Raw genomic sequence first — 72,089 nt, forward strand, 5'->3', positions numbered from 1 at the left:
TGTATCTATATAGAGCATAAAATATGAATTTTGTCTGCAGGACAGAGGCATGCACAGGGTTTTAGTAAGGGATTTACGGGCCACAAATGCAAGTAATTACATTTCAAAACAAAGGGGAATTTAGCGTTTTTTATGTGTCAGATAAGATTTTTTTTGTACAAATATTGTAGTTAATTAAATCAAACAAGTCTGCCTGTATATGTTAATTAGTACATCAGATAAATTAATGACTTCCATATATCTCTTTTAGTCGAATTGCTCCTTAAATCAATAAATGTAATCCACTGCTACCTGACAGTATTATTGTGTAGCATAATGTAAATAAAATGCCTTCCTATTAGCATATTATTGACAACTAGCTGGGATAGCCAGCATTGCCCGGGCTGAAGACTGGACCCTGAAGTACACCTGTAGCCTTTAGTTGTTTACATTGTAGTCGCCCATAACCCCATTCCATTGATTCTGAAAAGGACCTCACTGTTTGCTAACATGGATGCAAACAGTGGTGTAACTACCATGAGTTCAAGGGGTGTGGCTACTATGGTGCCCGAGCTGTGTCTGTGGTCTGCCACTCCCCCTGCACCCAGTCACGCACCCAAGGTGGGCCATTCCAGTCACGGCCGCCGAGGCGGGCCCGGGTGGCAATGGGGTTGATTTGGTGCTGGCCCACCAGCTGATTACAGCCAACACATCGGCAGGCAGAAATGGAGAGACAGCTCCGAGGCAATCAGAGCTGGCGGTCCGGCAGCCAATCAGCAGTGCCATCAGATTCAAACTGCACCGGTGCTGTCTGTCCATATCTGCTGCTGCCTGCCGATGTAGCTGTCAGCCAGGCCCCAATTCCACACCTGCTGGCTGCTGACACACAGGGAGGCAATGGGCTGCTGGAGGGAGAGGGGGAGGTGAGTTGCTGGGGGCATAATGTATTAGGGCATTACTGTGTGGCATAATGTTATAAGAGGCATTACTGTGTGGCATAATTTGTGATAGGTACTAAAGTACTATTATGTGAAATAATGTGTTATAAGGGGCACTACTATTATGTGTTATAATAGGTAAAGGGCATTACTGTGTGGTATAATGTGCAAGGGGCATTACTGTGTAGTGTAAAGGGCATTACTGTGTGATATAATATATAAGGGGCACTACTACTGCATGGCATAATGTGTATAAGGGGTACCACTGTGTGGCATAACTTGAATAGGCTCTGTGTGGGGGCAAATGTATGTGTTTTTTTACCTCTGGGGGGCTCTTTTAAAATCTTGCTATGTGGCCCCAAAAGTTCTAGTTACCCCCTTGCATGCAAACACAGAGGGCTGACTAATATACAGTATATGGTCACTTTAAAAAGGACTAACTCTGGATTTAATATGAACTTGCATGACTCATATAGTTCAACATTTGCTCAGACTGTGAGGTTGAATAGATATTTTTGTAGCTTTCACACAGGTTTTTGTCAGACTGACAATTTCAACTTGAGCTAGCTTTGAAACCTATGTAATTTAATAGTGGCCCCATTTTTAGGAATTGTGTGACAGTGTTTGGCCCTGACGCAGTTCAAACCTAGGCAAAAACCTAGTCCTGGTTAAACTACACCACCCTGCCAAATTTGGTGGAACTTGGTCCAAAACACTGGCTGTGCATAAAGGACAAACAAACAGACAGACATGCTTTCTCGCTTATTATATAGATATATACAGTATGGTATGATTTTACTTACTGTGTAAATAGCATTTTATTCACACACACAGTCAGCAGTAATATGTAGTAAATGTCTATTGTATTATATTCAGTGAGTGACCAGTGATAATTTACAGTATCAGTCCAATCCAGCATCTAGACTAAGAGAACAGTCGCAGAGATCTTAGAGCCTTCCTACCTCTCCCTCTCATCCACGATGACATCATCTTGCACAACCAGTAGCTCCGCATTTGCAGCCAGAGCAGTGGTAGCCAGAGCAGCAGTGGAGGTTAGGGTGACAGTCTGTGGCTGTGCCTAAAGTGTGTGTGGATTCACAATGATATGAATGTCAAAAAATCCATAATGGACATTAATAAATAGGCTGTTAATAAAAAGAAATCTGTTCAACTTTTTATTTAGTTAATATATAATTTTTGCTCTATCTTTAAAAATGTGATACATGTGAATATAAAAAATATATGTATAAATATCTAAAAATAATTAAATGAATATATCAAATATAATTAAAGCTGTAAATTTATAGAAAAAATATAGATGTATAAATTTCATTTTCATATATGGGAGATTTGACACCCCCATCAAAAGTAAAGCAGTTATTGGCAAACTGCATTTCTATTCAGTAATGATTTGCCTCATCACGGCTCCATGACCACGGCTCCATGACCACGGCTCCATGTACATACTTGCTGAATGGGAACAAGCTGTCCTGGAGGTCTAAGGAGTGGGGTAGGTTGGTGGGTAGGATGTCGGTGGAGCTCCTCAAATCCTGCCCCTGTGCTGTTTTACCAGGATTCCCAACTTTGCAATGGGAATGCTGGGGCCCTACCTGTGATAATGCAATATCATGACCCATGTTCTGCCCACTTCACTGGTCACCTGGCAGGATGCGGGAAAGTTTCAGACTTTTCTGGAAGGCAAGAGACTCTTCTCCAAATTCGTGAGTCTCCCAGAAGTTCATGGAGATTGCACAAGTATGGCCATGATGATGCAATATGCAGTAAATTGGGTCATCAAGGCTTAGTCATATCCATTTCTTATGAAACAGAATCACAACATGGGAGACAGGCCTAGACTTCCAGGAGTCATAGATGACTCCCTGAAATTTGGGATTGTTATGGACCTTACTAAGTAGATACGTATGGTTTGTATGACGAGAGGCAACAGAAAATGGTGACGCAAAGCACAACAGTCACTGTATAAAATAATAACTGTCCTTCACTATTTATCCCACATGAACATCCTTCCTCTTCTTTTTTTAGAAAAAACATTGGATTTCATGGTATATAGGTACTATAATAGTTTGAGGTAGCTGAGTGTCTGCTGTTTTTTCTTTGTTATAATTCCCTCTGCTAGAAACAGAGCTGGGGCAGTTGTTCCCCATGATGTTTGTTGGCAGCTGCAGTCACCAAGGAGGCAGTACAGATTATGAAAGGAGGAACAGGTCACTGCCTTCCATGTCATCATTCACTAATATTACTGGGCTGCTGTAAACGTTCTAATTATTTGATTGGTATGCTGCAAACATTCTAATTGTATAATCTACTGTAATAAACTTTATATTAATGCAATTATTAGTATTAAAAATGATCAACACTGCCCAATGTTATATGTGGCGTTATTTCTTTCTTTAAAAAAATCATTAATAGTTCTGATAAATTATATTGCTAGTTTTGTGAATTGTGCCTAGTATGAGTGGTGTACATCTTCATCTTGCTTTAACATACTTTATAACTCAATTTGAATGTGTACATAAGGTTAGTAAATTAGCACTGGAATAATGCCTTACCTTTGTATCACCTACTACAGTAGCTGTACTGTAATAACTATGCTTTCTGGACCCTACTAGTATTTTCTGATTTTGGACAAATGAAACACCTGTAAAACTGACTGCCTCTTCTGTGCTTGCCAGTACTAAAACTTGACAGGACTGACTCTGATGGAGGATACTAGATCATAAATATGGACTTCAGGGAGCTTGAAGGAGCACAATAATAGCAAACTAATTTAAAGGATCACAAAACTCCCAAATTGAAATTTTCATATATGATGCATGAAGACAAGGTGCATTATTTAGAGTTACCCTGACTTCTACTTAAGCTTTGATAAAAAGTTGTTTGAAAGATTATTACCTACCAACGCTGCAATAGTTATAATACCTGGATCCTACATTTGAGGACACTGTAAAATTTGCAAAAATTTTAGATTTCAGAGCAGAACATGTCAGTTATGCTGCTACAATGCTAATGGCCCTAGCTGAGTATAAATTCACCAATCAAAACAGAGCATGTCAGTTGTGCTGCTACAATATTAATGGCCCTAGCTGAGTATAAATTCACCAATCAAAACAGAGCATGTCAGCTGAGTATCTCAGAAAGCCTTTCATTCACACTGGACTGGCTCAGAAGCATTATCAACATTTTTAAAGAAATCTAGTCACTTTATACTTGATGTATAATATTCTACACATTCTTTTAGATATCTCTATATGTCAATTACTGTTTTTTGAGTGAATAATGATGGACTGTGGAAATAGCATAGTAAAATACATAAAAGCAGGAATAAAGGAACTATGTGGAGATTATGTAATACATCTCACATATATGTATTCTTTGAGCAAAGCTAAGTCCAAAATGAACACTCTACTGAGAGCTGCACAATTCTCTACAATTAATGATTAATAAGAAATCTGAATACAGTATAAGCAATATCATATCCAGATCACTCATCACTGATGCATTACAGACAGAGCTGTAACTAGGAGAGCAGGAGATAACATTGACATCCCCTCACCTCTTGGTGGGAGTAAATATAGACACCAAGTGGTTGTACACTGTTGGAGGAGGCGTGACCATCTCACTGTTGAGGTGTGCCATGTAATATACAACCAGTGGACAGCCCTCCAACCCTGTGCTGCCTTCTAATAATTGTTCTGGAATGTAGGGTTCCTGTTTGGAAAAGAGATATAGTTACTACTCACCTCCTGGAAAGAAGGGCAATAAGTGAACAATCTAGACTTCCCTCTATCCAACCTAGCAAAGGATTACGATTCTGACTATCACATTTAAATATCCACCCCCTAAACAGCCCAACATTAAATTAATAGTACTTTTTTTTTACTAAATAAACAGGCCTCCTTCTCCTTAGCCAGACTCAACATCAAATCAATTTCAGTCACATTTAATAATTATAATAATAATAATAATAATAATAAGGGCTCTTCCCCCAACTAGACTGATATTACATTAATATTTTTTTTTACATTAAATGAATTGCACACCTATTACATAAGGTCAGGGTCCCAGCTCTGTCACGGTGAATGCCTAGGATCCGGCATTGCCTTACCTACTGCACATGGATGGCCGTTAGAGGATCCCTCTCTGGTAAATTTAGCAAAAAAGTGGCTCATTTTGCAGTGTGTAATAAAGGGACCGTGGCAGATATTGGAGATATACGATGCAGGTTCTCCTTGTTACATTTAGGAGATATTTCAAACATGTTTTTAGGGTATTTCCCACAAAATAGGTTTAATAAATTTGCCACTGTGGAGGTACAGTATGTGAGCTAAGTAAAAAAATGGAGGGGTCAGTTTATTAAATGTATAAATGAGTCATTGAGAGGCCATCTTTCTAAGCTCGGGGGTTGGGGATGGAAAGAGCCTGCAATAGGTGGTTATGAAATCATTCAGTGCTATTAGAAGGCACGGTGTAATATAATGGTGCTGAAAGGAAGATGGTTTGTCTGGCTGTTTGTGCACACTTGAAAATGCCAAAATATGTCAGGTGAGGTACCGTGGTGGATAAATCGCTTCAAATAAATGTCAATTTGAAAATAAATGAAACGTAAAATACAAATAAATAGGTGAAACTGAAAGGCATGAGTACTTAACTTGCAAACAGAGAGGTTGAGTCAGAAGTGGATGCTAAGCACACAGCCGCTGCGAAATTATGAAAAAGCCGCAGTAGGTGTCTTAAGTAAATATACGCCCACTGCCGGCTGCTGTGATCTGCTACCGAAGACGCAGCATTGGATCAACTGTGTGAACATCGGACATCTCTGTAGCCGTCCGGTTACTCACGATGTCCGGTGAAATCATGCTGCCGGGGCCAGGGAAGCTGCATAAAAAAACCGGGACTGACACGCCTTGTTTTCTGAAATGCTGCCCGTCGCTATCACCAGCAGTGTGACATGAAGCTGCGGCTTTTGGGGGAAAACAGCCAGCAACATTGCAGGATCAGATCTGCACATGTGCAGTGCGGCTCCTGAGCGTGCGCAGATCTGCAAACATCAACAGATTGCGTGAAAATCAATTTAGCGTCCACCTCTGAATCAGCCCCAGGGTACAAAGAGCCTGATGCTGAGTTGGGACTAAAACCAGAAAGTAACTTTGCACCATGGTAAGAACATGCTGCACGGCAGGTGGGGAAGATTTAAATTAAAATGTGCAGAGAGATTTAAATTTGGGAGGGTTGTGTCCAAACTTAAATCTAAATTGCAGTGTAAAAATAAAGCTGTCCAGCATGTGTGGACAACATGCAACAGCAGCCAGTATTTACCCTGCATGCAAAATAATGTACAGTATGTATTTGCACCCTTTGCATTGCATTGCAACATGGTTTACCTAGGTAAACTCAATTCCCAACTCAGAATCAGGCCCAAGGTATAAGCATAATTCCTCCTATGCAGCCAACTGACCATAATCTACACATTATACCATGTCTTAATTATTTTAGTTATCAAATTCTACACTGTTTCTAACACTAAAGGGCCTATGTATCAAAGGTTGATGAGAGATAAAATTGTGAGAGAAAAAGTATTAACCAATCAGCTCATAACTGTCATATTTCAAACACAGCCTATAACATGTAAGTTAGAAGCTGATTAGTTGGTTATGTATATCTCACAAGTTAGAAGCTGATTGGTTGGTTATTTATATCTCTCATCAAGCTTTGTTGCATAGGCCCCTAAATAATGGTGTATACACACGGGCCGATCAGACAGCGATAATGACGATAACGATCTCCCTGCACCTTCCCGCAGTGCTGGATGGTTATCGATCATCCAGCATGCCACCAACACACCAATGACGGGCCAACGACCCGCAGTCAACAATCATAGGTCCCTATGTAACCTGGTCGATATCGACCAGGTTGGCCTGCATGCACGGGCGATGGTCGATATAGTTATCGTCCATACGTGCCCACACATCGCTGGTTGTTTGTGGGTTGGATGGTACCAAAAAATGCACAATATGAACGATAACGATATGATCGATATCATTATCGTTCATATTGTGCATTTTTATGTTACTGTGTGTACTCACAATTAGATCTGTTTTGTGTTGGAGCCACATATTGATACTCTGGAGAAACTGTATGTATGTGGATTCTGAAAAAAAAAAGACTTTAAGTAACATTTAAACATAAAATTTCACATATGAGAAACCTCCGTTCCCCGGTGTATGGGCTTGATTCAGACCAGGTCGCTAAGCTGCGAACGCTTGCTAGGGGTGATTATCGCACATCTGCGCATGTGTATGCATTAAAAGTACGCATGCGCAAACCAGTCACTGCGGCCAGGAATCGTGTGTTCGTAGAACACAGACAGGATGCTACTTTGAGTGACAGATAGTGCCGTTTGTGGGTGGTGACAGGAGAAGGTGCTTGTGAACGGGAGAGAGGATGTGCGAACGCAGGCGTGTATGAACGGTAAAATGGAGTTTAATGGGTGTGCATAATTAGCAAAGTAGTGTCATTGAACACGTCACTTGGTTGTATTTTAGCCTGAACTGATTGCAGTGCTTGCGGTGGTGTAGGGGCTACCTCAAGTGCTGCGTGCAGCTCCGATGGGTCTCGATGTTACCGATTAATCACACAGTTCCTGGAGTTGACGTGGACTAAGAGAGAAAGGTGGCCAGCTTTATACTCCTGCGTATGCTCACTGCTGTCGCCCTCTAAGATATAGAGGGCGTCCTTAAGCCAGTCAGTGCGATCACTGGATTTGCATACCCGGCCCCTTTTGGCAGCGAGGGAGCGCAGCTTAGTGACTGGGTCTGAATCAGGCCCTATGGGTGTTGCATATTTTTGCTGACTGGGATGCCTGTTCATGTGACTCCAGCAATTTAGAAGTATGGAAGCCCATTTCTTCGAAAAGAGTATATGAAGTATGTGTTTTGTTTGTGCTGATGTCAAAGGCCAGACTAAGGGTGCTGCTTACTGGGTCTGGCATGGCATACTTACATCATTGTTTCCCTGGCTGGGAGTCTTCGTTTCTCTGTGGGTGCTACAGCTTGCTCTCTTCCTCCTTGTGGGTACCTGTGTCACTGAGATCCAAGACACGTGTGCAGCTATCTTGTTACTTGTTACTGCTGGCCAATCATTCTTTTTAGAAACTCCAGTCATGTGACAGGTTCTGACTAATATCAAGGACTCTGTGTTTTAGGCACCTTATTTATGTTGGAAATGATGTGTGTGCAGGTGTTGATATTGAAAGATTGCAGGTACAGCCGTACTCACTGTTACATGTACACTGGTAATGGAGTGAAGCTTAAGCGGAATGGGGTCTTATACAGCTCACCAGCTAGTGAGTGTGTGCTGCTTCCAGGTAAAGATGCAGGATGTTGGAACAGCTTTTATGCAGGTATAGACTGGGGTCTCTCTCATGCAGCTGAGCTAAGCAATAGACTACCGTCTCCCACCATGTCATTCATACACAGTCCTAAGATACCTGCAGTCACATGTGCTGTAGTACATGAGGTTAAAAGTCGGTCCTTCCTTCAGATTCTGGGTCCTAGTGTCCAGCATGTATGCACAGTGCAAGAGCTCACTGCTTTCTAACAATTTAAATCTCATAATTCTGGCAATCATTGCTAATACTTCTCTTTCTTGAAGAGAAAAAAGTAATCCCTTCATTGGAGTGCACTTTAATATTGCATAGATTTAGCACACCACATATAAAACATTATTAGTATACATTAATAACCATAATGTATGAAGATATACTTAAAATCAGCTAATTAAAATTAAGGAATAAAGGAATGAAATGTACTTGTTTGTCTTGTCACAATGCCTTACAGTTATATTATAGTCATGATAATGTCATTGCCTAAATAGAACAAATATGTCAATTATTTACTGTAAATCCTGACATTTATTTAGAGAGGTCTATGTGTCTCAGCGTAGGTGTAACTCAAATGTGACAACTCAGCATATCCAAGATTGTATGTCAAATAGATTCACTCAATACATTAATATATTTACCCTGTAGGTTCATATTCAAAGAGACATTTTTAGGAGTTTTAACTCACACCCTATTGACTAGTGTCTCTTATTACAGCTCATGCAGTTGTAACAAAAGTGAGTTACTGCAACAATCTATTGTAACTACAATATGTCAACAGCTCTATTTAAATGTAACTCTTTCCATAGCTCCTATAATATGAGCCAATTATAAGTGCAGTTTTACAGAGACATTTCTTAGGAGTCATACAATGTCTACTGCATGCTACATTTTAGTCTCTCCGGTACTATAACGTAATTAATGGTGTACCCTCCTTGGGATGTTAGGAGTATTATAGAAACAAACTCCATTGCTAGAATGTCTGTTGTGCTATCACCGTGATGGATATAGTTGCATCTATTTCCCAGAAAAACTGGGCTGCTAGCATGATACAAACACATATATTCAGATTAATATACTAACATTGAATCTCTTATGGGGACAATTGTGTTGCCTTTAATAGCCTCTTATTTACTGAGTATGCATTTTCCTGGGTGGCAGAGCTGGATTAACAACAGGGTGGCAGGGGCCGTTGCCTAAGGACCCACACACATGGGGCGTGGGGGGTGGAGGGGTTGTGGTGGGGGCTACATCACCAGCATGGGGCACTGTGTTATGTGTGAATTGGATTTTCTGTGTGGCATCATGTGAACATAAGGCATTACAGTGTGTTTAACACATTTGTGGTTCTAGGAGTGTTTACACATTAGACTTTTTAATACCATTACCAGTATATCATATTGACAGTTTTATTTGTAGGGGCAGGCACAAGTTGTAGTAGTTGCTTTGGGGGCCCCTGCTGAATGGTGGCACATGTCACTGGCACATGTCACTGGACTGATTGCAGACAAAAAGAAATGAATGTTCCCCAGTAGCATACAATACTGATTTTCAAAGTAAAGCATTAATTCATGTTTTTTGAGTTTTGCACACTTAGGGGTCTATTTAAGAAATGTGAAAAGCTAAATGCTGGCGTAAATGTCAGCAAAAGGCTGTGTCACTGCTGATTACTATTTAACAAAGGGCTAGTACCAGAGAAATCAGATATTTCTCTAATGTTAGTATTGTTTCAGAAGATTACCACCATCTATATAGTCCTCTATTTGCTCAATAGACATGATTATGATTATTCCTGTCATTAATATAATGAGGTTAGACTTCACAATCATGTTATAGAACACAGTTATATAATATACTGTTCTATATAATGCTGTATTGTTAAACTTTATTTTCATGGGTGAATTGAACTGTAAGATCAATAAGCAATGGGACCCATACATCAACAATCACAAATAAATTATTCATTGACTCTGCTCCCCCCCTCCGATTTAATGAGTCTTGAATCCAATAATGTCCATCCATATATTGCCAATATGTACCAGCGATTTGCAGATCATTTTCACCAAAGAACGGAACTGCCAATTGTGAAAGGCTCATCATTTTACTAGTAATGGTCTGCAAAATGGCCGATTGGTACCATACACTAGCAATCTATAGCCCCAATTGGTAGCCAGAATCCATTATGTTAGATAACATGATTCACCAATTCTAAACAATTTTTGGTCGGAATTTGCGATAAGGTGCACCCCATACATTGCTTATTTATTTTACACAGTCATCAGATTTGCCCAACTGATTGCTGATGTATGGGCCCCTTAAATTAGTTGGTACTGTGTTAGCAGCAGAAAGACACAATAAGTGACCCTAGTGTAAATGAAGGTAAAAATAACCTTTAAAGTGTTTTTTTTTTAAAACTAAATGCATTATACTGTACATTTTTTAATAATGAAAGGTGAAGCAGATGTTATAGAATGCTATAAAAGCTCAAAGATGGTAAAGGCGAATTAGCATTAAAAACATATTGGTTAAATATAATTGCACATTGTAATTTAGTCATATAGAAAGAAAATGCTAATTTTTAACTTTAATCTGTACTTTACCAGAATAAACTATGGGAATCATCTCCTTTTATGTCTTCACAAAAGCATTAGAGATATAGAAGATGTATTTTTATTTGAACCAGATTATACACTCTATAACAGATGCACAGATTATGTGATTATTAATGAAACATTGTGAAGCAAGCATATGACACACACACTATTGTTACCCTGTGGAAATCTATCAGTGATTCTTCTTCATTTTCAAGCTCACTGCACGCAATTTCTTTGTTAACCTTTCTTTCTCCTCCTAAAGGATTAATAAACCTGAACTCTAATCCCAGGCCACTTAAATAATGACATCATTTGCTGAAAAGTCTTCTCTAAGAATGTTAAGTAGTCTATTGTAGTTTCAAAGCAATTTTACATAGAAAATGGTATAGTTGTAAAACAGTAATATACAGACCCTAACAAGTGTACTGTACAATACAAGATATAACAATATTTTATATTTCTTTCCATACTTTTCTTAATCCTTAAAAATGTCAGGGAAAAACAAGCATGACTTTCCCAATGTCCAAATGGCAAAGGAGAATGTATATTAAGACACAGATAGAGCTTGGTCTTTAGTAAGATGATGACGACATCAATCGCATAATCAGCCTTCAGGGCTGGATTGTGGGTTACAGGGGCCTAGGGTTGAATTTGTTAAAGGGGCTATACTGAGAAAAGAAAGGGGGGATGTGATCAGTGCTTTGTGGGTGTGGCCAGAGCCATGTGGCTGTGTCCTCTTACATTATCATTCCCACAGTCTTCCTAAAGTCATCAAAATAGAAAAATTGCATAATTTTGTGAGAAAACTAGAAAAACTATTTTAATACTTATAATTTATAGCCGGCTGTGTGGCCAGCTAGGCAACTGGCCATCATCATGCTGATGAGAGGCCTATTTTTATGTGGGGTTTGGAGCTGTAGCTCCATCCGCCCCATTGATAATTGAATTCTATTGCAAATGTCACAATGAAGATGAAATAAATATAGTATCTTCCTTACTGTCTTGTAATTGACAAAACAAGCAATGGGACTGCCAAATGCAAAACAGTAATACAGATGGTGCAATATCATTTTTATTTTAATGGTGCAGTCTGGCATCCCCCAAAGTTACATGCAATACCGCACCGCATTAACCCTGCATCCGACATTTCATTTCACTTGCACTGCAGTGGGGTACAGTGTACAATACCTAACTGATGCACTGTGCAGCTGGAGCGCCATCACATGGTTCATTTAAAATATTCTTATGGCTGATTTTTCTCACAAATAATTCAGTATTCCTTAGTGACCTTCCTAAAGTAGAAGCTGTTCTAACAACCAGGAAATTGTAAAATAAAGTACAAGCCACCATCTACTAAAATAGGTCAAATATGTAAAGCCTTAGTTACCCTTAAAGGACCTATAAATCGCAAATCTGAAATGTTCAGATATAAACTATGGATAATAAACTGTTTATTGGTAAGCTGATATTTCAGTACAGCGCTACTCTTCTCCCTCTCTCCTCTGCTAGGTCCCTACTTCATTACAAACAACTGAAGCTTCACTTACAATTTAAGGACAGTGTCTTAGGAATAGCCATTGACCATCAATGGTTAACAACCATGAATGCCTTACCACTAATGGTCAATGGTTTTGTTGCCATCAGTGGCGGAAATCCGATGTTTCTCCACCACTGATGGCAGAAAACCTGACAAAGATTTTTTCTCATCTGGTCCCCTTCCCTGATTGGTTCACTGTCTGCCAAGTCCTGCCTCCAGCCGCTGCATTGATGGCAGTCGATGGCATAAAATATTGATGGTTTCCTGATGATAACTTCCTGCCATCAATATCAACTAACAAAGGCATCATCGATGGAGACCATCAAAGCTGGACCTGTTGATGGCCATTCCTAAAGTTTCATCATGGGGTATGATAATAATCTGTGAATGTAGTCACCCAAATTACTGTGACATCACTGACCCTGCCTCTATGTATGAATCCACCAATTCACATAGAGTATTTCTTTATAGCAAGTCAGCTAAGCTATCATTCAAACTTAGTCTTAGTTAAAAGAGCATCTTTCTCCTAGCAAGACAACCTACTGCAGGGGAGTGAGAGATAGCAGTGTGTATATATTCATTCCCTCCAAATAGAGATGTGCAAGGTCCCCCGTGTTTTGGTTTTGGCAAAACCACCCGCAAAGGTTTTGCTTTTGGCAAAACCACCCTTAAGTGTTTTAGTTAGGATTTGGTTTTGGATTTCTTTAAACTGTATAAAAATAGCTAAAATCATGTAACTTAGACCTGTTTTTGTTCTATAGTATTAGTAACATCAATATCAATAATTTCCAGTCAAATCTGACCGTCTCACACAACACCTGATATCATGAGGGAGGGACTGATTTGCAATACAAAATATGCGAGATTATATAAAATATACGTATTTTAGATATGAGTTCTGAATTGCGAGAAGACCTGAGTCAGGACTCACTTCTACTCGGAAACCCAAAGTAATTTGGCACCGTGACTCGGTTCCACTCAGAACCTCTAAGTTCAGCTGTGCTCTGTTTACTCAAAAACCCCACCGGTCATCTCTACGTCAAACATAATCCCTTCCACCGGGTACAAAAGGTAAAATGCTCTGCTCCTGGACTTCTCCTCTTAATTTACAATTGTAATCACCTGTGCAAGACTAATTATTGATAAGAAGTTTATTTTTAACACAGAAGACTGTAATTGTAAATTAAGTGGGAAGTCCTTGAGCAGACAAATTTGTGGAAGGGGTCATGTAAGAGGATTTGGTATAGGAGATCAAAAGTATCAAGCTAGACACACAATAAATCGACAACAGATGATAGACAATATTGTGCATCGACAGGGACAAATGGTTGTCAGGTACAAATGCTTGACACACAGGCTCGACAGTGAAAATGGTCAACAGGTACAAAAGGTCGACATGGACAAATGGTCGACACATATAATTGACACAAAATTTAAACTTAATCTTCACCTTAACCCTCCGCCTAGTGCCTAACCCTAACCCTCCCCCTGGTGCCTAACCCTAACCCTCTCCCAAATGTCTAGACCTAATCCTAGCCTACCCTCCCCCTAACCCTCTCCCTGGTGCCTAACCCTAACTCTCTCCCAAATGTCTAGACCTAATCCTAGCCTACTCTCCCCCTAGTGCCTAACCCTAACCCTCCCCCTGGTGCCTAACCCTAACCCTCCCCCTGGTGCCTAACCCTAACTCTCTCCCAAAATGTCTAGACCTAATCCTAGCCTACCCTCCCCCTAGTGCCTAACCCTAACCCTCCCCCTGGTGCCTAACCCTAACTCTCTCCCAAATGTCTAAACCTAATCCTAGCCTACCCTCCCCCTAGCGCCTAACCCTAACCCTGCCGCAGCCTAGCCTTAACCTTAAAAATGTAAATAAAAAACATGCATCAACCATTTGTGTGTGCACCATCTGTACCTGTCGACCATTTGTCACTGCTGACCATTTGTACATGTCGAGCTTTTGCACTGTCAACCATTTGTCAGTCAACCTTTTGTACCTGTTGATGTTGTGTCCCTGTCGACCTATTGCCTGTTGACCATCTGGCGTTGACCTATTCAGTGCCTATCTAGATCTTTAATTCGGATACATGTAAGAGGGTCTGTATATTTAGTAAAGTATAAGCTCTTCAGGTCTGTTTTACTTATTCTGCTTTGTAGTACAAAGCATCTGATATATATTAGTTTTATGTATTTGCTTTGCGTGCTTCTTAGGGGAATTTTCACACTGGCATTTTTATTCTGTTTTCCTTCCATCTTTGACAGGAAAACAGAGGCGAGATGGATGATCCTATAGAGATAACTGATATACTGCCTGTGCACACAAGCTTTTCTTTTATAAAATTCATGTAGCAACATGGTTACAAAAATGTTGAGGATGTCATTCTTTCTTCTATCCATGTTGCCTTAATGATCTCTGCATGATCATCTGTCTCTCCTTTGTTCAACTGTCAAAAATAGAACGTAGAAGAGACAGATAATGATGCCTGTGCTCACACACCCTGCATATTGGACTGTTGGTGCATAAGTTTTGTTTATCTGGAGGAAATGAATTAACACAATCCAAACAGTTTAGTATGAAAGCCTACTATGTGATTATCTCAAAATATTGTCACAAAGACAACCCGATCTCTCAGATACCAAATTGTAAATGTCGCACAATATACAGCAATGGAATTTAGCCAATCTGAGTACAGGAATTAGCATATGGAATGAGCTTTATGTGCTGTAGTTTTATAGGAGAATAAATATAGTTTTTATGCTAATGACTGTCTTGTGATAGGCTAGAATACTCTTCTTATAATCCATATTTAATGTCTCTTTGCTGCCAGACTGTATTATTACTCATCTTTTTATGTATTCACAGAAGATAATAAAACTCTCAAATGCTGCGTTGAACATAAATAAAAAATGAGCCACTGGTGCTAGACCCCATCTAGTGAACAGTATTCAAGTTGTGATATTAGTCTCATAATTTTTAACTATAAGGTTTGATAGAGTCTAACTGATAAAATTCACTCATGCACATTACTGCAAATACATGGGAACCTGTAAGGGAATTGAAAGCTTCGGTTTTACTGCCTGAGTATTAAAAGTGAGAAACTGTACATGGCAGAGAGCAGGAAATCTCTACATGACCAAACTAGTAACATGTAATTCATCCATTTTCATTCCTTTATCTAGCTCCGTTTTAAAAGATAAGATAAGTGGACTTTTCAAAACTATCAGCAAAATACTTTATACTGTACTTTGTTAAGCATTTTTGGCATGAAATCTAACAAATCTTTTCGAGAATTTTGACTTGTCTGTTGGAAGTTTTACCCCAACAGGCACGCACCTAAGGAGGATTTCTAGTTGCCAATAAACCCCCACCATGACTCATGAGTGACTGGGCACTTGTTTGATAGACTGGTCTATCCCTGAGACTAACCATTTTATTGCGTGCTGCCACGAGTGCAGCCAGGAAGAGACTGCATCTGCAGTGCCAGATGAAAGAAGGTCATTTTGGGGTGGGGAAGGAAATATTAATGTAATGTAGATAAGTGTGTAGGCTAATATTTAATGGTAAGTTAATAATTTATTTGTGGGTCTATTTATTATAATATTAGTGGATTCTTAGTCAGACCTATCAATAGAAATGGAAATGGGCTCTGCATATGCTCCATTTGAGTTGCATCTTGAGACATAACGTGGAATAGGTGATTCTAGGTGGGAACTGGGCAGCGACTATTCAGACACACAGAACACATGAGTCTCATCGGAGTGTCATGGCAGTGTGTGGTGGGCATGTATCATGACTTCTGTGCTTTTTTTAGCCATAAAGACACAGCTGGGATGCTTTTTTAAGATGGATCTTTTGGCCCCAACATGGGTTGGGTGCAAGTGCCGATACTAATGATGACAGCATATGCTTCTGAATCTAAATAATACCCTAAATGCTCAAGTACACCACTGTGGTGCTCATACACAGTGAAAAGTTGGTGCTGTGCATGCACAGTACTTAAGTCCGCAGTCATCTTGGAACAGGAATGAAGCCTCCCTGGAGAAGTAGGAGTCTGTGCAGTAGACCGCTCCACTTTCAACATATTTGACTATCAGCAGTCTCTCATGTTAGACTCATATTTTGAAAAAAATTGGGTAATATTCAGTAGAAGCAAACAGCTACAGCTTACTGACAATGGAAGCTCACTGCTAAAGATAATTTCACAACATTTCAAAAATGCCTTTTTTGCCTTTTCTCTACAGATTGCTATCCATATATATCAACGTTAATTGCACTGTCTTTATAGTAAACCAGCAAGCAACAAATAATCTGTATTTTCACATTTCCAAAATACAGCCTTGGGTTTAGTAAGATGTGTACACTTATTTGACTATGAGTCTTAGTTTTGTTGTACAAACACACTCTTATTTAGCACTATTGATTACTGTAGTTATCTTGTGTGCTTATCTGCATTGAGAAAATGAAGACATTTTTGCTTTCCATCTGAAATTCTTAGTTCACCCTGTAAAATAGTCAAACAGAGGGCCTGATTCGGAGCCGGACGCTCTGACCAGAGTGCTCGCTCTGAATCAGGGCCCTCCTACATGAAAATGGAGCGGCCTCTTGGATGCTCGCATAGCTGTGGGTGACCACCCACAGCTATAGCGAGCATCCATGATGATGGTCGCGATGGTCTTGACCATAGCGACCATCGGGCTTGCGATGGAAACCCTGCGGTAGGGTCTCGCTGCCGCAAGCCCTGGAGTGATTTTGGCTCTATCAGAGCCAAAATCACTCCCACTGACATCACTACTGATGTCAGTGGGGCCGGCTTCAGACGGTAGGCATTCCCATGGGAGTGCCTCCATCTGGCAGCCACGCCCCCGGCACGCCCACCAAAGGGGGCGTGCTGTCAATCAACATCGACAGCACGCCCCCTTTGGTGCGAGACCCGGAGCGACGGCTATCCCGTCGCTAGCTAGGTCTCGTGCATGCGCACAACGGAGCTCCCTCCGTCGTGCGCATGCGCAGTAGGGCACCATCGACCCACTCGCAAGTGGGTCTGAATGACCCCCAGAGAGCACAGACATCCAGCCCAAGAGTTGTGTGGCTTCAACATCATGGGAGATAACATTTCACAAGAGCTGAAGGATTAGGTTCATGACTTTTTGCTTCTCAGTTTCCTATATAGATCCTAGATACTGTTATACTGTTTAGCAACAGAATTGTTATAACTTCCCAAGAGAAGTTTTAAGTCATAGCTACTTCTGTATATGCTGAATATTGGCCCCATATCCGTGCATGCCATGAATGATACTTAATAGTTACCGTACATTGCCAGTAAAGTATTTATTCAAGATCATTAGCTTTTGCTATTTTAATGATTGGTCTACATACTGTACAGTCAAATAGAGTTATGCATTAACTGTATATTTATTAAAGAGCAATAAGCACTTTAATAAATAAATATACATACTTATATCATACTTACCTGCTCTCCTGTGAGACACAAATTGTCGGGGAGTTCCTTGGGCTCTCAGAAGAGTGGGTGGTCTTCCCACATCTTGCCCACTTCCTAATGAAGTTATGCATGGGGAGAATAATGCTTGGAATTGCGGGTCTGTGGAGTGGGGGCAGGGGCACTATGACACATTTCTAAGATAATCGCGTCATTTGTCCTTGCCACATCTTCATAGACATGTAATTCAGAGCATTTTGACAAGAGGGGGTGGGATCTAATTATGCAAATTGTCCCTCCCCATCCCCATCTGCCTTCACCTACAACTCCTCTTCAGGCTTCTCCTGGACAGGAGCTTCTTAAAGTAGGTAAGTATGTCATATATATGTAACCCTGGCTTACATTCTGAGGAACAATGTTCATATCTCAGCCAAGGGTTTTCTCTATCTGATGACATAGTGACCTTCTCCTGGTAGTGCCTCCACCCAGACCTTTAAATGTGACACAGCAATTCATTAGAGATTGGTCTGGGATATATTCTATCCACTGGGTACTCAGGGGTGATGGATTGGTGTTAAGTGTACAATAATTAGACAGCAGTATTCAATGAGTAAAGTGGACTAAAAGAACAGAGATAGCTTTATTACTTAGGGTAATGAATGGGAAAGGGATAAGTTCATCCAAACACTTTATCAGATTAAATGAATTTGATACAAATGACTTAGAATACCATTACGTACTATATTTCACTATTAAATTACGTATTAGTATTGGATCCAGTATAAAGTAGTTAATGAAGTTTACTGGACTAGTTGTCTTTTACTTAATATAGCCTTACCTAAACCACATATAATATGGTTGTACCCCAAAGCTGTAGCTGTGTAGATAGATGTTTTAACTAGGGGGGAATTTTAACCAGGCACTTCTGAATAACCAACCAAGTCCTGCTTATAACAATGGGGTGTTGAATCCCTAAGAATAGTGCAAAACAGGAAAAAAAATGGGATAATGAATTTAATAACTAAAATAAATTGTTTTAAATAAAATAAATACATAAACATCAAAATTATATTCATAAATAAATGACAATGCAGAAGAACATATGTGCATATGGTGGGTAAAATAGTTTGTCAGCTGACAGCAAAATCTATAAAAAGAAAACAAAAAAATATATATAGTGAAAATACAAATGATTCTCCCACAATCTGGAAAATTATGCTATTTGTTCATTAGTCAAAGATACATTGTAGCTAAAACATTGTTAGTTATTTGAAACAGTACATCTAAGAATTTGTAAGTCTTCACAGTGTGAGAATTACACTATGTAAACAAAAGTGATTGGACACCCCTACACAAGCGAAATGCATACCTTTGCACACGAGTTCCAAATGACCACTAATGTGGTGCCTTTGGCAAGAATATTTCATAGGGAGGCCCATGTACTCGCAGTTCTATGGAAACAACAAATGTTTTATCACAATGCCACCTGTCAAGTTTCCATGGCTACGCTGGACAGGTACAGTATACAGAAAATTTGGTAACCCAGATGGACTGGCCAGCTCAGAGTCTAGATCTTAACCCCATTAAGAACCTCTGGGACGAATTGGAGCATTCTAGGCCGATTCAACCTTTTTCAGTGTCACAGTTGGTCACTGTACTTAAAAAGGAATGGCAAAACATAACGCCTGCTGATGACCAGGAACTTGTGAACAGTTTGCAAAGACGGGCATCTGCAGTGAAGGACCTTAGGACCTCATTCAGACCCGCTCGCTAGATGCATTCGCTCGCTCAGTGTGTATGCACATTTGGGAAGGCAGGCGATTGCAAAGCAAGGCATTAGCACGCCCACTATGTCTTGGCGTGCGATCGCATTCTGTATGCAGACACCCACCAGTCTGTCTTAAGATGCCCACTTGTGCATGTCATCTCCAGGAAGTGTATGCAACCATCAGTACCATCGAGTACCATCGGATGCAATCGCAGCGCTTGTGGCTGACCATACCCTACTTCAAGCACTGCGAGCACTTCTGTGCAAAACCCAGCCAGGTGACGTGTACTATGATGCTGTCTCTAAATTATGCACGCCTCTGAAACGGCTTTGAGACGCTCAGGCACGCCTGCGTTTGTACCTCCACTCCCCGTTTCTAGCGGCCAGCCCCTGACACCACCCACAAACAGCTTCTCCTGTCACTTACTCTGCTGGGCACTCTATGCGCAGCGAGCAAACGCTTCCCGATCTCTTGCGCTGGTTCGCGCACATGCACTGCAATGTGTACGCATGCGCACAATGTGAAAATCGTCTGGCTAAAAGTGAACGCATCCTAGCGAGCGGGTCTGAATCAGGTCCTTAGTACCAAAGTACTGACGTCAATATATATCATTGATTTATTTGCTGTCAGTGTACAATCACTTTTGTCTGCATAGTGTATATACATACAATCACACACTTACTGTATATACATACATACATACAGTCTCACACCTATACACATACATACATACTGTATATTCTTTCATACACATATATGTATACAGTCTCATACATATACATGTATACAGACACACACATGCGCATATACAGCACATACAGTCACACCCATACATATATGAGGTGACACATATATGCAAACACAGCATCTGATTTAGCGGTGAACACAATTTAGATATTTTCGCAAATGGTCAATGTTTTGCACTGCGCATGTGCCCAGATGGTCTTGCGATGTTGCGTGCAGTGTGAATTTAGACGCAGTTGGATTGATAACCAGCGATTGGTAACAGGGAATGGTGATTAAAACACAGGTACATCTTGAACGTTTTGGGGGCATGTTGCAGCCAGCTAATGCATCTCTGGATGCAGTACTTCTGGCCCCAGTGTCTCAGCTGTGACAGACATTCTGAGCAACCAGAGGGTTGCTCAGAGGTCTGATGGTCTGACTGATGTTCCCAATGTTTGGGTGATGCTGCGTCTTTGGACGCTGGAAGCAGATCTGAGAAGCCGACTGTTGGAGTCTTTATAGAAAACACATCTCTGCTGCATTTGCATAGCTTTTCAGATCCGCTGGGACCAAAGATGCTGCACTGACCCGATTTGCATTCACTTCTGATGCTGTCCCAAAGTCACACACAGGCTCACTTACATACAGCCACATACCTATACACATACATATATACAGTCACACACCCATACATACATATACAGTCACACACTTATGCATAGTGGTGAGAGCGATGGTTTCTCACCTGAATTGCCCACATTCTGGTAGGATCAACTCCCTCCAAGGGAGAGGAAAACAAGACCGGCATATTCTGCAGCTGCCATAGTAGTTTGGAACTCCGGGTTTTCTGGGTTGCACAGGCCCAGCTGCAACTCATCACTGAGCAGCAGAGGAAGAGTTTAAAAGTCTCTCAAACCCACTGCTCTGGGCACTGATGCTGACTAGTGGCCAGTTAGTAGAAGAGAGTGTTTTAGTGGCAGGGACCAAGGGCAATGCTGGGAAAGCATAGCCAATTGTGGCTGCAAAGCCACTGATGAATACTAAGCAGGAGTGCTGGGACCTTTTGTGTTTATTTATTTATTTTCTGTATGTGCCTGTGTTTCCTGGCCTAAGCCTGAGTATGCTAAAGTTCAGTGTCTGCTGCCATTAAAAGACACTGCTTTACCGAGAACCTACAGTACCTGTCTGAGTCCTCTTTTCTACACCCCATGTTAGAGCACATACATACATACAGACAGGGCCCCTTCTCTGAGTCCCTCTTACCTTATAGGCTGGCTGCTAAATAGTCCTTATCACTCTTGAACCATGGTCTGCAGCAGTTCCTCCCCTTCCTCTCTCCCATACTGCTGCTGGCAGCACAGTGCCATGTAGCCCCTCCCCCTATTTGGACTCCACTTCCTCTTTTCTAAATCACAGTGCAGTTCTGCTCTGCACTGCAGCTGTGATTAAAGTATGGGGGGTGGGGCTGAGAGGGGGGGCCTGCTCTGGGTACAATTCTTATACTCTAGTAAGAGAAAAAATCTTAATGAAATACACTGTACATACACAAAATCACTTAAAACATGGAACAAAAATGGACATATCAGCTTCAGTGGTAAATCTGCAATCAACTAAACAGAAGCGGTTAGCTAGTACCTTGGACCATCTTCATAAGTGTGGATTTGTATCTGTGCACAGGCATCCACGATTGATATAGCTACAACAAGCATATATTAATTAGAGATGTGGGGTTACATTTTCATGGAAAAAAAAATCACCCAAACTTAGGGGTTCCAAATTAAACGAAGTCTCAGTTCGGATCACTTTTCAGGTTCCGAGTAGAACCAAGTCCTGGTTCAGGTCTGCTGTACATTCAGAACTCAGATTTCAAAACTGAATCATGGTTTTGGATTGCATGTAAACTAGAGATGTGCACCGACCCCTGTGTTTTGGTTTTAGTTTTGGATCTGTATCTCCTTTTTGGTTTTGGATCTGGATTTGGTTTTGCTAAACTGCCCTTGCGTGTTTTGATTTTGGATCTGTATTTTTATCAAAAAATGATAAAAACAGCTAAAACCACATAATTTGGGCCTGTTTTTGTTCCTAAAGTATTACTAACCGTAATAACAATGATTTTCAGGCATTTCCAGTCATTATTAATCACCTCACAGCTCACAATATTGTTTTCACTACTTTTCTTCACCAATATAAGCCAAAAGCTGCAGAGCAGTGGCATAAATGCATGGGATGCAGTCAGGAAGCCGACGTTCGAAATGTCGACTGCCGGCTTCCCAACTGTCAAATCCCGGCAGGGGTCTAATGATAGGAGTCGAAATCCCGACACCTATTATTATCCCTACGCCGAGAGCCTGATGCCCTGCATAGCGAATGAAGGTAAGCTGGGCGGTGGGTGCAGACAGCTGTGAGGGGGGGTTAGGTTAAGGGCTCCCAGGGGGAACTTAGGGTTAGACACCCCCCGGGAGGGTTATCGTAAGGCTAGGGGAAGGGGAGGGTTAGGGTTAAGCACCCCCGGGGGGAGGTTAGGGTTAGGCACCCCCCAGAGGGTTAGATTTAGGCTGCGGGGAGAGGGGGTTAGGTTTAGGCACTTAAGGGGGGTTAGGGTTAAGAACTAGGGGAGAGGTTAGGGTTAGGCACCCCTAAGGGAGGGTTAGAGGGTAGGGCTAGTATTACTTACCAAATCCCCTGTCGGCATCTTCATGCCTGCTGGGCTTCCGGCATTAGGATTTTGCCAGCGGTAATACATACTGATCCCACATGCATGGCAGTTTAAAAAGTATAGGACATCTTTCCGGTGGGCGGGGCATCTAGTATGGCCGCATTTTACTTGAGCTCCTGAGGTCTCGAGGAAAATCTATATCAATCTTACTCTACGTCTTTCCCAAGAAAGTTAATCTTTGCTCCAAGGCTGTCACTAGCTGTGGAGAGTGTATAGCTGCAAGTTTGGACCTCAGTGACTGTTATCCACCGGAGTCTGGCCATCAATGTGGATGGCCTGTATGAACGCCGACATATTGTTGGCGCGACAATATAGTGAACAAGCTTCTCTGATTCTGCTGGGTTGCAGCTCTATACACTGTGTCTGTGATCCTGCTCTGCTGCCTCTCCATTGTCATCTTGTTTGGGGGGGAGTGAGCTGTGTTCCCAATCCAGAGTGAAACTGGCTGTGCTGACCAACCTCTTGGACCCTTACACCCCCCCCACCGACGTGGTGCTTACCGGCTGTGGTGTTATGCACTTTGAAGCCTGACTGCTGGACGGCTGCATTGCGATCCGGTCTTTGGTTGCTCTGGGCAGTGGCTGCTGCATCCTGAGAACTGCTGCTTCCCTCCTGACCACTGGCTCTACCTCCGTGCAAGGCATACACCTCTCCTTCTACCTGCCCCGGGGGCTGCTTGGACCATCTTCCCCTGCTCAACGTGGTGACCTGCAAGGCTTCTCCACTCGTCTATTGGAGGACTTCTCTGGCTGGAGCCTGCGTCCATGTGTCAGCGGCAGTTCTGCTTAATATCCTTCTGGTGCTCTTCCTAACCTGCACTAGCATTGTATTACTTTTGGGCAAGAGGATCCTTATCTAATGTAACACAGCTCCACTGTCAACAACTGGGACACAGCTTCTGACTCAGCAAAACTGAACTCTGTCTCCCTATCTTTGTTGGGGCTATAATGTGCTGCCTCCGCGGTTCAGTTAATGCAATAATGCTTTGATACTGCTGTTTTCTAATCTATCGTTTGTGAATGTTCTCTGCCACCTACTGGCTAGTTTTGGTATTGCAACTTGATTATTATCACACGTTAACTGTAATTCCAATTCCGTGCTTTTTTGTTTGAAGGAGTTGCCACAAGAATAAATGCTAATTTGTTATTGGAGGGCTTACTCTGCCATCTCATGGTAACTACCATCACTGTGTTCAAGTTACTATTTTTTGTATAATTGTTATAGAAAGTAGATATTTTTTGGTGTTTAGCCTCTTTTTGTGAGATCTATCTTTTCTGCTCACTCCACTACCCTCCTATTTTGCCAACAGTGGAGCTCAAGTATTCGATATTCAATGCTAACGTCTTTGCTACTCAATTGGCGATGGAGTTATCGAAGATCCTGATTCCCTACCTAGACGACAGGTTTAATAGCTTGTTGTCTCTTTTAGACCCTGACTCAGTCTATTTGAATGCCCAAGATCCAAGCCCAATTACACCAACTCAGTTGCAGAGTGACTCTGAGATTAATGTACCAGCCCAAATTAGTCTTAACTTTGAGTCTGTTACCTCCTTACCCTCACATCTCGATGAAGATGCCGTCACTACTTCTATCCCTACAATTTCACAATATTTTGCATTTTTTAGTTTTGAGAGGAGCCCTGCTTCCGATTCTTTAGCATTTTCAGACTTAGATCATGCGCTGGGAACATCACCAATGTATGCTGCACACTCTTCTTCCCAGGGGATTGTAGACAGAGGATATGATCCCAACTTTACTGGTCTCTGCTCTTTAACCTTTCATTTACCCGACAATCTGTTGCATTTGTTTATTGGGAAGAACGTTGTTCAAAAGCCACAATTATTTACTTGGAATCTAAGATTACCCCCTGCTGTCTATATAGCTCCTCTGTTTCAAGGCCCCCTAGGTGATGTTACATAAATGACATGTTATTTACTCATGCCTTTTCGTCCTCTTAATATTAGACCGCTCACCTATACTAGCTAGTCTGACTATGACAATTGATAACCAATATTCTTACTGGTATTAGTTTGTTTCATGTTTGTCCCCTTCCCCTTGTTTCCTGTGTTTTTTACAACTCTGTATTGTTTGTCCTTGTGGACTATCAGTGCTATTCTCACATTACTTATTCTGTATGTACGGCTATTTTTGATGGGTAAAGCTTAGCAATAATGGATTCTGCCCATATACTTTTCTCTTATTTTATTATTTTTACCAGTGATTGTTATACCCATATACTTCCCCTTTGTTGTATTATAGCAAAATCCAGCTCATATTCCAGACGTGGGCTGCACTAAAGTGATGGCTCACGTCTCCCCCGTTAGTGGTTTGGAAAATTGGAAAACAGGTGTTTGAAGTATTGCATCACAATATGTCTCTATGCTAACCATTTGTTTAATCTTTGTTTTCCCGCATGATACTTATGTGGGTTTCTATTACTGTATGTTGCACTTTGTGTCTTCTCACATGTCAAACTGCTTGAGACATTGCACTATATAACTGCTGTACACCTTTCTACATGTTGCATGAATTATTTTTGTCAAACTCGATGATGATTATTCTGATGTATGCTTCAATAAAAACAGTTTAAAAAAAAAAAGTATAGGACATCTATAAACATTACCACAAAGCAGTGACAGACAGGATGGCAGTTTAATAAACTATAAAAATATCAGTTGGCAATGTCCAAAACAGCACGTAATGCAAAGAAAAGAGGTGCAAGATGGAATTGTCCTTGGGCGCTTCCACACACTCTTCTCGAATTCTATATCAGCATGTTAACTTGTGTTGCTCATCCCCACATTTGCAGAGGGCGAACAAATGGTGGAAGGAGGCTCCTCTTCAAGTACAGTATTGGAAAGGTTAGGATCACACATGGCACCCGCGGACACACTTAGGGGTAAATTTACTAAAGTGAGAGTTTTTAGAAGTGAGTTTTAGAAGTGATGTTGCCCATAGCAGCCAATTAGATTCTACTTAACATTTAACTAGCACCTTCTAGAAGATAATAGCTAGAATCTAATTGGTTGTTATGGGCAACATCACTTCTAAAACTCACTTCTAAACACTCTCACTTTAGTAAATTTACTCGTTAGATTCTCCTCAAGGTTTTGTGACATTTCTGAGCACACAGTTTGTTCCTGTGCCTTAATGATTGACATTTTTTTTAAATTTCTACAAGGTGAAAGGCTTACATCATTATAAGAGGCAGAACCACCAGTCATAAATAAAGGCCAAGGCCTTAACCTTTCCTTGCCAATTCGTGTGGTGAAAGGCATATTCACAATTTCATGTCTTTCTGCAGCTAACTTTCCCTATGATTTTTTTTCTTTACCACTGTAAAAGATTGGTTCATTGATTTTTGATGCCCTGACTTAAATCCTCCTTGCCCTTTGGCATCAGCTTAACTAGATCTCGTTGACTGATATGTATCGTCACTGGTGGCAGCAGCTCCAGTACTAGTATGTGGTTCATGCTATCCTCTCAATTGGTCGTTCTCCATATCAACAAACACGAACGAAGTGGGGTACAGCACCTACATCAATTTGTACCAAAATTTTACATTTTTAACTTTACCCTTATCTTAAACTTTGTTCAAAAACAACACTTCACAGTCACACCGCTTATGTGAATGCACTGGGGATGAACCTACAGCATCACAATACTTTTATGAATATTACACTAAATGATCGACAGCATCACAATACTTTTATGAATATTACACTGCAGTATTATTGACCAACAGCATCACAATACTTTTATGAATTTTACGCTGCGGTATTAATGACCTACAGCGTCACAATACTTTTATGAATATTACACTGCGATATGAGAATGATCTACAGCGTCACAATATTTTTATGAATATATTACAATGCGGTACGGATGGCAGCATCACAATTTTGTTATGAATATTACACTGTGGTACAGATGGCAGCGTCACAATATTTTTATGAATATTACACTGCAGTATTACTGACCAACAGCTTCACAATACTTTATGAATATTACACTGCAGTATGGCCAGCAGCATCACAGTGCTTTGTATACACTGGGGGGAGAGGGGGTATGGCATACAGCATGAATTTGCATATATGGATACACTGGGGTACAACACAAAAATATATTTTAACTTTTTTTAAACTTATTGGTTTTGTAACATTTTAGTTACTGGTTTTTTTTACAGCCCGTAGATGGTCAGCACACCCCTGGATGGACAGCACACTGGATGGACAGTAAACCCCTGGATGGACAGCACACTGGATGGACAGCACAACCCTGGACAGCGCACCCCTTGATGGACACACAGCCCCCTGGATGGAGCACAGCACATCCCTTGATGAGCAACACAGCCCCCTGGACAAAGCACAGCACACCCTGGATGGACACACAGCCCCCTGGATGGAGCACAGCACATCCCTGGATGAGCAACACAGCCCCCTGGATGGAGCACAGCACACCCCTGGATGGACAACACAGTCTCCCTCCTGGACAGAGCACAGCACACCCCTGGATTGGACAACACATCCCCCTGGGCAGAGCACAGAACACCCCTGGATTGGACAACACAGCCCCCTGGATGGAGCACAGCACTGCCCGGGACTCAGCAAGCAAATGGCGCCGATTACAACAGGGAGTAACTTATATACAATCCAAAACCCGTGAGAATTCGTCAGCGGGAGGATGATGTTTTGCCTCATATTTGGATTCCAAGTCAGGTGGGAAAACCCGAGCCTGACTCGGATTGGCTATGTTGGAGTGGCTGCGGTTCTCGGAGAACCGGACCCGCTCATCTCTAATGTAAAAATGTCCAAACATGTCAAAACTACATGATTTTATCTATTTTTATAAATTTTAGCGAAAACCAAATCCAAATCTGAACCAAAACACTTTAGGGTGCTTTTGCCAAAACCAAAATCGTAACATATGAGCGTGGTTTTGCAAAAAATTAAGGCCCTCATTCAGAGGTGGTCGCAAGAAGCGAGCTCTCGTTCTAAATGAGGGCGGCCGCTTGTTCTTTTAAGTACGGCCTCCAGGTCGCTAGCTAAGCTGTGGGTTACCACCCACAGCTTTAGCGACCGACCAGGTTGATGGGCGCTATGGTCAAGACCATCGCGATCATCGGGGCTTGCATTGAGACCCTAAGGTTGGGTCTCAGCACCCGCAAGCCCCAGGGAGTTTCCTGCTCTGATCGAGCAGGAAGCTCCCCACTGACATCACTGCTGATATCAGTGCAGCCGCCCACAAAACGGCAGGCATTCCTTAAGGGCCTAAACATCAACCCAGTTGTGAGCACTAAGCGCTTGCGACCGGGTCTGAATGATGACCTAAAACAAGAGGGTAATCACACATCTCTATTATTAATTTATGTTCTAATCTGCATACAGTTAGGTGCATAAATATTGGGACATTGACAGAATTTTCATATTTTGGCCTCTATTCACCACCACAATGGCTTTGAAATGAAACAAACAAGATGTGCTTTAACTGCAGACTTTCAGATTTAATTTGAGGGTAATTACATCCAAATCAGGTGAACGGTGTAGGAATGACAACGGTTTCAATATGTGCCTCCCACTTTTTAAGGGGCCAAAAGTAATGGGACTATCAACTCAAAAGCTATTTCATGGACAGGTGTCGGCTATTACCTCATTATTTCATTATCAATTAAGCAGGTAAAAGGTCTGGAGTTGATTCTAGGTGTGACATTTGCATTTGGAATCAGTTGCTGTTGACTCTCAATATGAGATCCAAAGAGCTGTCACTATCAGTTAAGCAAGCCATCATTAGGCTGAAAAATCAAAATAAACCCATCAGAGAGATAGCAAAAACAGTAGGTGTGGCCAAGTCAACTGTTTGGAACAGTCTTAAAAAGAAAGAACGCACCGGAGAGCTCAGCACCACCAAAAGACCCGGAAGACCACGGAAAACAACTGTGGTGTATGACAGAAGAATTATTTCCCTGGTGAAGAAAAACCCCTTCACAACAGTTGGCCAAATCAAGAACACTCTCCAGGAGGTAGGTGTATATGTAATCAAGAGAAGACTTCACAAGAGTGAATATAGAGGGTTCGCCACAAGATGTAAACCATTGGTGAGCAACAAAAACAGGAAGACCACATTAGAGTTTGCCAAACAACATCTAAAAAAGCCATTACAGTTCTGTAACAACATCCTATGGACAGATGAGACAAAGATCAACTTGTACTAGAGTGATGGGAAGAGAAGAGTATGGAGAAGGAAAGGAACTGCTCATGATCCAAAACATACCACCTCATCAGTGAAGCATGGTGGTGGTAGTGTCATGGCGTGGGCATGTATGGCTGCCAATGGAACTGGTTCCCTTGTATTTATTGATGATGTGACTGCTGACAAAAGCAGCAGAATGAATTCTGAAGTGTTTTGGGCAATATTATATGCTCATATTCAGTCAAATGCTTCAGAACTCATTGGACAGTGCAGATGGACAATGACCCAAAGCATACTGCAAAAGCAACCAGAGAGTTTTTTAAGGCTATAAAGTGGAATGTTATGCAATGGCCAAGTCAATCCCCTGACCTGAATCTGATTGAGCATGCATTTCACTTGATGAAGACAAAACTGAAGGGAAAATGCCCCAAGAACAAGCAGGAACTAAAGACATTTGCAGTAGAGGCCTGGCAGAGCATCACCAGGGATGAAACCCAGCGTCTGGTGATGTCTATGCATTCCAGACTTCAGGCTGTAATTGCCTGCAAAGGATTTGCAACAAAGTATTAAAAAGTGAAAGTTAGATTTAGCATTGTTTAGTTTGTCCCATTACTTTTGGCCCCTTAAAAAGTGGGAGGCACATATAGAAACCATTGTAATTCCTACACCGTTCACCTGATTTGGATGTAATTACCCTCAAATTAAATCTGAAAGTCTGCAGTTAAAGCACATCTTGTTTGTTTCATTTCAAAGCCATTGTGGTGGTGAATAGAGGCCAAAATATGAAAATTCTGTCTATGTCCCAATATTTATGCACCTGACTGTATATCAGCAATTATACACTAAGCCCATGTGTAAGGGGGTCAGTGGAGAACTTATGCAGAGGTCGCTGATACTGACTTTGTCCTGGCACTGACTTTGAGGAAGTTGCAGCAGCTTTCACTGTGACCCCGCTGGCATCATGTTTGGCCACCTCGTGTATAACTGGCAAGGCAATCATGGCTCGCCACATCAGTAGTCCCATGACCTCGCCACTGCCATTTAAATTGGACGGTGTGAGAGGAAAGTTGGTTACAGTCTATTGGTGGAGAAAAGAGCTTCATAGGAGAAGAGATCCAGAGGCACTTCAAAAGGCGGGAAGAACCTGCGGTGAAACAGGAAGACACAACGGTCAAACAGAAGATACCGCTATGTCAGTATGCCCCTTCCCTCCCCATCCGGACTCTCCAGTCACAAGTGGGCACAAGTAGTAGATTGAAGCAAATCTACATAAGATCATATGCATGCAGAGTTTTGTGGGCATATGATGAACCAATTTCCAATTTTTTATAATACACCATCTGCACTTACAAGTCTGCACCATAAAGTATATCTTCAAAGTAAATATTTCATCTGTATCATTTTTGCAGCATCCAGGTCATTATGAGCAATAGAAGCCCACAAAAATAGGATATACATAAAAAATGTAATTCCATTTTATTGAAAGGAATGACTTTATATTTTTATGTTTTCAAGAACTGTTGACATAGTGTAAGTGGTAAGAAGACATTGAAGTCCTCATCTTCTTTACTGTGAGCAAATGCAACCTTTAAAGATTAACATGCTAACATGAATATTCCAAAGTCATAATTAAGACACTTCGAGATGCAACTGCACAAACATCTTCTAATGTGTCTCTCTTTGTACGTCATATGTTTTGTACACATTTGCAGCTTTGTCCAGACAAGGAGCTGATTAATTCATCTTCTGGTGCCCTATGGATTTCATTTTTAAATGTCACAAGAACAATTTTTAATTTGTCACTGGCCTCCGGGTCATGTGTGTGTTTCTGCAATTCGTAACTCAGAAGAAGAAATGTCATTTAACAAGAAAATGTGTCTTTATTCCTTAAGCAGATCATTCAAACAATAAAATAAACAAAAAAAATGTTTTCTTAAAATCAAATGTTAATGAATACAATGTAGCTAGTTTTATACAAAAGAGGAGCTATTATATTTATTTTTAAAAAAGTCAATTGGAAAAGCATGGTGAACACAGTATCTCCTCCTTTCCGTAAATGTCATATTTTGTCAGCTTTGGAAATTAAAATTTGCTCTCTGCTAAAGTTCCAAAATCATTTGTAACTGGACATCAATGACTAAATTGCAGAAATCTAACTTCAGAGTACATTTTTATTTGGGCAAGTGCACCGATTTATCCACCATGTGCATACAGTATATAGGTGTACTGCCGGTTTTTATAACTACCCACCTCTTAGTGCATACTTGTGGGATTGCATGTCTGGCTGGAAATGTGCATGATGGAATAAGTATTACATGGGTATTTGTGCAGGATCGGCACTACCATTAATCACACCTACTTTAGGCTGTTGCCTAGGGTGCTAATCGTTAGGGGGCACCTAAAACACTGAATGAGTAACATAATATGATTCATCCAGTGCTTTTAATGCCCCTAGGTGCCCCTAGGTTGGCCACACTAACATGACAGAGAAGCAGCCATTATCTTCTTACATGTAAAGTGTTACAATGGGAATATGATGCTTTGCTTCAACACAGCCAAATCTCTCACACTCTCAGGAGGGCCCCACACTGCACCCCTTGCATCCATATTATCCAAAACTTACCTCTCCGAGGTCCTGCATCGGGTCTCTCAGTACTGCTCAAAAATGCTGGTAAATGGGCGCCAAGACCATTTGTCCGGCGTTTTGCGCATGCTCTGTGAGGAAATTGCTGTGAAAATGGCGGCCGCACCATTTCCCCAGCGATCTGCGCATGCACAGCAGACTCTGGGCACACTCTAATGCCCAGAGTCTACTGAATCTGCGGTGGCCGGCCAGCCGTGTCAGTCGGCTGCTGGCTGCAGAGGTAAGAGGAGCGGGCACATGAGGGGGGATGCGCAAGGGCCCCCTCCTCTCTGAAGAAGCCCCTGGCACAGATTATCAGATTTTTTTCACAACACGTAGAGTACATATCATTCTATAAACCCCCATACTGAAGTCTGTCTAAGAAGAAGAAAAAAGCATACCACCTGCACAGTAGACAAACCACTAATTTATCTGTCGGCCCATCATAGAGAGCGGGATGGTACATGAGACTCACATATATATTGTTTAAAAATAAGGTTAATAATATGGTATAAAAAAAGACTTGACATGACTGTAACTCATGGCACAATCTATCTTAATATCAAGAGAAGGAGAAGGCACCGACGCTCTTTCTCGCTATGCTAAATTGTCTAGTTACACTTCTGTTCATGCACTTTCCATAAAGATGGATGCACTTACACTAAAATAGCTGCATGAGGTCCTAAAGTTACAAATACATTTTGTACACATAAATGATCTTTTCAGGATATTAATAGCACAACAAAATGTAAATATGCATTAACCCAAAATGACTAATTAAAAATGATCTGTCATTAATCTACACCAAATTAAATAATAAAAATAAATGTCTAATTGGTTGCTATGAGTCAGTTCACTGGTGAAGTTAATAATTATGTAATATTTGTAATCTATTAATAAACTGCAGTGTTATTAGCAGTGTATGATGATGACAATATGTTTCTTGCTGTAATTAGTTACTTATTTTATTTGTTGTCATCACTAAAGTAAAAAAAGTATTAGTTTTTTAAAATTTTTCAGAAGTACTGCAACACTTTCACCTTGTTATCACAAATCAGTCTTCATGATGTTATGTTGCAAAGTTCAGTACTTTTCTGGGCTTCAGCACTAAAAGAGCCCCATACTCCTAGCCTTTCAGTTGAGTAATATCCCTTTCATTACACAGCTTTGTCACACACTAGTATAATTGCATTCGGTATGGAATGTCGGCTGCTGCATGACCGCCAGTTCGAATCCCGGCTGCGGCAGCCCGACAAAACAGCAGAGCCCGGCAGCGGAAGACAGACAGCGCTGGAAATCCTGATTGTCTAAAGGTAAGTATAAACTATTCTATTCTAACCCCCTAACCCAAACCCTCCTTAGGGGTGGCTAACCCTAACCTCCCCCCCCAAGTGCCTAACCCTAACCTCCCCCCTCTAAGTGCCTAACCCCCCTTCCCCGCCACCTAAACCTAAGTCCCCCAGAGGGGGTGCCTAACCCTAACCCCCCCTTCCCCGCTGCCTAAACCTAAATCCCAGGGGGGTGCCTATCCCTAAGACCCTGGGGGGGTGCCTAACCCTAACCCTCCCTCCCCCTAGCCTAACCCTAACCCTCCGGGGGGTGCCTAACCCTAAGTTCCACCCAGGTGGCCTAAACCTAACCCTCCCAACCCCCCCCACGGCTGTCCGCTTGTGGCGCCCGGCATCCCTTCGATCGGGATGCCGGGCGCCGGTGTGCCGGCGTCGGGAAAATGACAGGCGTCTGGATAATAGACGCCTGTCATTTAACCCTAGCTGGCATTAAGGATTTTAGATGCCGGTGGTCTGGATTGCGACTGCCGACATCTTAAACGTATCACATATAATTGTCTACTTCTCATTTCAGGTATTTTATGACAGGGCTGCCATCAGAAACTGTGGGGCCCAGGACAGGTGGAACAGCCAGGGCACCTCTCATCGGCGGACCCCCTAAGTTGTAGAAAAAAAAAATGTCAAAAAGGAAATTATTTTTGTTCAAAACAATCTCAATAAGCAGCAATAAGAACTCTATGTTAGGACCCCCATAGTGTGGACTGGAGGAGACAAGACTTCGAACCACATCCAAACCATCAACATGGTTAATATTGGTGTCGAGACTAGTAATATCTAATGTTAGAAGCAAGTTGGATTCAGGGAGCGGTCCTAGAGCCTAAAGTTTATTAATGAAAACAGTAGTATCCTTTATATAGTAACTTGTATGTTGTACCACCGGTTGCAACCAAAAATAGATGTACTAAGAATGTGGCTGACATAAAGACCCACAAGAGGATATAATTGGACTACCTGGCAACTTGGATAGGGGCTTATGCACTTTCGGCAATACATAGATAAGAGGTACTCTAGGTGTGGTTAAGTAGATTCATCTCTCCAATTATTGGAAAGACCAAGACCATTGATCACATCAATCTCTTTTTTGTAAGCAAAAGTGGGGTCATAGGTTAATAACTCTCTGATGGTGACTGTTATAAGTTATCTCATGATTTCAAATATATAGTCATCTCTATTTAATACAACAATACCAGTATCATCAGCATTGATAGCCAAATTTTCTTCTTTAGGGAGTTTGGAATATATGATTTTTTGCTTATCCATAAAGAAAAAAAGTGTGTAGTTTCACAAATTCTATACATGTTTCTATAAAATTATTGAGGCCTGGAGGATCGAAAATACTTTAAGGTGTAAATTTAGTATCTCCTGGATGGTAAATTGGCTGGACAACATTTACACCCAGCATCATTCTGCTGCACACCATACTGTTAGGCTACTCTGCTAATAAGATCATGGGCATGCTGCAAGGTTCCCTCTGAGCCCAGATCCAATATATTAGTACTGGCCGTACTTCCCTGTTGGTGGCCCTGTGTTACAATAGGAAACATGGGTATACAGTGCATCCAGAAACTATTCAAAGCGCTTCACTTTTTCCACATTGTTATGTTACAGCCTTATTCCAAAATGGAATAAATTCACTTTTGTCCTCAAAATTCTACACACAGTAACCCATAATGAAAACGTGTAAAAAGTTTTAGATTTTTGCAAATTCAATAAAAAAAACCCCCAAGAAATCACATGTACATAAGTATTCACAGCCTTTGCTCAATACTTTGTTGATGCACCTTTGGCAGCAATTACAGCCTCAAGTCTTTTTGAATATGATGCCACAAGCTTGGCACACCTATCTTTGGGCAGTTTCACCCTTTCCTCTTTGCAGCACCTCTCAAGCTCCATCAGGTTGGAAGGGAAGAGTCGGTGCACAACCATTCTCCAGAGATGTTCAATTGGATTCAAGTCTGGGCTCTGGCTGGGCCACTCAAGGACTTTCACAGAGTTGTCCTGAAGCAACTCCTTTGATAGCTTGGCTGTGTGCTTAGGGTCGTTGTCCTCCTGAAAGATGAACCATTGCCCAGTCTGACGTCAAGAGTGCTCTGGAGCAGAGTTTCATCCAGGATGTCTCTGTACATTGCTGCATTCATTTTTCCCTCTATCGTGATTAGTGTCCCAGTACCTGCTGCTGATTTCCATATCACTAATTATATTTACATCAAAAGTGAGGGAATCTCATCTGGGATCAGTTGCATAATGAAATAGGTTTAAGAATGAGAACATTCACCATATAATAATAAGCTGTAATGATTCCTGGAGGGAATCGATGTCCATGACTGTAGAGTGGAGGATTACGTAAGGTGATAGGTTGGGGGTACCCCTTGTAGACTGGAGATGATAACAACTGGAAGTAATAGGAAAGTCCAGCTACAGCCTTGAGGGCTGGAATACTTGGCTAGTGGCGGTCATTTTACCTTGAGGGCTGGAGAGGTGTTGCAGCCTTGAGGACGGGCAAGTCTTGGTGAGGAGCAACCTTTGAGCTGAGTAGCAAGATGTGGCTTTGGCCATGTAGCAGCCTTGAGGGCTGGTAAGCCTTGGTGAGAGGCAGCCTCTGGGCTGAATTGGATGCGGCTTTGGCCGTGTAGCAGCCTTGAGGGCTAGTAGGCCTTGGCTGGTAGACACTGGCATTGGTGCGCTAAATTGTGCACTTAGGATGCTGAGGTGCGGCCTATGTCGCCGGGTTGACACAGGCATTGGTGCACAGGATTGCGCACTTAGGACGCTGAGGTGCAACCTATGTCACTGGGTTGACACAGGCGTTGGTGCACAGGATTGCGCACTTAGGATGCTGAGGTGCGACCTATGTCGCTGGGTTGACACAGGCGTTGGTGCACTGGATTGCGCACTTAGGACTGCGAGTGCACTCTGCGCTGCCAAGATGACACAAGCAGATGTTATGCGTACCGTGCCGCCTGGATGGTACAAACAGCAGACAAGAATTAAAGCAAACAGGAGAAATGGAACTCGACTGCAAGAAACAGGAGACTGGCCACATACGGAAACACATGAAAACGTTATCACTGGCATGGAGTGAAGGGCTGGCTGCAATTTAACAGATACATGGTCCAATCAGAGCTAGCCCTGCAAGCCTCACTAATGGCAGACTTGCGAGCACATGGCCTGTGCACACAGACAAGACAATTAACTAGTATGCAGCTGATACCGCACACAGACAGACAGTAATTACTGAACACATGAGATCAGCACACTGACAGACAGGAATTAATCCAGTGTCCTAGTAGCAAGTAGGACTGGAAACTGCAACCAAGATGATCTGCTATCCGCAGATCCTAACATAAACACAGTAAGAGAAGCGATTAGTTTCACGAATGGGTAGCACATTTAATTTGCTGGTATTATATCAAGCATTTATACACATTTTAGGTTTGATTCAACAGAGGGTAGGACAGTTTTATTATCACTCTTTAGGAACTAATGTATTTAATATGAATTGAATTAAATAGGGGGGATAAAGATATAATGGCTATGAAAATTTATGTTATAAAAATCGTATTTGAAGATATATTATCTATATGTATAGAATCTTCACAATGGGGATAAATAATATGATATTAAGGCCCGTATTCAATTTTGGAGCGAAAAGTCATTTGCCCGGACTTTTTGCCGTCATCGCTGGTTTTGGGTGCGAAAAAGTATCGCCCTTGTCCCGGCTTATCCCCGTATTCAATTTAAATTCGGCGAAGACATGACCCAGGGAAACTGAAATTGGCGAAAAGTTCTGTTAGTTTTGGGGAAATTAGCCTGACAGCCCCCAAAAGATGCTCTGACATGGGAGATCACTCTGGATACCCCCGAATAGCCCAGCTGAAGGTATTTGGGATTTTTAAATGGTCTCAATCAGAGCTATATAGTGCTTTTAAAGAAGTTGTGAAGAATAGCATTTTGAAGTTTTTTTGGGAGAAAATAACTAGTCCCATCAAATTTGGGGTACATGAAAATGGGTCCTAGCATATTTTGAAGTTGCTAATGTGAAGTTTTAAAAAACATGAAAAATACACGTGCCGCAAACACCTGGAATAAAAACAACACCTTGGACATACTAGGGGACCCCCCCTGAGTCTATTTCAGTAATTTTCAAGTTTGTCCCCCAACTTTGTTTTTTTTTCACCCCCAAAATGAAAGTACTTTTTTGGGGTGTCCTAAGGCACTTTTTAAAATTTTTTGACAAAGATTACCTTTAGGGAACTGTCTAAGGGGTGCGGGGTGGTTTCGGGAAGTCTGGACCCCAAAACCCCAATTCTGCACTTTTTCTTGCCACCTATTCATAGGCGAAACTTTTCCACCAGGTCTGATGCATTGACTTTTCGCACCAGCGAAAAGTTGGACTAATTGAATACGGGGATAAATGAAAATGGCGAAAATTATGTCATCTGCGAAAAAGTATCGCCGAAATGGACTTTTCGCTTCTAATTGAATACGGCCCTAAATATATATGTTATTTTATATGTATATAACACCGTCATATGTAAGTGAGAGTTTATTTCTAATTAATTAATTGTTTTATATATATATATATATATATATATATATATATATATATATATAAGAATAATAGGGTTTGGGGATCATCTATTTACACGATTATGATGGAAATTGTAATAAATTAATATATTAAGTAAGACTTAGGTAATTAGGCAATACTAAGGTTAAGTGAATATACTGATATTGTGGTAAGACTTGGGTATCTATTCTACACGAATTATTAATAACATTAATACACCAATATTTGATAATTAATACAAATATAATAATATATCATTAGGTACAGAAATTTTATGTATTTACATTATTTACACTTAATTAACATTAACAAATAGATAATAATTATGGAGACCACAATATGTAGTACTGGATATATTTTGGATGAATTGGAGGAGGAAATAATAGAATTGGAATTAAGGGCCTGATTCAGAGCTGAACGCTCTGACCAGAGCGCTCGCTCTGAATCAGGGCCCTCCTCCATGAAAATGGAGCGGCCTCCTGGCCGCTCATATAGCTGTGGGTGACCACCCAACAGCATATGGGAGCGGCCAAAAAGATGGTCGCGATGGTCTTGACCATCGCGACCATCGGACTTGCGACGGAGACTCTGCGGTAGGGTCTCCCTGCCACAAGCCCTGGAGTAATTTTGGCTCTATCAGAGTCAAAATAACTCCCACTGACATCACTAGTGATGTCAGTAGGGCCGGCTTCAGACGGTAGGCGTTCCCATGGGAACGCCTCCGTCTGGCAGGCACGCCCCCGGCACACCCACCAAAGGGGGCATGCTGTCAATCAACATCTACAGCACGCCCCCTTTGGTGCAAGACCCGGAGCGATGGAAAGCCCGTCGCTCCCCGGGTCTCGCGCATGCGCACGATGGAGCTCCCTCCGTCGTGCACATGCGCAGTGGGGAACATCGACCCGCTTGCGAGCGTCCTGACGCTCACGAGCGGGTCTGAATGACCCCCTAATTCTGATAATAACTAACTATAAACTTTTAATATATCTCTAGGATATAAGTTTTTTAAAATTAGCCAAACGTGATATAAGAACTAATAATTGGTTCCTAGTAAGGGGTATTTTTTATTGTTTATTATAGTAGGTTAGATTGGATTTAACTTAAATTGGTAAGTGAGACAATACAGAAAGTAACGGCTCAAACTCTTATGATGTCATAAGGAAATTTTCAAATGTGTTGACCAATCAAAGGAGGGACAGCAGATAAATTAACTTGGAAATAAGGCATTGTGTTGATGCCTTGAAAAAGTCCAAGGTGAAGAAGCCGTCGGCAGAGCTGGGGCCGATGTTTTTGTTCTGATATAATATACCTATATTATCTCAGTATAATCTCTATAAATAAGTATGACCTAACTGAACATGCACTTAACATATTAAAGTTGATACAAAAGCGCCAGTGCATATGTAATTAGTGATAACCATAGGATGTGATTTACACAAACCGGACGGCCAGGAGAGCTGGGGAAGCTGAAATAAGCGTATCGAATGTAGGAATGCCGGTGCCAGGCAGTATGACTCACATACACTGTAGAATGTGATTTACACACACCGCACTGCCAGGAGAGTGGGGGCAGCTATAATAAGTGTACTGAATCTAAGAACGCCGGTTCGATATGACTCACACACACTGCACGGTCAGCAGAAATAAATATACCTACTAATATAAGAAATGCCAGTACCAAACACCTAGCTGTAACTGAGCGGTGTGGGCTACAGCACACAGCTCTTCGAGCAGAGCAAAGGCCCCCATACATGAGACGATTTCCAAACGATCCAATGTTGTTTGCAATCTCCCTTGACCTCTCCCAGCAGCTGAAGGGAACGATGTGTAGCAAAAGCTGCACGATGTTCCCCGATCTATCATTCATGATAGATTGTGTGCGATATGACAGATGCATGTACCATGGATCAGGGAGATCTGTGCTACATGCATCTGTGTCACTGACACAGAAGCACGGACGGGATCATGGAGACCCATCTGTGCTGCTATGTTTAAACAAAATATATATTCTGGTGTAAAAAAACACCCTTCCCCCCAAAGATCATCCAACCCCGGGATTTTAGTGACCCAGTGCTGGTTGTGCAAAATACAGGGGACAAATGATGTAGGGGGTCCTCTGTATTTAAGCACAACCAGCACCATGCTATTCAGAACCAGCCCTGGTTGTCATAATATGGGGGACAAATGATGTAAGGGTCCCCCGTATTTTGCGCAACCAGAGCTGGGGTCTGATCTGGTCCTGGTTCTGGAAATACAGGGGGAAAAAATTGCTATTATCCAGAACCAGCACCAGACTTTTTGTAGCGGGGGCTAATGTGACAGCCAGGGTAGCCCTTTCACTGGGTCCCCCAGCCAAAGCATTAACCCTGACTGCTAGTCAGCCCAGGCCAGGGATCCCTGGGGAGCTGGGGACCCCCCCAGGTTGATAGCCCGGGGCTATCCCCGGCAGCCCTGGGCGGGTTGATTATGTAGTGTAGTGCATTTGGAAGTATTGAAAATATTGTCTTTTGCTGTGGAACTGCAGGTCCCAGCAAGCCTCCCCTGCATGCTGGTACTTAGAGAACCATAAGCACCGGGCCCACTGGTATCTGTAGTTCCACAGCGAAAGCAATATTAAAATAAACACAGGACACACACACCATACAAAGTCTAAGTTTATTAAACATACATGCACTCACACATGTGCACATACTCACCTATGTGTACCTGCAGCCATCGGTCCTCTTGTCCATGTAGATAATCCATAGTATACCTGTAAAACAAATGTCCATACTCACCTTCTCGTATGCGAAGTTCTGGTCCTCTTCGATCCAAAGCAGGCAATCCCTGGGCTTGTCAAAATAAAAAATGAAGAACGCGACCTACCGAACACAGGCCCTGATTCAGAGCCGGACGCTCTGACAGAGCGCTCGCTCTGAATCAGGGCCGTCCTTCTTAATTTTTAGAGCGGCCTCCTGGCCGCTCATATAGCTGTGGGTGGCCACCCACAGCTATGGTGAGCGGCCCGGAAGATGGTCGCGATGGTCAAGACCATCGCGACCATCGGGCTTGCGATGAGACCCTTGTGGTAGGGTCTCGTTGCCGCAAGCCCCAGAGAGATTTCGGCTCTATCAGAGCAGAGAGCACTCCCACTGACATCTCTTGTGATGTCAGTGGGGCCGACCCCAGACGGTAGGCGTTCCCATGGGAACGCCTCCGTCTGGGCAGCCACGCCCCCGGCACACCCACCAAAGGGGGCTTGCTGTCACTCACCATCGACAGCACGCCCACTTTGGTACGAGACCCGGAGCGACGGCTTGCCATGCACACTGGGCCAACATCGACCTGAATCTGAATCAGACCCACAGTACTGTCCTCTACGGACGATACTTCACGAATGAGAGCTTAGCGGTGGGATTTCAGTATGGAAACCCCGCCGGTGAGCGCTCATTGGCAAGCCTTCCATCTCTGAGCCAATGAACAGTTCCCACCATTGACTTCAATGGTGAGAACCGCGAAGGTATGCACATTTAGGGAGTAATTTATGAGCATTGTGCTATCCACTCTGCATCATCCCAATTTGTTTCTATGTAATATCACTACAAGTCATTCCAAATGTTTGAATGGGTTGTTTTATACTCTAAGAACTCTAGAACTACACATCCCAGCATGCCCTGCCATAGTTTTGCTATTTGGCCATGCTAAAACTGTTGCAAGGCATGCTGGGATGTGAAGTTCAACAACAGCTGGAGGGTCGCTTATTGCCTACCCCTGCTCTATTGGAATCTTTGGGCCTGATTCAGACCCACTCGCGAGCGGCTGTCCGCTCGCAAGTGGGTCGATGGTCTGCACTGAGCATGCGCACGACGGAGGGAGCTCCGTCGTGCGCATGCGCCAGACACGACGAGCGAAGGACTTTCCTTCGCTCGTTGTGTCCGATCAAAGGGGGCGTGCTGTCAATGTTGATTGACAGCACGCCCCCTTTGGTGGGCGTGCCGGGGGCGTGCCTCCCTGACGGGGGCGTTCCCACGGGAACGCCTCCCGTCAGAAGCCGGCCCACTGACATCACTAGTGATGTCAGTGGGAGTGATTTTGGCTCTGATAGAGCCAAAATCACTCCGGAGCTTGCGGTTGAAAACCTCAACCGCAGGCTCCGGCTCGCAATTTCGATGGTCGCGATGGTCACGACCATCGCGGCCATCAAAATGCACGCTCGTATAGCCTGTGGGTGGTGACCCACAGCTATAGGAGCGTCCAGGAGGACGCTCCATGAAAATGGAGCCCGGCCCTCATGCAGAGCGTGCGCTCTGCTCAGAGCGTACGGCTCTGAATGAGGGCCTTTGTTTTCTTTAACAAAAAATAAAGCTGTATTGGAGATAAAATGGTTAATAAATCACACACTGAGTTATGTAAAGTAAACATTGCAGCTGTGCTCTCTCTGTTCTTATTTCTTTCAAATGTAGGCGGAATAAACTAATTTTAACGAGAGCCTACCTAATGCAGTAAGATGGTTCCAGCCTGCTGACATATCTTCTCACATATAGGAAGACAGGAAATCAATACACTGTGTGTGAGAGGTAATTACACTGTACTAGACTTTATTTGTGATGAAATAATGCTTATACTAGAACCAATATAAAAAAGGATGTTTCAATAACACAAAATAAGTAATTAAACAAAAAACATAGTGAGGTTTATGTACAGTAATACCTAATTCTGTTGATTACACCTGTCTAATAAATTATACACATTGTGAAGATCAGTAGATATTTATATTCTTTTTGCTTATTTATAGTCAGTCACTGCTTGGAAATGATTCACTAGAAGTAGTAAAAGCTTTTCTTACATTGCACAAATTCTTTTTCAAGTTTTTTTTTTTCAAATTAATTATACAAAGCCAACACCACTGATCTATTCTGTACATCCTGTTCAGGGCTGTCCAACGTCTTCATGTTCAAATCTTTCTAGGGAATAAATCTCCCCCCATGCTCCAAGGCCTGACATTCAGACCTTTACTCTTCTTCTTCCTTACTTTTTATGTCAATCATGGCCCATTGCTGACATATCACTGTTTTTAAACAGAGGCTTACAATTCTACTGTTCACAAGGATGTATGAAATATCTCATTTATTATTATCAATTATTTATATGGCACCACAAGTGTTCCGCAGCACCTTACAAAGTACATAAAAACTCACACCATATATCTAATTTACAAATCATCATTGAGGAACAATTTGATTCCAAACCACAATTTGCCTTTGAATGGAAATGAGACCTGATTCCCCTGGTCCAAAATCTATTTGACAATACAAGGTTGCAAGTATTTCAGTGGTGGAGGCCCATTATATACTTATAACTAGGTGGTACTATTGCCAAGAGATTATCCACATTGGTTTTCTTTTGCTGGACATACAATATGATGAAAAGTGAAATCATTGTTCTCTTTTGGTCCAAAGCATTTAGATTTTCTGGTGTAATTACAGTCAGTCACAAATGTTCTCAGATATAAGAAATCTCTATTTCAACTAATTAGCTCTCTGGCTCTCCTCTAACTATCTTGGATTGCTTTTTCCACATCAATTTCTATAGGACAGTGGTCGATATTGTTCTTCCAAAGCAGATAAATACTCAGACTTAATAATTATTGGTACAATTAGTTAGATTTAATGGATTCCTGAAACGTTTTGGAGGCGCATGGGAGTTCCCCCCTCCCCCTTGGTCTTACCTAAAGTATAGATGCATCTACTTTTGGTTTATATAAACAGTAGGTCAATTTTGCTTCCCTGATATCCCTATTTGGCTTTGAATTTGATTTGGAATCCATATACTGTATAAGCTACAGTCTTCCCAGCACATGGACACTATTAAAAGGTTACAACAAATGCTAGAGAACAACCAAACTGTCTTTGATAAGAACTTACAGGTACTCAAAAATACATCAAAGCCCACATTGAAGTGGAATGTGAGGCTGCCCACAATTCTGCAAGGCATGCTTAGTTCCCTATACAAATTGATCACAGACTACTCGTAAGGTTCTAAACTTGGTGTGGGGAATTAAAAAATGTCATCAATTCTTGTATGGACAGAAATTCATCCTGGTTTCTGACCATCAACTGATAATCTTCATTTTTTTCCTAGAAATGGAATTCTAGCTATGAAGTTACTCACCTGCAATGAAGGTCCTTGTTCTTGGTTGTTCAGTAGTAGGGTGTCGAAGTTAGGGGCACCAAACCAAACAGCAATGCTGACGGTGCATCACATTCTCCCTTGCCACAGTCTGAGGAAGATAATAAGAAAGACCTCTTGGAGATTCATCAAAACCTTCTAAGTGATCAGCAGACAGTGAACAATAAGCTAAATGTCAGAGAAACAAGGAAGGATCCAATATTTGTGAATTGATTCTCAAGGGCTGGCACAAGTTTGGAAATCCTCTTTATCACAGATATTCTGGCAGGAGAGACTAATTGTCAATATGCCAGGGAATCTTAATGTGTGGGACTTGGGTGATGATACCACACAAACTCCAAAGCAAAATCTTGAATAGATTGCATGAAGACCACTTGGGAACTGTTAAAATGAAGATTTTCATAAAGATTTGCAGTGGCTGGAAATTGACAGTAAAATTGATAGATTGGCAAAGTAGTGTCCAAAATGAATGTAGGTGCAAAATGCTCCTCCAGTGGCACCTTTATGTGGTGGGAGTCATTCTCCCCATGGCATCAGGTGCATATTAACTTTGCAGGACCAGTATTGGACTTCATGTTTTATTGCTATTAACACTCAGTACAAATGCCTTAAGCAATTAAAATTAAATCTTCTACCTCAGGGAAAACTATATCTGATCGTAGGACTATCTTTGCCAGGAACTGGCTACCAGGACAGACATGTAGTGACAATGGTCCACAATTCACATCTTCTGAATTTCAGAGATTCATGAAAGGAAATTAAATTATACATTTAACTTTGGCTCTTTGCCATCCAACCCCCAAAAGCCTGCCCAAGATATCTGTACAGACCATTAAAAGAGCTATGAAGACCATGAGCAAAGAACTGCGCAAGATTGCCAACTTTCTCTTTCTCTATCGCAAACATGGTACACTATACTACTGGGCAATCGCCTACTATGTTGTTTCTACAGAGGAACCTGATGTCTCAGTGGAAAAATAAAAAGGATAAACAGTCCTGACAGGTCCTAAGAACACACAGATTTTGCTGCTGAAAAAGACATGCTTGCTTGTGATTTCAGAGTAGGCAAATGGCAAGAGGGCAAAGTGGTCTACAAAACTGGACCCTTGATGTACCAAGTTCAAATAGGAGCAGAATGGGGTGATGTCATTTCAATCAGAGCATTGAATCCAGTGGGTCATTTGAATCCAACATGACCCCTAACCTTCCTAGCATGAACAACATTACCTTACCATTGCCTCTTTAAAATACACCTCTTGAGTTAATGACCCAGATAACCCAATTGAGGCTTTACAAGAACCAGTTCTGGACTCTCCTTCAGGAGTAGAAACATTAATAGAGGATAAAAGTCTTGAACATAACAAGGAGTCCACAGAGCCTCTGCCAAAAGCCAGAGGCTCTCTAAACCATTATGCAGACAGAATACTTCACAAAAGCTGTACTTGTAATTATAGTAAGCATTAAAGTTTTTCATTTGTTATGTTAAGCATTTATTTATGATGGGAGGAGTGTGGTGTTAACAGCATTATTAGTTTTAGATGGTCTGGCAGAAGTATACACCAGGACTTATTACCTGCTATTTCCTGGTTCTTGTCTATCTGTGGTTATTTGTTGTTCTCCAGTAATGAAGCACACATTATTGCTCCAGTCTCAGTCTGGTGGCAAATATACAAATATTCTCTAATGGATGTAACATCTGGTACTGTGCTGAGTGCAATGTGTATTCTTACAAACTAATGTAATATACAAGACAGTAGATCCAGATATGATTTAGTATTCATCCTTGATTACATAAAATGAAATTGACTTAAAACAAATACAACTTATACAATACAATGACTGCATCAAAATTTACATTAGGTTTTGCCAACAAATTGCTGCTTAAACTATTACGAATACATTGCTTCTAAGAAAGATGTGACCTGAGCAATAAAAGTGCTTCATCCATCTTTTTTTGTATATACATAATTACAATATCTCAAGTGTACAACCAATCACTAATTTAGATAATACTTATGATTATAAGAGCAGCATAAATATTGACCTGCTCATAGCCTTTTTTTACAGAAGATAGTGACTCAAAAACAGTTACAATAACGATCTGAGATTGAAGTATGAGACATATAAATGGCACACAATTTTATAAATTCAACACTTTCACTGAGAGACCCTTCAGCCTCTTACAGACTCACTCTATTATGACCTTAAACCACGAAAATCTATTTATCTTGGTGAGCGCAACACAAAAAGAGCACAGGTTGGATTGACTGTATATGCTTCAACCATCTGCGAGTATATTTACAAGTGACTTGTGGCACAGATGAGCTAATAGGTCATTCTGCTGCGTTGAAATGGCAACTTGTCAAGAGTCCACTATGAATCTCCAAATGTAGAAGAAGAAATATTCACTGAACTCCGACGAACTTTAGTGAGAAGGAATTACGGACTAGTGGCTCTCAGATTTTAAAGCATACTCTGTTACACTGGTAACTGACATCAGTGTCATACTTTTAATTTCTGGGAAATTTAGGACAGTAGCCTGAATTTAAGTAGTTAAAATTGGGATAATAAATAAATATCTGCCTTGATTTGGTTCTTGGGATGATTAAAGATGTTGATTCGATAGATCTATTTTTCTATAAGCAAACATTTTAATTTCTCTGGTACAAACAAAAAGTTATATACTGTAAATAAATGTGATGCTGTTTAAAAGACATTTTACAGCATAATATACCATTTGTTTGTTAACAATAATTTATATCTGAAAAAAAAACTATAAAAATATGAATAGCTACAACAAACATTTTAAAAGAGTAAATTATTTTTTAACTCCATTCCTCATGCACCCACAATAGCACATATTTTCAGGATGGCTTTAATCATGTACAGGTGTCAGGGCCGCAACTAGGGGGGGGGGGCTAGAGGTGCAAGTGCACTAGGTGCCAGATTGCAGGGGGTGAAAAAAGCTGACTCGAGGTGGCTTGGGGGCTGCAGACTCAAAAAACGGCCATCCAAAAATGGCCACCACCAAAGAGGAGACAAATACTAGAGGTCCTTACTGGCCCTCTAGTGTCTGTCTCCTCCTTGGCGGCGGCCATTTTTTGGATGTCCGTTTTCAGCAAATTCCATGCGGACTAGCCATCCGCATGGACTCTGCTGAAAATGGCCATCCAAAAATGGCCGCCGTTTAGGAGGAGACAGATGCTATAGTTCCTACTGGACCTCTAATGTCTGTTAGGCCAGCGCAATGCACACAGCATTCCTGGCACTGGGAACGCTGGCGCTGCCAGAAGAAGATACTGAAAGTTGCATCTTCTCCCATGATATCCCCTGGCAATGAGCATAAACCCCCTGGCAATGAGCATAAACCCCCATGGCAACAAGCATGAAATCCCATGGCATGAAGCATAAACCTCATGGCAACAAGCATAAACCCCATGGCAACGAGCATGTAACCCCTGGCAACGAGCATGTAACCCCTGGCAATGAGCATAAACCCCATGGCAATGAGCATGAAACCCCATGGCAATGAGCATGACACCCCATGGCAACAAGCATGAAACCCCATGCCAACGAGCATGAAACCCCATGTCAATGAGCATGTAACCCCTGACAATGAGCAGGTAATTTTAAAGTAATTAGAAGCCTTACTGTGGGGTATAAGATGGTGTTGGGCAAATATGTAAGTGGCACTTTGGTAATAGGCATTACAGTGTGTGGCATATTGTGTAATGGGCATTATGGTGTGTGGAATAATGAAAGTCACTATACCAGGGACATCTGAGTAGTGCACTGCCTTACGGAGGAGCTAGGACAAACTTCAGGTACAGGAAAGGATGTGTCGCAATATTGCTGCCTTGAACCGGGTGATAGATATCCTAGTTTCGGCCCTGCAGGTGCCTTACTGTTCATTACTGGGCCAGACATTAACCTATTTGTTTCCACAGACAGAAATCCTGAAATAGGAACTGTTGGAAGTACAGTATGTGAGGACTGGATTTGAGAAACAATGGTGTACAGCATTGAATGATTAAAAAAAATTAGCCTAGTGTACCAGACAAAAGTTAATGTTACAATTAATAAATTAGTTTGGTCTCAAGCTTATAAAACTAACTTCTACCATACAATATAAATAAAAACATTAAATTAGATTAATGATTTTTTTTTTATATTTGATGCTTAATATTTACACATTTAAATAAAAAAAAATTAAACATGTATAATATCCACCAAATGCTGTTGAGAGGACATAACAGATCACAGAGGCAACAAAGCCCTAAATGCATAGATATTATAAGACACTCCTCCCCGGGAAGATTAGAAGATCTTGGTGCTCCAAGACAGTACCTCCAGGTCCCAGGATCCCTCACCAGACTCTCCAGTGTCTCCACCAATGCATTTTGACTCTTAAAAGTCTATCTCAAGGTGTGATATTTAATTAGAATAGCTGCTATTTGTAAAAATTGCCCGAATATTATCAAATAATATTTGCGGGATATTCCTTGAAATCCATGAAATTCCGTTTCTGGGGATACTAGCAAATATTAAGGATCCCCCAAATGTATGATGGGGGACAACAGATGATATCTCCAAAACTGCCGCGATTCCTCCAATTACGACAGCAGCAGCAGCCCCCCTTAGGTTTCTATAGTGGCAGTTAGACCTCGAAAGGATCATGCCATCTCCAGATGCCATCTCCAGATGAGCTATTATTTCACATAAATTACCAGGAGAGGATTCTTCTGGAAGCCTCCCTGGCAATGGTTGCCACACGTGCTTTTGCAATCTTTTTACGTCTTTACACATAACAGGGATGAGCTCTTTCGGAAAGAAGGTCAGATGGTGACTAATGAATTTCAGTCACTGTTTGGTAGATTGACCTTTAGCAATACCATTCCAGAGAAAATATTAAAGCCTCTGATAAAACTGCTTTTAGTGTGAAGTGATTACAATATATATCTGGAATTTGCAGAATTTACCTTCTTATACAATGGAATGTGATTTGACACCCAGGGGTAAATTTGCTAATATTCGAGTCTGATCGAGTTTTCTTTTTTACTAAGAAGTGAGTTTAGCTGAAAGTGAGTTTTCTGATGGTGAAGCAGATCGATTTCTCCCCCGATTAGGAAGTTTACATGAGATTACTCACTCAAGATTGCAGTGTTTTCTCTCTGCAAAACTCTCCCGAGCAAGCAGCCTGCACATGTAGTGGCCGCTCATTGGCTGGGACCCACGTGTAACCAGCCAATGAGCGGCCGCTACATGTAAAGCAGCCGCTCATTGGCTAGCGGCCCATGGGAAATAACAGATGATCACGGTCATCTGTCATTTCATGAGAAGCAAGTATTATATCACAACATATACTTGCACCTGTCCGCATGGATCGCGTAACTCGTTCTCTTATTTTGCCAAGAACGTGGATGCTACGGAGAGCTGCGCCAGGATGGAGGCGAGTATAGGATCTTTTTTCCAGGTTCATCTGTGGAATCTACATGGGAAAATGGAACAGACCAGCTGGCACAGGTAATTATGCGTGAGTGGCATAGGTGTATGTATTAAAGTTTTATTGTATACGGTGTGTGTGTACTTTGGTTTTATTAAATATTTATTTTACAGTGGGAGTGGGGGTACGGGTGCCGGCTGCCTGCTGGCAATTGCAGTTCCACTGTAAAATACAATAGTTTATAACTATTTTACACATTACACTGCACAACAATAAAAATGTTTCCAATGTGAAAATAGTTACTTCTAATTGATTTCAGCATGCAAAGAATGAATATGACATTTAAAACTCTCAGTTAGCTCTGAGTTCCGAGATATAGCCCTTTTATGACGATGTAGGGGTATTCCTAGTGAAGTGGGCAGAACGGAGAGAATCTTACAAGCAATCTGTGTTCTGCGCAGAGGGGGCGGGGCCTAACGACCCAATTAAATGAATCAGTTATCTGTCCCCTCCCCTATTCAAATATATATGCGATTCACGGAATTACCCACACATGATAACTGTGGTGCACTGAGTGACAAGCATACTGAGCGATTCCACCAAGACATTTCAGCAATGGAACAAAGATATCAGGGTAGGTGATCACTACTGTTGGACAGTGACAAGAGATGCCCCAGAAGAGGAGTACAAGTGACAAGCAAAGAGAAAGCACCCCCATGAATAGGCCACTATATTAGATAGTACTTTCGTATGCTGTATGTTTGTTTCGTTTTTTGTTCTTATTTGTGATTGATTGAATTAAAACAACTGTTATTTATTTTCTATCAGGAAAATATCAGATTATTTTAAAATAGCTTTTCACTATGACTATATTACTAATGTACATGCAGTATAGGGCAAGTAGTCTAGCTCAAAAAATAGAGCTAGTAAAAACATTCTGAAATCATTTTAGTTTTTCTTGACCTCAAATTAGTAATATATGACTATTTTTAGAAAGGAAACAAATTATAATTATTAATTTGTTGTACAGTGTTATTACCCTTGTACTCACAGCTCAGGGGTGCAGGGAAGAGCCCTGGGCTTCAAACCAAGCCTGGGCTTCGGGAGAGGGGGGACCCCTTCTTGTGGGGGTCCCTACCTCCCCTGAGATCCCTGGCTTGGGGTGTGAATGGGGTGCGAATGCTTTGGCCATGGAGACCCAGGTATAGGGTCTCCTGGCTGTGGTATTACACCCAGTTGGTTTGGGGCCGGTGCTGTTTTTAAATATAGGGGAACCCCTACACATTGTTTCTCCCCTGTACTTAAAACCAGCACTGGCACTGCAGTCAGGTGCTGGTTACTAAACTACGGGGGAACCCTGCTCGTTTTGTTCCCCACTTGGAACCAGGACTGGCTGACCAGTACGGGGCTGGTTATGTCTTTTACGGGGGGACCCTATGTAATTTTTTTAAATATAACGACTTTACATTAAGTACACATGCAGAAATATACACAAATCACACTGATCTGTGTATGTTTCTGGCAAACTCGCAGCTCAGGAGGTGGAGTGGTTGAAAATTAAATTTCTCTGCGAGTTTGCTCTAATCTCACCAGAGATTATAATCTTGAATCTTAGTAAATTTGCAAATTGCATCTTTTTCATGAAAAGTACTTCCGAGTTTGCATGATGGTGAGTTGATTCGAGTTTGCGATCTCACCCGAGTTTTATGAGAGAGAACAGAGAACCTTTAGAAAATTTGCGAGTTGAGAAACATGCCTAAACTCACCCAAGATTGTCATCTCAACCAAACTCAAATCTTAGTAAATTTACCCCCTATACTGAATACTTTTAATATGATTAATATATCATACAACAGTTAAGTGATGTAATCCCCTTTGTTAAAGCTTTATACAGGAAAATTGGTGATACTATTTTTAATTAATTGATTTATGCTTCATAAACATGATTATTTGCATATACGTTTGACTATGGCTTGCTCTTTTCATGAGCATAGATGTTTACAATTACTTAGATTATTAGGGGTAAATTTACTAAAGTGAGAATTTTTAGAAGAGAGTTTTAGAAGTGATGTTGCCCATAGCAACCAATCAGATTCCACTTAATATTTAACTAGCACCTTCTAGAAGATAATAGCTAGAATCAGATTGGTTGCCATGGGCAACATCACTTTTAAAACTCACTTTTAAAAACTCTCACTTTAGTAAATTTACCCCTTAGAGTGATTTCAGTGCTGCTCATTTTCTATTTATTGTGTTTCTATGTTGATTAGGATTGTAGAACTTCTACACCAGCAACTATGTTTTCTATGTAAGGGAAAGTGACAATTAATTATGTTTGTGTTTTCTTGTAAATTTTTTAAAAGCATATTATGTAAGTATGTAAAAGCATGTTGAGTTGATAAGGAGGAAAGACAGAAAAAGCATGCAATATCTAATACTTCTTGATTATTGTACAATTCATTATACTTTAAGTGTTGCTATTTAAGATGTCAGTTTGTGTGATTATGGACCCTTACAAGCTCGAGAAATGTAATACTGTACATATCTAGAAGGTGTTTACAAGTGGTTTGAACAGGAGGTCATAACTCTGCTCCTGTGATTATGACAAGCCATTACTGAAACAATCTCGGGGGCCTCTACGTGATTGAAAGCTTGCAACATAGTTTATGTGTGTTCAAATGAAGTCCTAAATAAGATATTATCTAGTATACGGTATAATACAATTTGCAATGACACACATAACACTGTAAGTTGAAATTCATGTAAATTCAGGTTCACTTCTCCTGTTTATGGACAATGTATTAATTCCCTTGCTGCCATAGGTGTATTAGCAGAGGGCCTGATTCAGAGCCGGACGCAAAACTGTGTTCGCCAGCAGTAGGTACGACCGTCAAAATGTCAAATCAAGCGCTTGCACGTGTGGTCGCTCGTAGCGAGTCTTCCGCCCCATATTTCCCCAACCCCTCCTCTAGCTAACAGGCGTCCGAAATAGCGAGCGTTCTACTCATTTTTTGTTGATGTGTTCGCTCGCACAAGTACTACCGGAAGTAGGCCTGTCATTTGTCCATTGCCTTGTTTCTCGTTCAGCAAACATCCGTGAATCGATTGGTGCCAATCATTACCTTAATTTACTTAATTGTTGGTCGAATGTTTTCAATCTTGTTTGTTTTTTGAATGTAAATAAACTTTATTGTTTGTTTTGTGTACAATTTGTTCCGTAGAATCCGTCCGCTTTTAAGGGCAAACTTGTTGTTTCTTTTAATTCCAAAGACTGTTTATTTTTAATTTTTTATTTTTATTTGGTTTATAATATAGAAATTCTTTTATTTTTTTTTGTTCGGATTGTTGCTAACGCACCAAAATGCCTCAAGCCAATCCTAAGTCACAATATATTTTTATGGGTTGTTCACATGACTCACACATTAACCAATAGGATTGTTCATGTTATTTCTGAAAGTACATTAGCCAATCAAATTTTAGGGGTCCCTGTAATAAAACTGATGTGTGTAAAAAAAAAACCATTGCCATCATGAGAGCCGGTGTTTTTACACGGCGTGAGCTGCTGGTGCTCACCAAAATCATGGATAGCCGGATAACGGGTAGGCCACCCCCCGTCACCAACATCCTAAAGCAACGGGCGTACACGGAGGTGCGACGGAGGCTGCGTACTTTGGGGTATCGCCGGACCATCGGACAATTGGAGCACCGTTGGTTCGATTTGCGGTGCTGGTCCCCGCACCTGCTTGCGCATCTTCGGATGCGGATCCGTAGGCGTAAGTGGATATTTGAATGTTTAAATATCTATGTCAATCTTATTTTTATTTTTGTCTTTGCTAATGTAAATTTGCATTAATGCGTGTGCATGTGTGCAGTATGCGTTTTTATTTTGCTAAATGAGACCTTGTTAATGTAAATGTATTGTTTTTTGTTTTTTTTTGGTTAATGTTTTACATTTCAAATTATTTGGGAATACATACTTGGTAATAATCCAAACTATACATCATTTAGGTCAGGAGCGGAAGCAGAGATGTCGTCGGAGGCCTGCTCGACCCCTCTCCCCAACTCCCACCATGTCCTCCCCTACCCACTCCACCCAAATTTCTCCACCCTCCCCTGACCTGAACATCCCTCTTTCAAATCCCTCTCCTAGATCCCAAATCCCAAATTTCCCCTCCCTCGCCTGTCCTCCCCATCCACATTTCCACACCCTCCCCTGATCCACCCATTCTTTATTCAACTCCCTCCCCTTTATCCCCATCTCAAATAACCCCGCCTTATTCCTCCATCCATTGGCCGACATCGTCTGAGGAGGAGGATCTGGCCCAACCTGTCCCTGAAGCTGCAGGTAATTTGTTTTACATGTGTGCAAGTCATTTGTGAAAAGGTGCCCTATATGCATACACTGTGGTATCCTGGAATACAATCTAAGGTCATTACCAATTTGAACAATTATGTGGTTTTTTTTGGACATTCATCAACTGGGTTAGGCAGTGACATCTTGAAGTAAACCTACGAATTAGATTTTCCATATAAATAATGTAAACATTTACACAAAATAAAGACAGACTAAGGCTAAAATATAAAGAATGCATGCACTACACAGATGATGTTGTTATTCTAGGTTTGTAAATGAAAATTGTAATGTACGCTTAAGCCACAGACAGGAGATGAACAAAATATACGCAATACAGGTTCCAAAATAACGCTGTCGAAGCTGAATAATTGGCCGAGACAAGTTCAGTTTTAAATTTAATCGCGGCAACGCCATCGTGCGACTGGCCGCAAGATGCCATCTTGAAAATGAGATCGCAAGACGCCATTTTGTGAATGGCCGCCTAAGCGCCATTTTAGATAAACTCACATTTTAGTGTACATGTGGCGATAATACTATTAGCACAATGCGATTGCATCTTTCACCATTTCTCAAACACACATTAATACGCACAATTGCGCTGTTAACTAGTCGCATATTAGTGAATGCATAGGACTTTGTATGAAACCGCTGTTTTATTAGCTTTATGCGCACGCATCTGCCCCAAGTTAACCAGCGTCCTTATATCAAACCCCGAATATGCACACATAACATATTCACACATAAGGTTTAATAAGCTTTAAAGTATATGATTTAAGTTGGTTCAGTTAGTTTAAATGCTGAGAAATAAAGATATTTGATAACTAAGGTTTTATACATGCTAAACAAGTCGTGTTTGGTTTCGTACTGATGCGTACTCTTTTTACAGTATTCCGGTGTTATCGGTGGGGAGATCGCATCATGCATTCTCGAGTTATGGATCACAGAGACTACAAGCAACAAAATGTATATTTCATGAACAACTGTTAGGATGTTACAGGGGGGCGGGAAGGGAAAGACCCCCAGCTGTTAGAGGCAGGGAGAGTCTATTTGAACCAGCCTGTTAAATGCTCTGTAACAGATGCTTCTCCCCTGGGAACCAATGACATGAGCACCAAACTTCTCTATTGTCCTGTCTATTCTGGGGGGGTATACATATGTGTGCTCAAACACTGGGTTCTTAGTCTTCATGCTGAATGCTGAATGATGAGGGGACTCTTGCTGATGCCTATCTTCGGGTCCGGAAGCACTGCGTATGTATACTGTACTTGGGTCTGTATAATTCCTTTTGCACCTAAATTGTGTCTGGATCAATTGCGTGTAACTGTCTGAACTTTTACTTGAATAACTCTTGTGCTTTGGAACCACAGATTCCAGGTCTAAGTCTTTATTTACTGTATGACTGCGTACGCAAATTAGCATCATCCTCAGAAGGTATAGGCAGGTTATCAGAAGGTATAGGAAGGAGTGTATAGAGGTTCTGATCCAATATCGTTAGTGAAGTCACTTACCTGCTCACACGGTACATACGGCTATCGATATTTCAGCAAAGGGTGGAGTGGCCAATGCAGGGTTTGCCTGCAACCACTTTGTGCTGAAAGATCGCTATCTGTCTCTGTGTGAATCAAGGAAGCTGGCTAGAATCCAGGCACAAGAGAGGAAAAAGTTTGTATTCCTCTGTTGATAGAACCTTACGTTTAAAGGGGTGCCGCAGTACTGAGTACGCGGCTAAGTCGCAGGTTTGCGCATAGCAAAGACGCACTTTTGTGTACGCAGCTAAAAAGTAATTATACGGTTGTGTGGTAGTCGCATTATTGTGTATGCTGCTGATCGCACAATAGCGTATACGCACTTCGGGTTCTGCTGCCACATGTTTTAACAAAGCCGTTGAGGTTTACCTTTTTCAATTGTTACCAATATCTGGGTTAACGTTTATTTTTCTGCACAGGAAAAAAGTGTGTAACAGTGAATATTTGTTGAACAAAGTTAAGGGTATCGTATGATCCTTAAGGGCTAGGTGCAAGGGTTAGTCTAGCCGCTCGGTAAGTAGCTTTACCGTTCTATACACAGTAGCAGGTGTACATGTTGTCTTTGATGTAGAGAGGTGCGTGGGAGTAGCCAACATATAAATCCCCATAGGTGTGGAAGTTGCCTTACTAAATCTTATCCGGGTGTGGAAGTAGCCTTTTTCAAATCTTATCCAGGTGTGTGGGCACCGCCAACTTAAATCGTCCACAGGTAAGTGAAAGTATCTTGATTGTCTTTCACCAGTTTAAATCTTTATTGGAAAGCGTAGGATTTTTTTCTCAGAAAGGGAGCCGCGCAAACAGTAGAGATGTTAGACAATGATGTGCTGCTAATGGAGGCGCCAATCGGATCGGCCCATCGTATTATGCATACTAAGTACGGTACTTATGAAATAAGGTATTGTGATTTATGGTTTAATATGACGAGGAAGAGTGTTAGGCCGTTTCCCAGAATTGGTAGTTTTGATAAAAACGTGTTAGATAATGTCCGGGATCACATCAGCTTGATGCGCTCCCGAGAGAAAAAGGTTAAATATTTTGAATGTTTAAAACTGTGGCAGCATGAAGGGGATGCATGGCTTAAAAATGTGCAAATGACGCAAACTAGCGTCGTGAGCACATTGCCAGAAAATACATCCGCGGAGCTAAATTGCAATACGGGCGAGCCGCAAAATGGCATGCCCATGCGGCAAGGTAGCATCGTGGAGAGTATTGCCAGCAGTTCACGCTCATCTCCCCCACCTTATGTGGATGGAGGTGCAAGTACAGTTACCAAAAATACCCATAAAGATGTAACAAGCAACTTGTACCCTCTCTTAAGCCACTATAAAGAACATGTTCATGATGTGGATGATGAGCCTATTGTAATGTCTGCCATTTCCCATGCTGTACAAATGATAGATGCGGCATCACCACAATCACGAGTGGTGCCTCCATCTCCATCGGTAACAGAAAGGGAAGTGTTAATGCCCTCTGCACCCGTAGAGGAAGTTGTTCATACCATACGTAGCAGCAGCAGACTAAACCCCCAGCGAGGTAATCAGGTCAAAGGTAGTAGCACTACCGGTCTGCATCCCATTCGGACAACAACTGTTCCAAATGGAAATGCAGATGCAAACGGTATAGTGCCCACGAGGGAAGTAGTAATGCATTGTCCTTGGACAAGAGCAGATCTAAATTCCATCATAAATGATTTCCATGATCCCAAAAAGGAATTAGCCAAATGTCAAAGATTTTTGAGAAATTTGGGTAGTTCACATGAACCCACTAATAAAGATTGGCATGTGGTGTTATGGACCTGTCTGCCATGCAATACCGACGTGACAAAATTTATCACGGATTGTGTATTGGATGGTAACGTTCCCTTAACAGACCAAGTAAACCAAGGTAACATTTCCCGCATTGTAACTCAGTTGGGTATATATTTTCCAGTAGTAGTTAACTGGAACAAAATTTTCACCATTAAGCAGAAGGAGAGTGAAACTGCAGAAGATTATTGCGATCGGGCTCTGCAGGCTATCACCCAGTACACTGGGATAGAGGATATTAAAGATAGCACTCACCACCGGGGAATGATAGTCACGGTACTTGTGGACGGTCTGAAAGAGAGTTTAAAAACTCGGGTTCAGACCTCACAGCCTGGCTGGTGGGGACTCACCATAGATACCCTCATAGAAACCGCCATCGAACATGATAAAAACATCTCCAAGAAGAGAGAAGCCCAGAGCGAAAAACTAATGGCTGTCAGTATACAAGCTCTGGAGGGAATGAACATCACAGCCAACAGACACACTTGCACTTGCACACACACTCACTTCTGAACAAGTATGTGCTCTCACTAACCCCCACGCAACAACAAACACAACTCTATCCCACTAACCCGATGCAACCACAGGTCCTATGCTACCCACCAACTTCTTACCCCCACAATACCCTTACCCTCCCTATCCTTACCCATATCCACCACCTTTACCCTCTGCGCAAACCTCACAACACCACGTCTTCACCCAATACACGAACATGTTTTAACTGTAAACAACCAGGACACTTAAGTAGAAACTGTACAGTAAAAAGAGTAGGTACCCCACATCAGGGAAGACCTGGGTATCCCCATAAGGGATATGCACAAAGGCCAGCAAATGTTCAGCAGGTACCAGCTCCAATTGTAGCTGTAAATGCTTTATTGGAGAATGGTAGCCAATGCTAGGGGTCAGATCATACCTGTAGTCTACAGATAGTCAGGTTAACGGGAAGTACTAGGGAAGAACCGGTCATGATGGTTGATGTAGCTGGTACTGAATATCCTTTTCTTGTAGACACAGGGGCGACCAGGTCAGTGATAAAATCTCCCGTTAATTTGCAGGTGACCAACGAGACAGTACCAACAATGGGTGTAACAGGTAAAGTGGAACATTATCCTTTAACAAAGTCCACAGAGGTTACTATTGGGCCGTTGCATACCAGGCATTCTTTCCTCCTGGCTGCTGCGGCTCCTACTAACCTACTGGGCAGAGACTTGTTATGTAAGATGGTATGTGTTATATATTGCACCCCTGATGGTGTATTTTTAGATATCCCAGAGAGAATGGTATACGAGGTGCGGGATATGTTAGACACTCCTCAAAGGATAATGTATCACTCTACAGTTTTAAATGAAACTCCATCACAGGTAGATGAAATGTTGTCCCTAATTCCAGATTCCCTTTGAACTAAAGATGGACAGGACACTGGATTAATGGCAAACATAATCCCCGTAATGGTAAATTTAAAAAGCGGTAGGCAAGCTCCAAAAATTCCCCAGTACCCACTAAAACAGGAGGTAGAATTAGGGGTTTTTCCAATAATTGAGCGATTATTGCAACAGGTAATTTTAGTTTGTACAGCTAGTGTAGCCAACATTCCCATCTTCCCGGTGAAGAAGATTGGTGGGAGGGGTTATAGGCTGGTACAAGACCTTAGTGGTGTTAATAAGGTAGTAGAGAGCCAATTCCCTGTAGTGCCAAATCCAGCTGTCATTTTGATGCAGATCCCACCAAATACAACCCATTTCACTGTCATTGACCTCTGTTCTGCTTTCTTCTCTGTGCCTCTCAATCCTGTCAGTATCTATTTGTCTTTACATACAGAGGTTTACAATACACATGGACACAGTTACCACAAGGTTTCATAGACTGCCCCAGTATCTTCTCCCAGGCATTGCACAACTGTTTACAATCTTTTCAACCTGCCAATGGATCTGTTCTAATTCAATATGTGGACGATTTATTGCTATGTTCTGACTCGTTTATGTCATGTTTGAAAAGCAGAAGAATACTAGCGCACCAAGAATTAAATCAGGGGTTACGGGATGTAAGCGAGCAGCCATATGGGACAACTGACTGGATCCCTATCACAACAGAAAAAGAGAAAATATACTGCGCTCAGCTTGCATATGACAACAACTATATATATTGTGTTGGTGGAATAATGGAACTCAAATTGTGCCCACCTATGTACAGTAGGGTAACATGCAACAAGGATGCAATGTAGTAAAATATAACATTGTCAATAATGCAATGTAAAAAGTCAATTTATTCAAAATAGGCTGAACCATTAAAAGCAGAAAAACTGCACACGCACACAAATAGATCGCCTGCCAAAGTATCACATGAGGAATCAGTGATATCTCAGAATTTGCATGGGATATGTATAAGCAAGAAAAGTCTTGTGCATATAGAAGAACAAACAAAAGAATTGTTGAAAAAAGTTAAATGAAGTTTTGCACTAATAGTGCACAGTCCCAAATAAATCTGAGTGCTGTGCAACAGTCTTTTTGATCCTTAAAGCGGCGTCCCGCTATATGAGATAGAGACAGTCTATTTTTTGCATAAATTGAGGTGCCCGGGGTGGTCTTCACGGGGATAGGAGTACGGTGGATTGCCGGGGAGATGTGGCCTCCTGGTGCAGCGTGGTCCGCTCGCAGTGTGAGTGTCAGAGGCTACCTGAATGACCAGGCCACCTCCGACCTCTGCCACCGGGGATGACACTGTGTGTAAATGGGAGACAGCCCGGCACCACCGCTCGCTAGAGTAGCGCGCCTGTCTCAACCTGGGAGGCACCGCTCCTTCCCCTGCCGGCTCTGTTCTTCCAAACGGCTATGTCGCTTGTTGTTCTACACACGATGCAGTCACATGACCGGTGTCTGTCACGTGACTGTGACGATGCATCAGTCCGGATACTCTTGGTAAGCAAAAGTGCGTGCTGGTGTGTCAGCCACAATAGACACAGCAGGTGAATAATGTGTGGGATGAACTCCAACGCGTTTCTGCCTGGATGGCCTTTATCAAGGAGTAATTGGTGTTATTCCTGCTTGGGTTTAATAGTGGAGAAACCTCTTTCTGATTGGTCATATCCACAAATGGGAGGGTCTTAAGGTCCTTGTATATAATTAGGTTGCCATGGAATCATTATAAGATCCCCTTTAATGGAGTCTCATGTTATGCATGTAGTTTAACAAATATGATGTATAGAGTGGAATAAATATAATTCAATTCTATTTGATCTGAAGTAATTTGCAATGAATAAACAAACATACAGCAACCCTATGTGACATATACAATGCCCTATTAAACTGTAAAGCTGGACAGAGGTCCCACAAAACAAATATAAAAATTATATATCTCATATTGACATTTGCCGGTATTTACATAGATGTAACTCACATCATAGTATCTGTGTAGCTAAACTGTGATATTGCTCACTATTGATAACAATGCATGTGAAAACTTCTATGCAAAAATTACACAATTATATTCTACTTGTGCTTCCATATATAGGTGCACATTGGGATGATATAAATGTATTCAAATGTAGATGGTAGGAACAAGTGTAGTGGATAATAATAACACATACGGACCATGTATGATGTCTATTATTGGTAGGCAATCGAAGTCAAATACTGGCGCCCCCAATATTGACCACTCAATGTAGTCATATATAACTTTAGTTTCTTTTTTTACATATAATGGATTTAATTTCGTTGTCAAGATTATGTCCTCGAGGGGCAAATGTTTTAAGTTCGTATATCCATTCAAGTTCTCTGGTGTTGATCTTGTATTCGAAATCTCCACCTCTCCAATTGTGTGTCACCTTTTCTATACCCAGAAATTTTAATGATTTTGGGTCACTATCATGGTATTTGAGAAAATGATTAGATAAATTGTGCTCTTCCACCCCTCTTTTGATGTTCCTAATATGCTCACTAATGCGGGTTTTCAGGGGTCTACCAATAATAGACATCATACATGGTCCGTATGTGTTATTATTGGAGTTCATCCCACACATTATTCACCTGCTGTGTCTATCGTGGCTGACACACCAGCACGCACTTTTGCTTACCAAGAGTATCCGGACTGATTCATCGTCACAGTCACGTGACAGACACCGGTCATGTGACTGCATCGTGTGTAGGACAACAAGCGACATAGCCGTTTTGGAAGAACAGAGCTGGCAGGGGAAGGAGCGGTGCCTCCCAGGTTGAGACAGGTAAGTCCCCGGTACAAGGGGAGACACACGGTGCGCTACTCTAGTGAGCGGTGGTGCCGGGCTGTCTCCCGTTTACACACAGCGTCATCCTGGTGGCAGAGGTCGGAGGCGGCCTGGTCATTCAGGTAGCCTCTGACACTCACACTGCGAGCTGACCACGCTGCACCAGGAGGCCACATCTCCCCGGCAATCAACCGTACTCCTATCCCCGTGAAGACCACCCCGGGCACCTCAATTTATGCAAAAAATAGACTGTCTCTATCTCATATAGCGGGACGCCGCTTTAAGGATCAAAAAGACTGTTGCACAGCACTCAGACTTATTTGGGACTGTGCACTATTAGTGCAAAACTTCTTTTAACTTTTTTCAACAATTCTTTTGTTTGTTCTTCTATATGCACAAGACTTTTCTTGCTTATACATATCCCATGCAATTTCTGAGATATCACTGATTCCACATGTGATACTTTGGTAGGCGATCTATTTGTGTGCGTGTGCAGTTTTTCTGCTTTTTATGGTTCAGCCTATTTTGAACAAATTGACTTTTTACATTGCATTATTGACATTGTTATATTTTACTACATTGCATACTTGTTGCATGTTACCCTACATAGGTGGGTACAATTTGAGTTCCATTATTTCACCAACACAATATATATAGTTGTTGTCATATGCAAGCTGAGCGCAGTATATTTTCTCTTTTTATGTCATGTTTGAATGATACTAAACTTTTGTTACTTCATCTCTCACAAACAGGACACAAGGTGGCTAAGGACAAACTACAGCCATGCCAATCTAGAGTAAAATATTTGGGACACTGCCTAACCCAGGGGTTACGACACCTTACAACAGATAGAATCCAGGCCATACAAAACATGACACTGCCGCAGAATCAACAGCAAATTCGTACTTTCTGGTTAATGTGTGGATACTGTAGAATGTGGATCCCAGGTTTTTCTATTTTGGCCTTACCTTTACAGGAATTAGTCTCTTCCTCAAAGCCCGATCGTGTCATACACACAGAGGAATCAGAGCAGGCTTTCCTTAATCTTAAGGATAGTCTGACAAAAGCTCCTGCATTGGGAATACCCGATTATGAAAAACCTGTTGATTTGTATTGTACGGAAGCCGATGGTTGTGCTGCAGGTGTCCTTACACAAAAACATGGTGATGCCAGTAGGCCCGTAGCATACTACAGTGCCCAATTGGACACTGTGGCAAGATCACTCCCCACCTGTTTGAGAAGTGTAGCAGCTACCGCTCTATTGGTGAGTAAAAGTGAGGACGTAGTATTGGGCCATGATATGATTGTCTACACTCCCCATGCTGTATGCTCTGTTGAACTCAGCTCAAACCAGACACGTCTCCTCGGCTAGGTTCACCAAAGCTCTAATCGCTCCTGCAAATATTACTGTTAAACATTGCAGTATGCTGAATCCAGCAACATACCTACCATATGTACAACATGATGTACAAAGGGTGGAAGGAGAGGAGTTGCTGGCGGGAGGTGAGTTCGGCAGACATAATGATACGCATGATTGTATGACATATCTGAATCAGACCTTTACTGCTAGACCTGACATACATGACACACCTTTAGAGAATGTGGATGTAACTTTTTATATGGATGGAAGTTGTCATAGACAAAAAGATACAGGTGAATTATGTACAGGTTATGCTGTTGTAAATGACACAGAGACCATAGAAGCTAAACCTCTTGGTCCTCCTCACTCAGCCCAGGTGGCAGAGTTAGTAGCACTGACTAGAGCATGTGAACTGGCAGCAGGCAAATCTGCTGACATTTACACTGGCTCGAGGTACGCGTTCGGGGTGGTGCACGATTTTGGGGCTCTATGGCGTCTGAGAAATTTTATGACAGCAGCAGGCACACCAGTTGCACATTCCCGACACATAAAACATCTTTTAGAAGCAATCCAACTGCCCAAAGCAGTGACAGTAATTAAATGCAAAGCCCATACATGTGAGGATGACCCGGTGTCACTGGGCAACAACAGAGCTGATGAAGCTGCAAAATGGGCAGCAGGGTTAAAAATGTTTTCTCCAACTGAAACAATTATGTCATTTCAAACAATTGATATTTGCTGAAATTAATTGAGATGCAAAATTTGTGTTCAACTCAGGAAAAATCCATTTGGAAGTCCAAGGGATGTGGGCAAGAGTCCTCTGGGCTCTGGAGGGATGGGCATGGTAAGCCAGTAGCCCCCAAGGCATATTACCCTAGCCTGGCTGAGGCAGCACATGGCCTGACTCATCTAGGTAAATGGGGTATGTGCAAGTTGGTGAGGGCATACTGGTGCACACCAGGTTTTTCTTCACAAGCAGAAAAGATAGCAATGTCCTGTCTGACCTGCTTGAGAAAGAACATAGGGAAAGCGATCCCTACCGAACCGTCCCACATTCCACTGACTGATGGACCTTTCCAGGTGATACAAATTGATTTCATCCAATTACCACCCTGCAGGATCCTTAAGTATGTATTAGTGTGCACAGACGTATTTTCTAACTGGGATGAGGCCTACCCAGCGGCCACTAATACTGCTGCGTTTACTGCCAAAAAAATAGTTCAGGAATTTGTATGCAGGTACGGTATCCCTAAAATCATTGAGAGTGATAGGGGTACTCATTTCACAGGTGATGTTTTTCAAAATATGTGTAAGCTGATGGGTATTAATAGCCGACTTCATACCCCCTACCGACCGCAAGCCAGTGCCAAGGTAGAGAGGATGAACGGGACTATTAAAAATAAGCTAAGTAAAATCATGGCAGAGACTGGATGGCCAGAAGCGTTACCTTTGGTCCTACATAGCATAAGGACCACTCCTAGACCTCCTCTGAATCTGTCCCCATTTGAAATATTGTTCGGTAGACAACCTCATTTGATAATAAGTCCACAGGAAGACCTGAAGGGTAACTGTAAAGTATCTTATATCAATGAGTAAGCAGTTAAAGCAACAGCAGCAGAAACTGAAATTGTTGTCTAATGATATGCCTGAAACTAACTGTCATGATGTTGAACCAGGAGAATATGTAATGATCAGAAATTTGCGTTCAGATTGTTTGACTGATTGGTGGGAGGGTCCATACCAGGTGCTGCTGACAAGTACTACATCTTTTAAGGTGGCCGAGAGAGATACCTGTGTCCATTCCACTCACTGCAAAAAGGTCAATCAACCGGTGGAGAAACAAGTCGGAGACAAAGCTGATAGCGTGGACCTGTCAATCGCGAGCTTGTTCTGGGAGGATTGAACAGCTTGTAGTGAGATACCTGAACTGAGAGAAATTTGCAGATATTGTTGTGACAATGGACAGGCCTGCTGTGTTCATTTTCATATTCTTTTTTAGAGTGTTCACCATCCTGGTCAGTTCGGGGATAACCAGTATCTGTGATGTGGGACCGATTGAGGAAACGGGAGCTGATGGCAGTGCTGATGGAGTGGAGTCAGAAGGAGTGCAATGCCAATCAGGGGAGTGTCTGACCAATCTTAGTACTGTTATTGTTAAGAGAGCTGTCATTCCGGATACTCGGGGAAGGTGTGGAGGTTTATCGTCTGAAGATTCCTGTATTTGTGAGCTTTGTGTGTCCCTAGTAGATGAGAACTGTATCCAACGGTGCCAACGTAAATATAATCCATACTGGGGTGGGTATCCTCTAGAGGCTTATCATAGCATGGTAGGCAAAGTGTTCAATCAAACTGATTGCTGGGTGTGTTCACATGTGCCACAGGGACAGCATAACGTAGGGTTGGTGCCATTTCCACTAAATACCATGGAAATTTTAGAATTACAAAAAGGGAAAACCTTGGATGGAAAATTTCTCTCATCCAAACCACCTCATTTCAAACTCCATCAATTCCAACTAGATAGATCACTTTTGTGCTTAAACATAACCAACCCCAATAGACCCGGGAGTTGGGAAGTGACGGGGAATAATCAGACGATGACCTTCTCACAAAGAGCTGATAATGAGTCTATAAACCATGATCTGTTATGCTCCATTAAGTCTGGTGGGAAACATTTTAGGTATCTGTATACATTGAGTTCCATCAAAGAAATTATTGGTAAGGTGCCAAATGGTTATTGTGCTAAAATAATACAGCCAGAAACTTGCATGTACCAGATGGAAGACCCAGAAATAGGATTGTTTGCAAGGGAAATGTGCTTAATGATTATGATGCATACCATTCCTTATGTTCTCCCTGATAATGTATATTTCATCTGTGGAAGAAAAGCATATAAATGGCTCTCCCCGAGTTCTGAAGGTTTGTGCTACTTGGGAAGAGTAGTCCCAGAAGTTATGACCCTCACACATGTTGAAATGCTGGGTATACATAAAAACACACCGTCACCATATCTTCACACACAATATGAACACAGAGGCAAAAGAAATATGATACCTGGTGATGTACATAAAGCCACTCAGTTAATCAGTGAGACAACTGGCTTTCAAGTTTTAGTCGCATTGGATCCCACCAGGATCGCTCGGGGTACATTAAATTTTAGATATATTCAGGAACTTGCTAAATTGATAGATAATATCACCGAGATGTACGATGACACATTCAGGTATACAGGGAGAGAATTGCAAGCATACAAGAAAGAACTGGTGCAATACTGGCTAGTGTTGAATTATTTAACTGCTGTTACTGGAGGGTATTGCGTAAAATTAGCCACCCAATTTGGAGTAAAATGTTGCACCTATGTCACCAATGATACCAGCGACCCCAAGGAGGTGATAGACCGGAAGACGGATGAAATTCTGCAGCTAAAATGGGAGTTTCGTAAGAACCATAACGCTTCAGTGGGTGAAGTAGGGGAGAAGATAGAAGGATGGGTGTCATGGCTGAACCCAGTGAAATGGTTCTCAGGCCTAGGGGAATGGGTCCAGGAAGTGATCGCCAGCATAGCCAAATTCTTAATCCTTATACTGATTGTCATCATAATAATTGGCATATGCGTCCGGTGTGTTCCTATTGTGTTGAAGTTTGGAAAATGTAAAAACAGAGTAAAATGTAAGAATGAAACTATGATGGTGGTCAGTAATGACAATATGTATACCGAGTTAAATATAGAACTGCATTACAACCCTGAACTTGGAAATACTATCGTTTGATGTATTATATTTAGACATGCATAGAATGTATTATTGAAATGTTATTTATAGAAGCCTCATATAATGTAAAGTCTCAATTCCCCTTCAAGACTGCTTTTATAAGACTGGTGCATTCCCACACCTTTCACATGATCTTCCAAGATCCGCGGTGTGCGTATAATAGTAGTTTTATGTCCCCACCCAGAGACACATTATTGATGGATTAAGAACCACCTTGTGCCATCCCACAATAACTCTAAATAATATGTAAATGTAAGCCTAAATTAAATTCTAATAGCAGATTGTGATAGCATGTTGTTTGCTATCAAAGGGTGGACTGTCGAAGCTGAATAATTGGCCGAGACAAGTTCAGTTTAAAATTTAATCGCGGCGACGCCATCTTGCGACTGGCCGCAAGACGCCATCTTGAAAATGAGATCGCAAGATGCCATTTTGTGAATGGCCGCCTAAGCGCCATTTTAGATAAACTCACATTTTAGTACATGTGGCGATAATACTATTAGCACCATGCAATTGCATCTTTCACAATTTCTCATACACACATTAATACGCAAAATTTGTGAAAGAAAAAATTAGCAAAAATGCGAAAGAAAATAAACAAACAACAGAAAACTCGCCAAAAAAACCACCAAACTCTCCGCAAACAACCACTACTCCGACTAACTCTGAAACGCCAACAACTCCAACGACAACCACTACAACCAACCCACCCCGAAACAAGGCCACAAAAAAGCCTTAAATATGCCTAACTTTCCCACGCAAATCAATGACGCACAATAGATGCGCCCGTATAATGCACACGCATCTATAAAAACGTCATGAGAGCCCACAATGGGTCTTCTGAATTCAAGGGTTTAATCATGTCCACTGAACAGCAGCAAAGCCAAAATCCAGGACCTCACAGTAAGTAGCTCCAAAATTAAAGTTACCACCACCACCAAAAAAAAAAAAAATTAAGGTGTTGAGACTGAAAATGTGGAGGCTGTAGGGCCTAGTACCCTGGCCAGGGCCAAACGCAAAAGGCAGCCGCAATTCACAAGAAAGGAGATGGAGGCTTTGGTGCAAAAGTGCATTGATAACCTAGCACAGGCACCACAAAATATGGGTGCAATCCAGAGATGGAAACTGTGGGAGGAAATAGCCAGTGCTGTCATTGGGGTTGGTGGCTTTGTCCGTTCAACCAAAGAGGTCAAACGCCGGTACGGAAATGCTGTAACCTATTTCCAAATTTTTATTAAATTATGAAAAAATCTAACCATACATTTTTAAACAACAGATGGAGCGACTTCAAATATCGGCTAAAACAAAAATCGGCATATAGGGCTAGGCATGCAGGGGGGACAGGTGGTGGGCCAACCCCTGTGTCATTGGAGCTAATAGATTTGGAGGAGCTGGCACAGGGGTGTGTGCAGGAAGAGGAGGTGTTTGGCGTGTCCAACATGGACACAGACATGCCAGACTTTGCGGCTCCACATGTTGCCGCAGGTAATTTAGTACAAAATGATTGACAAACTTGTTTAAGTAAATTTACAAATGTACTAAGATTTGTATTATCTATCTTTTTCACACAGGCACAGAAGAGGACGAGTCTGCTCCAGAAATGAGTTTTGGCCGCAGTAGATCTGCTGCCTCCACAGGGTAGGAAGCAGTATATCCGGCTGGGGACCCTGTGGCGGACAGTCCAGGGCCTTCCCCCTCGCAGGCAGTGGCCCTTCTCTCAGATCTCAATGAAAAAACGGATAAGAACGCCGAGATTCTGATGAGGATGGACGCCAATCTGCTATGGGTGGCGGATGCCCTGGAGGAAAATGCTGCAGCCAATGTCAGAATAGCTAATGCCCTGGAGCAGCTTGTCCGCCTGCGCATGTTGGAGCCGGCTTTCCTTCCTTCCAGAACATCAGGGCCCTCCACCTCTGGCACAACATCAGCCATCCCTCTAAATTTGCCTAGCCCTATGCCTAGGCCAGAGGAAACAACATCTACTTCTGGCCAGGCCAGGCGCACGACCAGACTGACAAAGTCATGCTCCCTCCAACATCAAGCCAAGCGGGGGAAAAGGCATTGACAGCACTGGCTAATTCCCCAAAATTCCATCTCTGTGTTTGCTCCATATTTTTGCACCCCAAACCCTCCCTCTCCTTTCTTGTGAATTGTTTTTTTTATTTAATTACTTTGTATTTTTCCAAATGTAAAAATCTGCATTTTTTGCGAAACATAAAGCCAAACAAAAAAATAAATAAAAAAATTGATTTAAATTTTTGAAAAAAATAAAACTAAAAATAAAAAATTGTGTGTCAATTTCATAATCAACTGGCTAAAAAGGGACTGGAACAAACATACTTAAATACATAACAAAGGTCATATACTAAAAATAAATATTAAAAAATAAAAACATCATGTAACAGGTAAGTAAACAATAACACAAGCAAAGCAATAAGTAGCTGATTGTCTTTCGGTATTTAAAACAAAACGAAAAGAATATTTTACAAAAAAGTAGATTGGTGTTGGGCTATTGAAAAACAAAAGAAATCTGACAACAACATGCGTACGGAATATATCAAAAACATCAAGCATTTTTAACATGTGAAACATTTATTTGGTGATTGCTGTGATTTCAAAACACAAACAAATAGGAACACAACATGCGTTCTAAATTTAGCTAATAAATCAGGGCAATTGCAAATCACCCTCTAACAAGTGAACCGATTATTAGGTGATTGGTCTTGTGCCTTCTTAAGGAGAATAGCAAAACATCGATTCACTTAGGGAGCTACGAAGAGACCATCGTCTTTGCGAGATCCAATACCCTACCACAAGCTGAACGAGCAGTAATAATGAAAACTGGATCACACAGTGACGTATCAAAAATACCGTCCAAATTGGACGTTCGTTCAAGATAATACATGTACGCCCAAAAAACGGCTTGACACGCCTGCGTTTTCACATCTCCACCCCCGTTACCACCCATAAACGGAACATTCTGTCAATCAAATTACATAGGTCACTTCTTGTTCGCTGTGTATATGAGCGAAAGAAAAATGACCACAAAGATACGGCCGCACATGCGCAATGATAACCGGATGCATGCGTGGTTTAAAAAAATTGAATGCGTATGAGCGAACGGCTGCTTGCGTCCAGCTCTGAATCAGGCCCAGAGTTCCGACTTTTTTGCCTCATTTTTGAACAGTTAAAACAATGGAAAGGGAGAGTACATATATGTACTTTATATATGTGCTGTCTTTTAATACTGTATAATAAGATGTATATTATATGTATGATGATGCCACTGTGCTTAGAAAATGTACATAACCAGTGCCGTCCCTCTCTGTGGTGACACCTGGCGTGAGGAGGGCTGTATGGTTGTAGTGCAGCAAAAAGGGGGGTGGCCTTGCAGACATGGGGTGTGGCCTCGCAGATAGGGATGTGGCCCTGTGACCTGAACCCCTGTTTTAGTCACTCCGGGGGTCTCGGAAGTGCGGGCTGCCCCCAGGGACCAGTCTGTGTGCAGTGCCGGCTCCCTCACTGTGTCAGGAGCCGAGTGCTGCACTTAATGCTACAGTGCAGCACCCAGCTCCTGTCACTGAGGAGTCGGCACTTTGGTGTCACACCTCGGCGGGTGCCCACACCCCTCTTGTGATGCTACTGTACATAACTACAGCAGCACAAGCAGAGAAATTGCCAGAGACTTTTGTAGAAATAAGCAGTGAGAAATAACAGCAATTATCGCTGAGCAGGAGAGAGAAGGCTCACGGCTCCAGTCTGAGTGAAGTACCTCATGCGGAGAGATGGAGCTTGTGCTCTCTAGAGTGCAGGGGTTGAGTGGCAGACAGCAGGAAGCTGGTGTGTTAGAGGTGGCCGGACCAGAGAATGAGAAGAGGTCAGTGGCTTTGAGAAGGAAGCCAGCTGTAAATATCTCTGTGGGCGGCACTTGGTCTGAGGAAGCGGCACTGTAAAGTTGGCACCAGACATTGAGCCTTGCTTGAGGGTAGAGACAAAGTGGAGGATGGTGCGCTGGAGGATTGCTGTCAAACTCTGCTGGGGGAGCGGGGAGAGTGACGGAGAGAAGTCACCAGAGAGGAAAGGCGGATCTTCTGAGAACACCAAGTCAGAGATTCAGGGCCTCATTCAGAGGCGGTCCTAGGATGCAAGTGGTCGTTCTGAAACAGGGCGGCAGCTTGCATCCTGAACGGCCGCCTCCATGTCGGTCGTTAGGCTGTGGGATAACACCCACAGCTCTAACGACTGCTAAGGGTGATGGTCGCGATGGTCAAGACCATCGCGACCATCAGGGCTAACGACAAGACCCTAAGGTAGGGTCTCATCAACCTTAAGCCCCAGGGAGCTTCCTGCTCTGTTTGAGCAGGAAGCTCCCAACTGACATCACTGATGATGTCAGTGGGGCCGCCCCCAAATGGCAAGCGTTCCGACAGGAACGCCTCCATTTGGCCGGGCACGCCCCCGGCCCACCCAGCAAATGGAGCGAGGTGTCACTCAACATCGACAGCTCGCCCCGTCTGCTACGAGACCCCTAATGATGGATCACCCATCATTAGCCAGGTCTCGCGCATGCGCACTGGAGCAACATCGACCCGGTTGCTCGTAGAGCTGACGACCGGTTCTGAATAAGCTCCTCAGTCCCGTTACCCATTTGCACCAGGTGGGAGGAAAGGGGGAAATGGCTGGAGTTGTCCTTGATGTGTAGGAACTGACTGAAAGTGGTCCAGTGTCTGACTGAGTGTAGACTCAGAAACACACTTTTCACCTGGAGGATAAACATCATCCCATCATTATTTAGAACTCTATATATACAGTATATATACATACACTATGTAGACAAAAGTGATCGGATGTTGACAGCAAATAGATCAATGAGATTTTATTTACGTCAGTACTTTGTAGGTCCACCATGTGCAGACACCTTTCTTGCCAAACTATACATAAGTTCCTGGACAACAGCACCTATCGCTCCAATTCACCCCAGAGATTCTCACTGGGGTTAAGATCTGGACTCTGACCTGGCCAGTCCATCCAGGTTACCGAATTTTTTGTATACCAGTCCAGCGTAGCCCTGGAAACATGACAGGTGGCATTGTCTTGCTGATAAAAACATCTGTTGTTTCCATAGAACTGCAAGTGCATGGGCCTCCCTACGAAGTGTTGTGGAACTCGTGTGCAATGGTATGCATGGTATGCATTTCACTTGCGCGGGGGTTTCCAATCACTTTTGTCTACATATTGTATATATAAAAAAATATGTATACCTTATTACTATCTGCATCAGAGGATATAATAAATAACAATTCCTCTCCTAAGAAGTAATATTCACCATTGTATAAGGTTTTCACTCTATTGTGATGACTGTTCCTAGTAGCAGTTGTGACTTCAGACAGCTCTGACAATCAGAACAGTATCTATTCCACTTGCAGATAGGAGATGTATGTAAACAGCATTCTCAAAATCTGTATATATATATGTGCATGTGTGTTGGTATCATACAAGAATATGTTACTGTCTACTGGTTCCAGTATAGCATTATGTTAATCAATTTGAAATACTAATGCTTCAGTGGGGAGAGCTGCATAACTTGACAGTGTATACTTGCCGATAATCTTGCTGCCTACTG

The sequence above is a fragment of the Taudactylus pleione genome, unplaced genomic scaffold (genome assembly GCF_031769625.1).
Source record: "Taudactylus pleione unplaced genomic scaffold, aTauple2 ptg000282l, whole genome shotgun sequence".
Classification (NCBI taxonomy): Eukaryota; Metazoa; Chordata; class Amphibia; order Anura; family Myobatrachidae; genus Taudactylus; species Taudactylus pleione.